This window comes from Saimiri boliviensis, chromosome 7, assembly GCF_048565385.1.
Source record: "Saimiri boliviensis isolate mSaiBol1 chromosome 7, mSaiBol1.pri, whole genome shotgun sequence".
Lineage (NCBI taxonomy): Eukaryota > Metazoa > Chordata > Mammalia > Primates > Cebidae > Saimiri > Saimiri boliviensis.
This window is the reverse complement of record NC_133455.1, coordinates 104797419-104857441: the sequence shown is the minus strand read 5'-3', so window position 1 is coordinate 104857441 and position 60023 is coordinate 104797419. Positions and strand designations below refer to the sequence as shown.

Here is a 60023-nt window from a genome sequence, read left to right as displayed (position 1 = left end):
AGTGACGCCGCTCGCCGCCCCGCCCGCTCTCTCGGCTCCTCTTCAATGAGTCCTTGCCCTTCTCCAGGGTGCCGCAACGCCCTGGCTGTCGCGGGTCCCCGTGTTCGGAGTGGGCGAGTTATCAGCAGGCAATGCGTCCGGTACCTGTAGGCTCCGGCATCGGACACCCACCCGTCGGGCTGGGGGCCGCCCGCCCCGGCCAACTTGCTCTCGGTGGAACAGCTGGCTTGTGGCCGCCTGCCTGGTGGGGTGGTGTTAGGGAAGGGCTGCGGCTCACTCGGGTGTCCCGGCACAGTGCTGGCTGGAAACTGGGAACCAACCGTCTATCCCCCAGGCACCAGTGGCTTTTAACAATGCGCTCTTTGAATGATGAGACCCCCCAAAACAGGCTTTGTGTGAGCAACATGGCTTTGTATTCACGTCTGTAGAGGTGGGCTGATGCAGAAAAGGGCGGAGGGATAGCAGTTGGTTTTCTAGGTTTAGGGAAGTCTTTTGAGCCAGAGGCAGGGGTGATGTACAGGTTAAGTTCTGTAGTGGTCCTGAGGCTAGGGGCAACAAATGTACATTACCATAAGTTCAGTTATAATGGTGGGTGGGGTTAACCTGTCAGAGTAGTTAAGACTGCAGGATAGGGTGAGGGGAATTTCCATTATCATAATAACAGTTAAGATGGCAGGGTGGCCTGAGTAGTATTCACATTATTATAATAATAGTTAAGATGGCAGGGTGGGGTGAGGGGACGCTTTTGTTCTGCTGGGAAATGAGCGATTCTGGCGAAGGCAGGACAGTGGCCACCAGGCTCTGCGCCCCTGGCCACAGGCTCCCGGGTGGTGGGGAGAGAAGGCAGGGATCCGGAACCCCACCGCAGCCCAGGCGGGAGCTCCTGGCAGTAACCAGGTCTCTTGGGGAAGCCAGAGGCGTGGTGATTTGGGTAGGTGGGAGGCAGGGTTCTCTCCATCTCTGGCCTCAGTAGACTCCTCGCCTTCCCGGGCGCGCATGCTCCTCGCTGCCACCCACTGCGGGTCTGGGGGCCCTGGGCTGTGCAAGGGGTAAGTAGAGAGGCCTCTGCCGTCAGGCTGGGGCCTAGTGCCTGAGCTCCAAGCAACTGGATGGGTCTGGCGCCCAGGCAAACGTGGGCTCCCTCTTCCCCAGACAGTCTCGGTTTACCGAGATTGGGGCTCCAGCCATTCTCAGGCCCTGAGCTAGTTTTCTGCAAAAACGAGACTTTCTTGTGCTCAGGGATTAGCAGCCTAGCGCTGGCTGTGTGTGGCCAGGAAGTCTGTTTAGTGGTGATAATAAGAACATTCTAAGGTGACCTACAGTAATTTCTGAGACAGAGTTGAGATGACCTTCCCAGAAAGAATGGGTAGATTTCTGCTCTGCGTGTGTTCAGAGAAATGCAACATTTTCGCACATATGAGAGCTCATGAGCTTCTAGGATTTTCAGATTCTGGTTCTTCAACAGCTGCCTTTTGCTCAAAAACAAAAATTATTTTTCAAATTTGGCATCAGAGCTTTGGAAAAATAATTTAAAGCCATTTGATGTGAAATTATTTTAAGGCTAGAACTGGACATGTTTTTCACCGAAGTTCGATTCCAGCTTGTAATCTCAGCACTTTGGGAGGCCAAGGTCAATGAATCACCCGACGTTAGGAGTTTGAGACCAGCCTGGCCAACATGGTCAAAGCCATTCTCTACTAAAAATACAAAAATGAGCCGGGTGTGGTGGCAGATGCCTCTAATTGTAGCTACTGGGGAGACTGAGGCTGAAGCATCCCTTGAATCTGGGAAGCGAAGGTTGCAGTGAGTCAAGATTGCACCACTGCACTCCATCTTGGGTGACAAGAGTGAAACTCCATCTCAAAAGAGAGAGTAACAGACAGAGAGAAAGAGAGAGAGAGAAATAAAAAATTATAATAAAAATTAGAGCAGAAATAGATTTTATAGATAATTTAAAAGACAAAAATCAGAGAAACAATTTACATATAAAAGCTATCCAGGTTAAATGTTTTAAGAAGAAGAGCAATTTTCTTTTTTCTTTAAAGTTAATCGATAAAGTGTCTCATTTTCATTTTGAATTTATGGTTACAATAAGTAAGTCCAAATAATTTATTCTGAACTCGTGGACATTGGATTTTCAGGAGAGTTTGTATTTCGGTATCAGATGTTTGGCTTTGGGATCCTGAAACAGCATTTGTGGAAAAGAAAAAGTCAGAATAAGAGGACTTGCTATGAAAACCTCATAGGGCCAGGCGCGGTGGCTCACTCCAGTAATACCAGCATTTTTGTGTAGGCCGAGGTGGGTGGGTCACCTGAAGTCGAACTTGAGACCGGCCTGGCCATCATGGTGAAACCCCATCTCTACTAAAAATACAAAAATTAGCTGTGAGTGGTGGCACACGCCAGTAATCCCAGCTACTCGGGAGGCAGAGGCAAGAGAATCTCTTGAACTCGGGAGGTAGGGGGTTGCAATGAGGAGAGATCCTGCCACTGAATTCCAGCTCGGTGACAAGAGTGAAACAGTCTCAAAAAAATAAAGAAAAAGAAAAAACTTCTGGGTTTTAAGCAAGTCTCCTGTCTCAGCCTGCCAAGTAGCTGGGATTACAGGCACCCGCCACCATGCCTGGCTCATTTTTGCATTTTTAGTTAAGACAGAGTCTCAGCATGTTGGCCAGGGTGGTCTGAAACTCTTAACCTCTCAAGTGATCCACTTGTTTTGGCCTCCTTAGTGCTGAGATTACAGGCACGAGTCACTGCGTTCTACTTCCATTACTTTCAGTGGCAAAAACTGGAATTACTTTTGCACCAACCTCATAACATGGAAGCAAAAATTGCTCAGTTTTGATTTTAGTGGGCATGTTCTCTGCATTCAGAATTTAGTGGATAGCTCTTTGATTTTAGTGCACCAAAGATGATGCCAATCATTGTAAGTTGTACTAGGTTTTTAAATTTTTGTTGACATGTTGTCTGTCAGGTGAATTATTCCTTTCAGAGATGTATGTGTGTATGAAAGAGAGGGGACCTGGCTGCTTTTAATATTTAGTCTTTGGGTTTAAGAAATGTAATGTTGGCTGGGTGCGGTGGCTCATACCTGTGATCCCAGCACTTTGGGAGGCCGAGGCGGGTGGATCACGAGGTCGAGAGATCGAGACCATCCTGGTCAACATGGTGAAACCCCGTCTGGATAGCTCACCTCACAACTGCCAGTGGCTCTCCTGGGCAGCACTGGCAAGGTCAGCCAGCAAGTCCGGAACTGCTTGTCGGAAAGGAGGCTGGGGCTCTGAAAGGGGTTCCCAGCTAATTACAAACAATGCAGAGAGGACAGGGTGTAAAGCCTGTCGCTTATCCGGGCTATTTTCTTTTTCTTTTTCCTTTTTTTTTAAAAAAGTCTCACTCAGTGGCCAAGGCTGGAGTGCAGTGATGTGATCACAGCTCACTGCAGCCTCCAATGTCTGGGCTTCAGCAACCCGCCTGCCTCAGCCTCCTGAGTAGTTGGGACAATTGGCACGTGCCACCATACCTGGCTCATTTTCTTTCTTTGAGACAGAGTCTCACTCTGTTGCCTAGGCTGGAGTGCAATGGCATAATCTTGGCTCACTGCAACCTCCGCCTCCCGGGTTCAAGCAATTCTCCTGCCCCAGCCTCCCGAGTAGCTGGGATTACAGGCGTCTACCACTACATACAGCTAATTTTTGTATTTTTAGTAGAGACAGGGTTTCACCATGTTGGCCAGGCTAATCTGGAACTCCTGACCTCGAGATTCACCCGCCTTGGCCTCCCAAAGTGCTTGGATTACAGGCATGAGCCACTGCACCCGGCCAATTAGTTTTATTCTTTTGTAGAGACAGGGTCTCACTATGTTGCCCAGGCTGGTCTTCAACCAGTCCTCCAGTTTCAGCCTCCCAAAGCATTGGGATTACAGGTGTGAGCCACCACGCCCAGCCTCTGAACCATTCTCATAAATCCAGGGAACAAAACCCTTAGCCAGATGTGCCTCCAAGGAGGCAGTAGACATGCAGAAGCACAGACACAACACAGCTCTGCAGGAGGGTTTGCAAGGTGAGTGACGGAGCCAATGCAGGGCACTGGAAGCGTGCAGATGACACAGCCCAACCTGTGCCCCTTAGTACCGTGGTCTTCGGCCGCCGCTCCACGTCCACCATGTCAAGCAGGGGGAAGGCCATCTGCAGCTCATCCATGGTAAGAACATTCTGGAATCCCAGTCTGGAGCGAGCTCAGGGAAGTAATGCTGGATAGTTTTGGGGGAAGATGCCTTTCTGAATGCATCACATCAGAAGTGAAGGGAACACAACCCAGTCCTGATCAAGCCAGGCAGGAGGGCAGCAAGCAGAGCCCAGCAAGGATGGCACAAATCCTGCAGGTGCTGGCGAGCAGGCTGCAACTGCACAGGTAAAGAGGGCAGCTCCTGGGCAACCCACCAACAGTCACCAGGCACATGACAGGTACCAGGTCCTATGCCAGACATGGCCCAGAGGGCAAAAGCACATAAAAATTTCTGTCCCCAGCTGAGTGCAGTGGCTCACACCTGAAATCCCAGCACTTTGGGAGAATTGATGGAGCCCAGGAGTTCCAGGTCATTCTGGGCAACATAGTGAGACCCTGTCTCTACAAATAAAACAGTCAGCTACACAAGGTGGCATATGCGTGTACTCAGGAGGCTCCTCAAGAGGCTGGGGCAGGAGGATCAGTTGAGCCCGGGAGGTCAAGGCTACCATGAGCTACGATTGCGCCACTGTACCCCAGCCTGGGCAACAGAGTGAGACCCTTTCTCAAAAAAAAAAAAAAAGAAAAAAACTGTCCCGAGGAGCCCAGCACATTCAGAGCCCATCAAAACCAGTGTTCTGAGAACAGTGCTGCCAGTCAGTGCTGAGTTCAGAAGAGACCCCTCAGTGGGCTGGGGAGTCCAGCAGAGGGAGGAGGGCTGGAGCTAAAATCTTGTAAGATGAACATGAATCAGCAAGGAAGAAGAGACCCTGGGGAGGGCCAAGCCAGCTTCAGCCTATCTCCTCTAAGATCTGCCTCCATCTGCCTGTCCTCAATTCCAACTCGCAGTGTTAACTGGATGTGGTTTTGGATTAATCTCAAAATGAATTTTCCCCAAATCCTGATTCTATCAGATTGCCCCATCAGCAATAAAGCCTTGCCCTGCCCTCCACTGCCCTGAGACTCCTCAAGTTCACTTGCAAGGTTCCAGACACGCTGGCACCGCCCCTCCTGTTCTCATTCCTCTCCCTATCCCATTCCAACCTCCTATTTCCCCTGCCTGGGAAACCTTAGCTATCTGCTGGGCTCCACTGTACCCTCCAAGAAGCCAAGGCAATTCCTGCCCCAGGTATACTCCACTGCCCCCCGCCCCCCCTATACCTGTGGCACACTCCTGTGAGCTTATGAGCCTTTAATCATACGCCTTGGTAAACGCTCCTTTATGGCACATGGTGTTATTCTTGCCTCCTCAGGCACAAGCCCCTGATTCATTCGTAAGCCCTGCGCCTCATCCTGGTCCTCATCCTGTTCAGTGTGTGACACACCTCTGGTACAGAGGACAGGCTCAGCATGACCCAGCTGCTTGAGAACAGGGGCCTGGTATTCTGCAGGCTCCCAAAGACAAGCTCCCTGTAACTGCTTCACTACCACTGGCTAATACGCTGACTGAGCACCCCAAGGAAGAGACTAGAGCAGGGGTTCCCAAACCTAGTTACAGAACCACTAGGAGAGGTATTTTGGTTTTTTAAAAATACAGATTCCTGAGTTTTACCCTAGACCTAGTCAACCAAGGCTCCAGCGCAGAGACCATGGAATCTGCATTCTATGCTCCCCAAAGGATTCTGACGCAGGGGTAAGAAGACTGGCTTTTGGAAACCACCAGACATGAGGACCGACCAAACTCAGGAGCTGTCCTCCCATCCCTCAGCCCGCAGCATCACCCATGCACCCCAGCACCCAGCATCCCTCACTACAGTCCTCACTCAGCTAAGGGAGGGAAGGCTCCAGCCCTGCCCCTTCCCTTCAGACAGAGTAAGACCAAAAGGTTACCCCCGGGCATTCTCCAGCACAGGCCCCTGCCCAGACACCAGCCTCTGCTTCTCATGGTACTTTGAGAAGAGCTTCACGGGGGCTGTGAGACAGAATAACCTGCTCTGCATCCACCTGTGGGACAGCCAGGACAGGGGAGGGCAGAGGAAGACAGAACCATTGAGGGAAATAATGAGACAGGTGACAGGCCCTTTAGCCTAGGGAAGGGAAAACCCACTCAGAAAAAGAACGGACACAAAGCCCTCTCTAGCACCGAGCAGCACTTCTAAAATGCACCTTTCCAGATGTGAGAAGAACCCGTCTCATTTGGTTCTTGCCACACAAAACAAGAGGCCAGAAATGTCACAGATGTGGGTTCCGGCCACTTGCCACCCCATCAGGTGGAGCTATATTTCCCAGGCCCCCACCTGGAAGCCACAGGGCTCATCTGTGCTCCCTGTCACTGTCACAGAAATTGGTGTTTGACTTTCTATTTTCAGACATGATGTGCAGCCCAGAGGTCAGAGCTGGGCTCCAGAGCCAGACCGCTGGGGAGCTCTACCACCTCCCAGTGGGGACTCCCGAGTGAGTCACCTCCCACAGGATCCCCCTATCTCCCACCCTCATGGCCGCTAGGGCTCTTGGGGGCAGTGGCCTGAGTACCGCAGACAGCAAAGGTCAGGCGGGGCTGGGAACCGGTGGCCCTGAAAGCCTGTGCCCTGGGGCCCTGCTGCCCAGGAGCATCTTGGGTTGGATTGGAGAGGAAGGCAGCCCTGCTCTGGGGCTGTGAGGGGCCACAGCCTACCTCTACAACAACCAGGCCCCCCACACCTTCTTAGGAACTGTAGACCCCTTTATGTTTTTGTTTTTGTATTTTTTTTTTTTTTTTGGGATAGAGTCTTGCTCTGTAGCCCAAGCTGGAGTGCAATGGCACAATCTTGGCTCACTGCAGCCTCCACCTTCCAGGTTCAAGCAATTCTGCCTCAGCCTCCCAAGTAGCTGGGGATTACAGGTGACTGCCACCATGCCCAGCTAATGTTTTGTATTTTTACTAGAGACAGGGTTTCACTATGTTTGTCAGGTTGGTCTCGAACTCCTGTCCTCGTGATTCCCCCACCTCGGCCTCACAAAGTGCTGGGATTACAGGTGTAAACCACTACACCTGACCCACTTTCTGAATTTTGAGGATCTCTATGGGTCTTCTTGTCTCCAGTGAACACCCACCCCCCACAACCATGGGAGGACAATTTCAGATGGCCCACAGTTGTCGCCCCCAAAATATATCTGCAGACATCCTGAGATTTCCACGGACTGACGGTGAAACAGCTCTCTCTGCCTCTGCCTAGACTGACAGTGCAGTTTTATTTTCCTTGGGGGAAGGGATGGAGTCATCCAGTTCTGCAGAAATTTCACTGGAGTCAAGGGCCCTTTCCCACAGAAAGTCATGTCCACCCTGCATTATCAGTGCCACAGCCTGGGGTTCAGAATCTCAGTCCAAAGAATGAGAGATAGGGCTGTGTTCATACCCCAACCTGGGTGCTGGGCAGGCAGTGGCTTTTCAGTGGAGGGAGAAGCCTGTGGTGAAGGCTGCGCTGTCTGCCCAGAACCCTGCCCTGGGCCCAGCATCCAGTGCTAACGGAATAGCCCCCACCAGCCTGTGCCCTCCCACTGCACAGAGCCCTGACCAGCCTGTGCCCTCCCACTGCACAGCCCCCAGCGGCCTGTGTCCTGCCACTGCAGAGCCCCCACTGGCCTGTGTCCTCCCAGTGCAGAGCCCCCACTGGCCTGTGTCCTCCCCCTGCAGAGACCCCACCACCTTGTATCCTCCCACTGCACAGAGCCCCTACCACCCTGTGTCCTTCCACTGCAGAGCCCCCACCAACCTGTTTTCTCCCACTGCACAGAGCCTCCACTAGCCTGTGTCCTGCCACTGCAGAGTCCCCACCGGCCTGTGTCCTTCCACTGCAGAGTCCCCACCGGCCTGTGTCCTCCCACTGCAGAGTCCCCACCAGCCTGTGTCCTCCCACTGAACAGAGCCTCCACTGGCCTGTGTCCTCCCACTACAGAGCCCCCACCAGCCTGTGTACTCCCAAAGCACAGTCTCCACCGGCCTGTGTCCTGCCACTGCAGAGCCCCCACTGGCCCGTGTCCTCCCAGTGCAGAGTTCCCACCGGCCCGTGTCCTCCCACTGCAGAGCCCCCACTGGCCCGTGTCCTCCCAGTGCAGAGTTCCCACCGGCCCGTGTCCTCCCACTGCAGAGCCCCCACTGGCCCGTGTCCTCCCAGTGCAGAGTTCCCACCGGCCCGTGTCCTCCCACTGCAGAGCCCCCACCAGTCCGTGTCCTCCCAGTGCACAGAGCCTCCACCGGCCTGTGTCCTGCCACTGCAGAGTCCCCACCGGCCTGTATCCTCCCACTGCACAGAGCCCGCACCGGCCTGTGTCCTCCCACTGCACAGAGCCTCCACTGGCCTGTGTTCTGCCACCGCACAGAGCCCCCAGCGTACTGTGTCCTCCTACTGCACAAACCATCCACTATCCTGTGTCCTCCCCCTGCAGAGTCCCCACCGGCCTGTGTCCTCCCCCTGCTGAGCCACCACAGGCCTGTGTCCTCCCACTGCAAAGAGCCTTCACCAGCCTGTGTCTTCCCATTGCAGGGTCCCCATCGGCCTGTCCCCTCCCACTGCAGAGTCCCCACTGGCCTGTGTCCTTCCCCTGCAGAGACCCCTCCAGGTTGTAACCTCCCACTGCAGAGAGCCCCCACCAGCCTGTCCTCTCACTGCACAGAGCCCCCTCCAGCCTGTGCCCTCTCACTGCAGAGTCCCCTCCAGCTTGTGACCTCCCACGAGCCTGTGTCCTCCCACTACAGAGCCCCCAGCAGCCTGTGTCCTCCCACTACAGAGCCCCCACCAGCCTGTGCCCTCCCACTGCAGAGCCCCCACCAGCCTGTGCCCTCCCACTGCACAGAGCCCCCAGCAGCCTGTGTCCTCCCACTGCACAGAGCCCCCAAAGTGCTGGAACCCAGCTCTGGGCTGCATCAGGGACAAAGTCCCGGATCCTTGACACAGCCCTAGAGGGTCAAGCCCACCTACCCTCAAAAGGGGTGGGGAGAGACAGGGAAGCCCCACCATGAGAACCCTGACCCCCCACAGCCCATCACCTGTCCCCCTCACCCTGCTGTCATGGGTTAGCAGGATTGAGTCACTCTTGATGTCCAGTTGGATGACCTCCTGGTTGTGGAGCACCAACAGGGCCTGGAGCACAGCCAGGCATGGCCGAGATCTGCTCCTCATTCATCCTGCGGGTGGGGGTGAGCAGGTGGGTGGACAGCTCCCCAGGGGCAGAGGGGAATGAAGCCCTGCCTTGGGCTGGGAGGAACCTGAGCCAGCTTGACCCCACTCTGAAGCCGGAGGAATGGAAGACATGACCCCATGCCCAGGGGGTAAAGGGGGACACCGCACAGCTGGTTTGGAGATGTGGCCCCACCCCAAGTGGTCTGCAGGGGACCTGGTCATGTCACAGGAGGAGTCTGAGGCCCCAGCAATACCTGGTGTGGGTGACAATGTTGGTGAGAGAGTCTCCTTCCAGAAACTCCATGACCATCCAGAGCTTGTCCCCCACCAGGCAGCTGTAGTACATCACCACGTTCTCATGCTCATAGTCCCACACGATCACCACCTGTGCAGGGGCCGGGTCAGCGGTGAAGGTGGCCAGAGTGGAGCAGAAAGGGGCAGGAGGGCTGCCCAGGCCTGCCTCACACCCAGCCACTGCCTCCCCTTGGGTCCCCTTGCAGTAGTTCTACATCAAGCTTGTGCCCATGGGGCCACCTGGCCTGCCCTCCCCTAGTACTGCCCCAGCCACATGGCCCTCAGAGGCAGCCTAAAGCCCACACCTCCCTTCTGAGTGCTCCCCTGGGACAATGCCCATCTCAGGTCAGTCCTGGGTTGGTGCTGAAGGGAGGTGGGAAGAGCATTTGAGCTCAGGGCTGAGACCCTGGACAAGCAAGTATTGGGCAAGGATGAGAGAAGAGGCGCGCACGTGAGGGCAAATGAGGAACCCAGGCTGGGGAGCTCCTGGTGCAGCTGGGTGCTGTGATGCACGGCAGGGCGAGAGGGGCCTCATACACCGGGCAAAATGGGTGCAGGCTTCCTCTTGTCAGGATGCTGCAGGGCACTGCCAGGGTCTAAGGTGGAATGGGGGTGGGGTGGGCATGAACGTGAGAAACTTCCTTTTGGTGGTTGTGTGGGCTGTGCTGAGGACTTGGTGGTTGCGTGGAGCCTGGGGCGGGGCCTAGAGTGGGAGACAATGGACTGTGCAGACATCGGGAGAAGTTGCCGGCCCAGGGCTGACAGACTGGGGTGGGACACGGGGAACCCAGGAGGGGCAGGTCTGGAGGACGCTACCCTGGAGTCCAGGTGGGCCTCAATGGGTGTGAGGGGGCTGGACGACACTGGGTGGGTAGTCAGTGGGCCGAGGAACCCTGGGTCAGAGGCTCAGGGACAGAGATGTGGGTGAGGATGCTGTGAGGACAGGCAGGGTCCTACCCGGGGTGGAGATGGCCTGGGGGTGGGAAGCAGTGAGGGGAGCAGGGGGGCCTGGCGCAGCACAGAGTGCAGGGAGAGGAGGGAGGGCAGGGTGGGAGCACAGCAGGGAGAGGAGGTAGAGCAGCGGGGGCAGGGGGAAGCAGGGAGGGAGGATGGCAGGAGAAAAGGAAGGGCAGGGCAGGAGGGTGGCAGGGAGAGGGTACAGCAGGGCAGCAGGGCAGCAGCTCTCGCACCTCTCTGAAGAGCAGCTCACGCATCTGCTGCTTGCACAGGTCCATCTCCTTGATGGCCAGCAGGTTGCCCGAGCTGCGCACGGTGGCAATGCACATAATGCCCGTGGAGCCGTCGCCTATTTTGAAGTTGTCCATGTAGGATCAGGGGTCGCCTGGCTCTACCACCAGCTGCAGGGCAGCCCGGAAATGCTCATGGGATACGTGCTGTGGCTCCCGCTGTGGCAAGCGGGTGCCAGGGGGCCCAGGAAGAGCAGGGGTGATGACAGCGTCAGGGTCTCGGGCTGGAGTGACCAGCTGGGGCTCTGAGGCGTGGGGGTCTAGCGCTCCAGTGCTGGGGGTACCTTGGGCTCAAGCGGGAGGCCAGTGCTGGTCGGCCAGGCCACCTGTTGATGGCCCATTAGGGGCCACGTCTTGAGGCTCTACATGAAACAGAAAACAGAGGTAACTGTCAGTGAAGGGTGCCTGGGCCCAGCTCTGCTCCCTAAGTAGGGGAGAGGCCCAGTGATGAGACAGACACATTGGTGGTCAGGATTAGATGCACAGTGGGTCTGGCGGGGCTGGAAGGTGGCGATGGGAGAGCAACAGTTAGGGGACCTTGGAGGCCCTGGGGTGGGGGATGGGTCACCCTTGCACCCCGGCATGGGTGGTTGGTGTCAGCCCTCTCATAGGTGTTTAAGGGGCAGCCAGCTGCCAATTTCACCCCACTGGCCAGACCAACAGGCTGAGGGGTGCCGAAGGAAGTCCCAGAGAAAGGGGGTCCCCTGAGCCCTCCCTGGAAGACTTGGGCCTTTTCTCTGGCCCCGCTTGTCACCTGTCACCACTGTCGCCATCTGCCTCACTGTGACTGGTGATCCAGCCTAGACTGCCTGCCTTCCCCAGGACCACTCTGGCCGTGGTGGCCAGCTCCTCCATTATTCCATTTTCCTGGCGGGCACAGGCGGGCGGTGGAGGGCTGTCTCTCTGAAGAGAGTTGGAGCGTGTCACCGACATGTTCTCAAACTCGCCCAGAAGCAGCATGAGGGCCCCATTTTTGGTACCTTTGCTGCCCCACATGATGGTCTGGGGTCCCGGGCAATGGTGGGTGGGGGTGCAGCAAGAAGTGGGGGACACAGAATGGGCATCCAACACAGGGACATGATGGCATGACACACACAGAGATAAGAGAGAGACAAAATGAGATACTGTGGAGTAAGGATGGCATGGGCGGTGGCCCGTCCCCCTCTGGGATGCCGCTGCAGGGTCAGAGGAGTGATGGCTATGGCCAGGCTGTCGCCTCCCTGGTCTGGGTGGGATCCCAGAGAGGCACCCCTTGTTTTTCTCCTGTTCCCCAGATAGGCGGCACAGTCGTGCCCTGTGGGGTGGAAGGGAAGGAGGGCAGAAGCTGACTCACCCCATAATCAGGCTGAAGGCTACAAATTACAGGATGCTGTGGCCAGGCCTGGGCTGGCACTTCCTTCTCTGTGGGAGCCAGTGTTCATGAGCCCCAAAACCACACTCTCTGCTCCCACAAAGGACAAGGGGTGGAGGACAGGGAGAGTCACAAAGGCCTGGCCCCAAAGTAGAGGTCAATGGGGTTCCAGGAGCCGGGTGCCAAATACAAACCCATGTGGAAACCAGGCAGGGCGTCCAGTGCATTCCAAGTCTCTACCGTCCCCACTCTCCATGGTCTGAGTTGTGTCATACACGCCCACTCTGCCCTTGCTCTATTCCCACGCACACAGGTGTTCTTGCTGCTCCGCCCCCTCCTGCCCTGTTGGCTGCTCCTTCTGCTTGGAACATCAACTCCCAGGGTCCCTGTGGCTCTCTCCGTCCACTCTTTCAGGTCTTTGCTCAAGCTTCCACTGGCCACCCATCTAAAATGCCAGCCCCTGCCCTGCCTGTGCTCCACCTAGATCACCTGACAGCGGCTGACATGGAGCATGCAGGCATCTGTCTGCTCCTGCCTCTGTCCAGTGCATGCTCCTGGGGGCAGGGATTGTTTTTTCCTGTCTCCTTCGGGTCCCACTATATCTCAGCACCTATAAGCATCTGGCGCACAGCAGGGGCTAAGTGAACTTTCGCTAAACCACGGATTGATGAGGTGGTTGTGCAGGGGCCACAGTGAGCTGAGAACAGTGGTCCTGCTGACGGGGACCTTCCCCAGGCTGCCAGGCATCTGTAGCTGGATGCCTGCCTCTAATATGCAGGAAACACTGATCCCCCAAAACCTGTGGCCTTCTGCTGCCCCGTCTCTCCTGGCCATGGCTGTCTGTCGGAACCCGGATCCTACCCAGCGGCCCCAGAAAAGCAAAGTGGACACAAGGCCAGACTTTGCTGTTAGAACGGGGGTTGAGGCTGGGTACGATGGCTCAACCCTATAATCTCAACACCTCTGGGGGGCTGAGGTGAGAGGACCACCTGAAGTCAGGGTTCAAGACCATCCTGGCCAACATTGTGAAAAAGTCTCCACTAAAAATAGCTGGGCATGGTGGTGGGTGCCTGTAATCCCAGCACTGTGGGAGGCCTAAGGCCGGAGGATCACCTGAGGTTAGCAGTTCCAGACCAGCCTGGCCAACATGATGAAACCCCTGTCTCCACTAAAAATACAAAAATTAGCTGGCCATGGTGGTAGGCACATGTAATCCCTTGGGAGTTACTCCAGATGCTGAGCCAGGAAGGAGGCTGAGATAGCAGAATTGCCTGAACCTGGGAGGTGAAGGTTGCAGTGAGCTGACATCGCAGTGGCACCGCATTCCAGCCTGGGAGATAGAGTGGAACTCTGTCTTAAAATGAAATAAAACAAAAGCCAGGGGGTGGTGAGGGCCCTGGGAGACCTGGGTCCTGGCCAAGGGCAGCAAACACAAGCACCCATGGGGCTCCAGGTCAGCACTGGCCATGAGGCACTGTGTGTGAATTCAGGTGCCCTATTTCCTGGTGGACCGTCACAGCCAGGCCTCTCATCTGGTGAGCCAAGCAGGGGCTGGGATTTTGGAGACACATGCCAGTGGCCACAGAGCCAGGCAGGTCCTGGAGCAGAGGGGGTCGCGTGTGGCCTGTGGCCCACAAGAGCCAGGGCCATACCTGTGGAGGCAGCTGCCACTCAGCTCCAGCTGGTCTGTCACCAGAATCCAACAGCTTTGAAAAGTGAAGTCTGTCACTTTTTAAGTGGTGGCAAAGAAGTCAAGGCATTCAAAAGCGCCCTGCGTGGGCCACACGGGCCCTTCCATGGGCCTCCAAATCGACGCTGTACTTGTGTCTATGGCCAACTTGTGGGTCTTGGCACTCCTCCCTGCCAGGCTGGGCTGGGCACCGGGAGAGGCGAGTCCAGGCACATCCATCTACACCCCCTGGAAACAAACCTGGTGAGCTCTCCCTGCCTGCAACCCTTCCCAGTCCCTACCGACCATGGGAGAGAGTCCAGGCTGTGAGGCTGGTTTCCCGAGGTCCAGCACAGTTTCCTGCCAGGCCAGCCTCATGCCGCCCACAGCCAGACACCGGCTCTGCAACTCTTATAATTTCACATGGAGGCAGGAGAGGGATTAAGAGCATGGGACTTGGAAACAGACATTGGTTCAAATCCCAACCTTGCTATTTTGCTCTAGATGGCAGGAAAAAAAACCCCCAAAACCAGAAAGTCCGCAGTGTTCCGCAGGGGTGGTTTCCTACATGAGAGCTCAGCTTCCCCTCAATCTGCTGCCATTCTGCCTCCTCCTCCTCCTCCTCCTCCTCCTCCTCCTCCTCCTCCTCCTCCTCTTCAGCCATGGTGTCCCCTCCTCCCAGAAGCTTGCCTGGACCCTTGGTCTGGTTCAGTTACCTCCTCCAGGCTCACCCATCCAAGTCCTCAGCACTGGGGACTGTCACCCTGTGGGAATGGGTCTGTCCCCCCACTGCCAGGAGCTCTGGGAAGGCTCAAGGGTGGGATGGGTGTGGTCCAGGGACAGGAGCATACTGCCCAGGGTATGAGGCTCAGGTTGGAGGCTGGTGTGGGGACTGTCAGACGGGTCAGGGAAGCCTCAGGTTGGGTGGCATGGGGTTCTCAGAACTTGGAGGCAGTGGGTGGAGGGTTGGTGAAGGGCCAGCCTGGGACCCAGGATCAGGGTGGAAGCTGGGATTACATCTCCGTTTCCATGTAATTGAGAAGGTGTTGGTTATAGGGTCGAGTGTGGGGTGAGGGCCAGGCCACTCGGGGTGGGGGGGCGAGCTGGGGGAGGTGGTGGTGGGTGCCGCATACCTTGGGGGCCATGGGCTGGATGGAGGTGATGCAGGTAGGGTCGATGAGGTGCTTGGGCTGGCGAGCCGACTCCTCCATCAGCCTCTGCCACTGGCGCGCAGCCCAGTGAGCTTCTGCTCACGGCGATTGAAGCCCATGTGCATGCAGTGTTCAAAGTTGGATGGTGCACAGATTGCCACCTGCTTCTTCCTCTTCCAAAACATGGTTCCGGGGTCTCAGTGCGGACTGCGTGAGAGAATCATGGTGGCTGAGTGGCAGCAGTGAGCCTGCCCACATCTTCCTCCTCTGCCCCAACCTGTGCCTTCCACCCTCATCTTCCACTGGGACCCACAGGAGGCAGCAGCCTCCTTCCCGTCTCCCTGCTCACCCCCTACCCCATCTGCATGGCAGACGGCAGCCAGAGGGCACTTTTGATGGCAGACGAAGCCAGAGGGGCCATGTCCCCTTGCTCAGAACCTTCCTGACTGTGTCTCACGGGCCCACAAGGCTCCGTCGCCTCTCTGTTCACATCCCCTGGAGGACTCAGGGCCTTTGCAGGGACTGGTCCCTCTGCCTGGAGCTCACTTTCTAGTGTCTGCACAGGGCTGCCCCTCCCCTCCTTCAGGTCTCAGAGCAGCAAGGACTCCTTTCCTGACCACCCCAACTTCGAGACCAGCGTGGTCAGCATGGTGAAACCCTAGCTCTACTAAAAATATAAAAATTAGCGGGGTATGATGGGATGCACCTGTAATCCCAGCTACCTGGGAGGCTGAGGCAGGGGAACTGCTTGAACCGAGGAAGTGGAGGTTGCAGTGAGCTGAGATTGAGCCACTGCACACTCCAGCCTGGGCGACATAGTGAGACTCCATCTCAAAACAAAACACAAAGGGGCGAAGGGGAGATATGCTGGTCGAGGTGGCACACAGAGAGCCGGGAGAAAGATGGGACGGGGAACCAGGCAGCCAGAGTTTCACTCTCCACCACATGCTACCGTGACCTTGGGCAAGTAACCACCTCTCTGTGCTGTGGATGAACCACCACAGGGCTGCTGTGAGGGGTAGTGGGTGACTGGGAGCAAAGAGCTCGGGGTGAAGCTGGGCATATGTGGGGGGCCTGTCTGTGGGGGCCGCTGTGATGGCTGGGGCGGTCCTCGCAGTGCCTGTGGAGGAGGGGCCCAGGTCCTGCTCTCCTGGAAGCCCCCATCCCAGCTGTTCCAGGCCTGGGCTCTGGGGTTGCACATACCTGGTCTGATGCTGGTGAGATAGAAGTGCCCTCAGGCAGGTGACCTCTTCTCTGGGGGTGTCAGGTCACTTATCTGTAAAATGAGAAGAATGCATCTATTCATTCATTCGTTCATTCATTCAGTAATCAGTCAGCAATGGGCTTCCTCTGTGGCCACTGTAGTCACCCAGCCAGCCTTTGACCTCATGGGAAGTTCTCGTGGGGCACAGACCTGTCCCCATGCAGCAGTAGCCCAGAGTGGTCAGGGCTGAGTGGTGGGAGCATGGGACCCTGGAGGGATGTCAGGGTGGGCAGCAGGGAGGCTTCCTGGATGAGGGGAAGCGTGGGCGGCAATGGATGAGGGCACACGCAGGTGTAGTTTCTGTGTCGTTCTCAGCTGGCTACCCCGTACTTGGCATGGCACCTAGCCCTATGCCTCTAGTGAGAGGATGGAGGATGTGCAGATCCATGTGGCCCCTCCACACCTGCTCCTTCTCCTGGCTCAGGTTGCTTTCCTGGTAGCAGCTGGGAAGGTGAGGCCCTGAGATAGGACCATCGATGGGAGCCAGCCAGGGGAACTGGTTTGGCAGCGGGAGCCCCAATGGAGGCAGGTGGGGACCCAGCAGCCAACCTGTCTCAATTGGTCCCAAGTGGCCAGTGGGTAGTCAGAGCCAGGCCTGACCAGGGCCCCCGGGGTTGGCCCAGTTTCCCTGCTTCCCCTGGGGCCTGGGATGGAGGGTAGGCAGGGGGGACGGGCTCCTTTGTCTCTGCCCAGCCTCTTCTCTGAGCCCAATGCCAGTGCCCTCAGAGTCTTCTAGGTGTGCCCACCCCCTGGTGGCCCTAACCTATTCTCTTGCTATTTTCCAGGCCCAGCTCCTAGGGTCATCCACACACCCCGAGTGTCCCCATCTCTCCACTCTGCCTGCTGTCACTCCAGATCTGCATCCTATGTCCTCTGGCCTCTCTGTCCTCCCATAGGTCCCTCCACCCCCTTTTTCCCCCATGATCTTCATCATGAACTTGTGGTCATGCCTATCCTGCTCCCTCCTCCACTTTGGGGCAGTAGGCAGTTCCCATAGCCACAGGAACAGGATCAGCCTTGTGACCCTTCGATAAACCCATAGGGTGGAGAGTGGAGCAGATCCAGAGGTTCAGGATGCCTGGGACTGATGGGAGCAGCCTGGAGGGTGGGCGGCCAACCCAGTAAGCAGCACAGGTGCCCGGGGTGTCCTCTGAAGCTTGGGCTCCTGCCCTCCCACCCATATACCCACAAGGGAAGGGGGCCAGGGACACACTTCCGGATGTTTGCCCGGCGCCATCCCTTCCCTCTGGGCACTGCACAGAGGGGAGGATAAATAGAGGAACCGACTGTGTTCATTAATGGCCAGGCAGGGATCCCACCCTGGCCCCTTCCGGGCAGCTCCAAGCCCTGCTAGCTCCCCCAGCAGGCGCTTCCTTCCTACCCTAAGCTCCTGACCTCCCGGGGGCCCACAGAGGCAGTGCTGGGCCTGAGAGGAGCAAGACGAGCTGAGCAGAAAGGCTGTAAAACAAAAACAAGGCTATCTAGCAGAATGGTTGTCAATGTGTGCATTCAACTTCCAGAGTCAAACTGATGTGTGTTTGCAGCAGTTCAGAAACCCTTTCTTTGGAGAATGTAGAAACAGTCATTTCCAGCCCTAGAGTGGCATATAAGAGTTAGCAGTAAGAACGCGTTTAAAACACAGAAGACCCGCTTCTTACTAACTGATCTGCTGTGTGTTGGTTCCTTTTAGGAAGTTCCATCTATGTTTAGATTCAGCGAGTTAGAAACACGTTTCTTCTAAAAACTGTGTTTGGACATTCCAGAGTGGATGGGAGTACAGGCTGTAAAGAGAAATATCTGGCTCTAAAACAAAAACGGAGCCATCTAGCAGAATGATTGTGAATGTGTGCATTCAACTTACAGAGTTAAACTGATGTGTGTTTACAGCAGTTCAGAAACCCTTTCTTTGGAGAATGTAGAAACAGTCATTTCCAGCCCTATAGTGGCATAAAGAGTTAGCAGCAAGAATGCGTTTAAAACACAGAATGCCCATTTCTTACAAACTGATAGGCTGTGTGTTGCTTCCTTTTAGGTAATTGCATCTATGGTTAGAATCAGCGTGTTAGAAACATGTTTCTTCTAAAAGCAGTGCTTGGACATTCCAGAGTGTATTGGCGTACAGGCTGTAATGAGAAATATCTGGCTCTAAAACAAAAACAGAAGTATCTAGCAGAATGGTTGTCAATGTGTTCATTCAACTTACAGAGTTAAACTGATGTGTGTTTGCGGCAGTTCAGAAAACCTTTCTTTGGAGAATGTAGAAAGAGTCATTTCCAGCCCTATAGTGGCAAATGAGAGTTAGAAATAAGAATGCATTTAAAACACAGAAGACTCGCTTTGTAAAAACTGATCTTCTGTGTGTTGGTTCCTTTTAGGAAGTTGCATCTATGTTAAGATTCAGTGAGTTAGAAACACGCTTTTCCTAAAAGTTGGGTTTGGACATTTCAGAGTGGATGGGAGTACAGGCCGTAATGAGAAATAATCTGGCTCTAAAACAAAAATGGAGCTATCCAGCAGAATGGTTGTCAATGTGTGCATTCAACTTACAGAGTTAAACTGCTGTGTGTTTGCAGTAGTTCAGAAACCATTTCTTTGGAGAATGTAGAAACAGTCATTTCCAGCCTTATGGTGGCATATAAGAGTTAGCAGTAAGAATGCGTTTAAAACACAGAAGACCCGCTTCTTACAAACTGATCGGCTGCGTGTTGGTTTCTCTTAGGAAGTTGCAACGATGTTTAGATTCAGCGAGTTAGAAACACATTTCTTCTAAAAGCTGCGTTTGACATTCCAGAGAGAATGGGAGTACAGGCTGTAATGAGAAATATCTGGATCTAAAACAAAAATGGAGCTATCTAGCAGATTGGCTGTCAAAACATACATTCAACTTACAGAGTTAAACTGATGTGTGTGTGAAGCGTTTCAGAAACATTTTCTTTGGAGAGTCTAGAAATAGGTTTTTTCAGCCGTATACTACCATGTGAGAATTAGCAGTAAGACTGTGTTTTAAGCACAGAGGAAACGTTTCTTCTAAAAGCTGTGTTTGCATATTCCAGAGTGAATGGGATTATGGGCTGTAATGAGAAATATCTGGCTCTAAAACAAAAAGGGATGTATCTAACAGAATGGTTGTCAATGTGTACATTTAAATTAAATAGTTACGCTGATGTGTGTATGAAGCGTTTCAGACACCATTTCGTTGGAGTGTCTAGAAATAGGTGTTTGCAGCCGTATACACTCGTGTGAGAATTAGCAGGAAGAATGCATTTAAAAAACCGAAGAAACGTTTCTCTCAAATGGCTCTGCTGTGAGTTCATTGACATTAGGAAGCTGCATCTATGTTTAGATAATGCGAGTTTAGTAATACGTTTCTTCTAAAAGCTGTGTTTGGATATTCCAGAGTGAATGGGACTATAGGCTGTAAAGAGAAACATCTGGCTCTAAAACAAAAAGGGAGCTGTATAACAGAATAGTTGTCAAAGTGTACATTGAACGTAAAGAGTTACATTGACGTGTGTTTGAAGCGTTTCAGAAACCCTTTCATTGGAGAGTCTAGAAATAGTTGTTTGCAGCTGTATATAGCCATATGAGAATTAGCAGTAAGAATGCGGTTAAAACCCAGAAGAAACGTTACTCTCAAATGGTTCTACTGTGAGTTCGTGCACTTTGGAAGCTGCATCTAAGTGTAGATTCAGCGACTTAGTAACACATTTCTTCTGAAAGCTACATTTGGATATTCTAGAGTGAAGGGGACTATAGCCTGTAATGAAAAATATCTGGCTCTAAAACAAAAACCGAGCTATCTAGCAGAATGGTTGTCAAAGTGTACATTGAACTTACAGAGTTAAACTGATGTGTGTTTGAAGCTTTTGAGAAACCCTTTCTTTGGAGAGTCCAGAAATAGATGTCTACAGCCGATAACAGTCATATAAGATTTAGTAGTAACAATGAGTTTAAAACAAAGAAACATTTCTCTCAAATTGCTCTGCTGTCAATTCCTTCACATGAGGAAGCTGCATTTATGTTTAGATTCAGCGAGTTACTAACATGTCTCTTTTAAAAGCTGACTTTAGATATTCCAGACTGAATGCAACTATAGGCTTCAATGAGCAATATTTTATTCTAAAACAGAAACGGAGGTCTCTATGATTGTCAAAGCGTTGTCAAAGTGTACATTCAACGTAGAGTGTTAAACTGATGTGTGGATGAAGCGTTTCAGAAACCCTTTCTTTGGAAAGGGTAGAAATAGATGTTTGCAGCCGTAAAAAGCCATATGACAATTACCAGTGAGACTGTGGTTAAAACACAGAAAAACCTTTTCTCTTAAATTGCTCTGCTGTGAGTTTATTCACCTTAGGAAGCTGCACCTTTGTTTAGATTCTGCGAGTTAGTAACACGTTTCTTCTAAAAGGTGCATTTGGATATTACAGAGTGAATGCGACTACAGGTTGTAATGAGAAATATCTGGCTCTAAAACAAAAACGGAGCTATCTAGCAGAATGGATGTCAAAGTATACATTCAACTTACAGAGATAAACTGATGTCCGTATCAAGTGTTTCAGAAACCCTTTCTTTGTAGAGTCGGGAAATAGATGTTTCCAGCCCTATACGTCCAGAAGAGAATTAGCAGTAAGACTGCGTTGATAACACAGAAAAAACGTTTCTCTCAAATTACTCTGCTGTGAGGTCGATCACCTTAGGAAGTTGCACCTATGTTTAGATTCAGCGAGTTAGTAACACGTTTCTTCTAAAAGCTGTGTTTGGTTCTCCGGAGTGAATGGGACTATAGGCTGTAATGAGACATATCTGGCTCTAAAATAAAAACGGAGCTCTCTAGCAGAATGGTTCTCAACGGGTAGGTACATTCAACTTACAGAGTTAAACTGATGTGTGTATGAAGCGTTTCAGAAACCCTTTCTTTGGAGAATCTAGAAATAGATGATTACAACTGTATACAGCCAGATGAGAGTTAGCAGTAATACTGCTTCTTAAACACAGAAGAAACGATTCTCTCAAATTGCTCTGCTGTGAGTTCCTTCACCTTAGTAGGCTGCATCTATGTTTAGATTCAGGAGTTAGTAACACGTTTCTTCTAAAAGCTGCATTTGGATATTCCCGAATGAATGGGACTATAGGCGGTAATGAAAATTCTCTGGCTCTAAAACAATAACGGAGCTACCTAGCTGAATGGTTGTCAAAGAGTACACTCAACCTACAAAGGTAAACTGATATGTGTATGAAGAGATTTAAAATCCCTCTCTTTGGAAAGTCTACAAATGGATGTTTCCAGCCCTATACAGCAATATGAAAGTTAGCAGAAAGAATCCGTTTAAAACACAGAAGAAATGTTTCACTGAAATAGCACTGTTCTGAGGTCGGTCACCTTAGGAAGCTGCATCTGTGTTTAGATTCAGCGAGTGAGGAACTAGTTTCTCCTAAAAGCTGCGTTTGGATATTCCAGAGTGAATGGTACTACAGGCTGTAGTGAGAAATATCTGGCTCTAAAACAAAAACGGAGTTATCTAGCAGAATGATTATCAAAGCGTACATTGAACTTACAAAGTTAAACTGATTTTATATTAAGCATTTCACAAACCCTTTCTTCGGACAGCCTAGAAATAGACGTTTCCAGCCGCTTAGAGTCATATGACAGTTAGCAGCAAGACTGCATTTAAAACACCGAAGAAAAGTTTCTCTCAAAATGCTCTGCTCTGAGTTCGTTCACTTTAGGAAGCTGCATCTAAGTTTAGATTCAGCGAGTTAGTTACAAGTTTCTTCTAAAAGCTGCGTTCGGATATTCCAGAGTGAATGGGACTATAGGCTATAAAGAGAAACATGTGACTCTAAAACAAAAGGGAGTTATAGAACAGAATGGTTGTCAACGTGTACATGGAACTTACAGAGTTAAACAGATGTCTGTATAAAGCTTTTCAGAAACCCTTTCTTTGGAGAGTCTAGTAATAGAGGTTTCCAGCCATATGCAGTCATAGGAGAATTAGTAGTAAATCTACTTTTAAAACACAGAATAATCATTTCTCTCAAATTGCTCTGCTGTGGGTTCGTTCACATTAGGAAGAAACATATATGTTTAGATTCAGGACTTAGTAACACGTTTCTTCTAAAAGCTGGGTTTGGATATTCCAGAGTGAATGCGACTATAGGATGTAAGGAGAAATATCTGGCTCTAACACAAAAACAGCTATCTGGCAGAATGGTTGTCAAAACATACATTCAACCTAGAGAGTTACACTGATGTGTGTTTGAAGCATTTCAGAAACCCTTTCGTTGGAGAGTCTAGAAATAGGTGTTTGCAGCCGTATACAGCCATATGAGAATTAGCAGTAAGACTGCGTTTAAAACCCAGAAGAAACGTTTCTCTCAAATAGCTCTGCGGTGACTTTTTGACTTTGGAAGCTGCATCTATGTTTAGTTTCAACGAGTTAGTAACACGTTCCTTCTAAAAGCTGCATTTGAGTATTCCAGAATTAATGGGACTATAGGCTGTAATGAGAAATATCTGGCTCTTAAACAAAAACGGAGCTATCTAGCGGAATTGTTTTTAAAGTGTGCATTCAACTTACAGAGTAACACTGATGTGTGTATGAAGCCTTGCAGATACCCTTTCTTTGGAGAGTCTAGAAATAGATGTTTGCAAGCGTATACAGGCATATGGGAATTATCAGTAAGACTTCGATTAAAACACAGAAAAAAAGTTTCTCTTAAATTGCGCTGCTGTGAGTTTGTTCACCTTGGGAAGCTGCATCTATGTTTAGATTCAGCGAGTTAGTGACACGTTTTTCTAAAAGATGCGTTTGGATACTCCAGAGTAAATTGGACTATAGAATGTAATGAGAAATATCTGGCTGTAAAACAGAAATGCAGCTATCTAACAGAATGGTTCTCAAAGTATACATGGAACTTACAGAATTAGACTGATTTGTGTATGAAGCTTTTCTGAAACCTTTTCTTTGGAGAGTTCAGAAATAGATGTTTACAGTCGACAACAGTCATATGAGATTTAGCAGTAACACTGAGTTTAAAACAAAGAAATGTTTCTCTCAAATTGTTCTGCTGTCACATCATTCACATTAGGAAGCTGCCTTTATGTTTAGATTCAGCGAGTTACTAAGATGTCTCTTCTAAAAGCTGACTTTAGATATTCCAGAGTGAACGCAACTGTAGACTTCAATGAGCAATATTTTATTCTAAAACAGAAACGGAGGTCTCTATGATTGTCAAAGCGTTGTCAAAGTGTACATTCAACGTAGAGTGTTAAACTGATGTGTGGATGAAGCGTTTCAGAAACCCTTTCTTTGGAAAGGGTAGAAATAGATGTTTGCAGCCGTAAAAAGCCATATGAGAATTACCAGTAAGACTGTGGTTAAAACACAGAAAAACCTTTTCTCTTAAATTGCTCTGCTGTGAGTTTATTCACCTTAGGAAGCTGCACCTTTGTTTAGATTCTGTGAGTTAGTAACACGTTTCTTCTAAAAGGTGCATTTGGATATTACAGAGTGAATGGGACTATAGGTTGTAATGAGAAATATTTGGCTCTAAAACAAAAACGGAGCTATCTAGCAGAATGGATGTCAAAGTCTACATTCAACTTACAGAGTTAAACTGATGTATGTATGAAGTGTTTCAGAAATCCTTTCTTTGTAGAGTCGAGAAATAGATGTTTCCAGTCGTTTACAGCCAGATGAGAATTAGCAGTAAGACTGCGTTGATAACACAGAAGAAACGTTTCTCTCAAATTACTCTGCTGTGAGGTCAATCACCTTAGGAAGTTGCACCTATGTTTAGATTCAGCGAGTTAGTAACACGTTTCTTCTAAAAGCTGTGCTTGGTTCTCCAGAGTGAATGGGACTATAGGCTGTAATGAGAAATATCTGGCTCTAAAACAAAAACGGAGCTATGTAGCAGAATGGTTGTCAAAGGTGTATATTTAACGTACAGAGTTTAACCGATGTGTGTAGGAAGGGTTTCAGAAACTCTGACTTTGGAGAGTCTAGAAATAGATGTTTCCAGCCATATATAGTCATTTGAAAATTAGCAGTAAGACTGCGTTGAAAACACCAAAGAAGTGTTTATCTCAAATTGTTCTGCTGTGAGTTTGTTCACCTTAAAAAGCTGCATCTATATGTAGATGAAGCGAGTTACCAATACTTTTCTAGTAAAAGCTGCGTTTGGATATTCCAGAGTGAATCGGACTATAGCCTGTAAGTAGAAATATCTGGCTCTAAAAAAAAAATGGAGCTATCTAGCAGAATGGTTGTCAAAGCGTATATTCAACTTACAGAGTTAAACTAATATTTGTATGAAGCGTTTCAGAAACCCTTTCTTTAGCAAGTCTAGAAATAGATGTTTCCAGCCGTATGCAGCCATATGAGAATTAGCAGTGACACTAGGTTTAAAACACAGAAGAAACGTTTCTCTCAAATTCCTCTGTTGTGAGTTCGGTCACCTTAGGAAGCTGTATCTATGTTTAGAGTCAGCAGGTTAGTAACATGTTTCTTCTAAAAGCTTCGTATGGATATTCCAGAGTGAATGGGATTATTGGCTGTAAGGAGAAATATCTGGCTCTAAAGCAAAAAGGGAGCTACATAGCAAAATGGTTGTCAAAGTGTACATTCATCCTACAGAGATAAACTGATGTGTATATGAAGCATTTCAGAAACCCTTTCTTTGGAGAGTCTAGAAATAGATGTTTTCAGCCTTATACAGCCATATGAGTATTAGCAGTAAGACTGCGTTGAAAACACAGAAGAAACGTTTCTCTCAAATTGCTGTGCGGTGAGAATGATCACCTTAGGATGCTCAACCTATGTTTTAATTCAACGAGTTAATAACACATTTCTTCTAAAAGCTACGTTTGGATATTCCAGAGTGAATGGGACTATAGGCTCTAATGAGAAATATCTGGCTCTAAAATAAAAACGAAGCTCTCTAGCAGAATGGTTCTCAAAGAGTAGGTACATTCAACTTACAGAGTTAAACTGATATGTGTATGAAGCGTTTCAGAAACCCTTTCTTTGGAGAATCTAGAAATAGATGATTGCAGCCGTATACAGCCAGATGAGAATTAGCAGTAAGACTGTGTATTAAACACAGAAAAAACGATTCTCTCAAATTGCTCTGCTGTGAGATCGTTCACCTTAGTAAGCTGCATCTATGTTTAGATTCAGCGAGTTAGTAACACGTTTCTTCTAAAAGCTGCGTTTGGATATTCCAGAGTGAATGGGACCATAGGCTGTAATGAAAATTCTCTGGCTCTAAAACAAAAACGGAGCTACCTAGCAGAATGGTTGTCAAAGAGTACATTCAACCTACAAAAGTAAACTGATATGTGTATGAAGTGATTTAAAATCCCTCTCTTTGGAGAGGCTACTAATAGATGTTTCCAGCCCTATACAGCAATATGAAAATTAGCAGAAATAATCCGTTTAAAAGGCAGAAAAAATGTTTCACTAAAATAGCACAGCTCTGAGGTCCCTCACCTTAGAAAGCTGCATCTATGTTTAGATTCAGTGAGTTAGTAATACGTGTCTTCTAAAAGCTGCGTTTGGATATATCAGAGTGAATGGTACTAACGGCTGTAGTGAGAAATATCTGGCTCTAAAACAAAAACGGAGTTATCTAGCAGAATGATTATCAAAGCGTACATTGAACTTACAAATTTAAACTGATGTGTATATTAAGCATTTCATAAACCCTTTCTTTGGACAGTCTAGAAACGGATGTTTCCAGCCACTTAGTGTCATGAGAGTTAGCAGCAAGACTGCATTTAAAACACTGAAGAAAGGTTTCTCTCCAAATGCTCTCCTGTGAGTTCGTTCACTTTAGGAAGCTGCATCTATATGAGATAAAGCGAGTTAATAATAGGTTTCTTCTAAAAGCTGTGTTTGGATATTCCAGAGTCACTGGGACTACAGGCTGTAAAGAGAAACATCTGGCTCTAAAACAAAAGGGATCATATAACAGAATGTTTGTCAAAGTGTACATTGAACTTACAAGTTAAACAGGTATTTGTATAAAGCTTTTCAGGAACCCTTTCTTTGGAGAGTCTAGTAATAGATGTTGCCAGTCGTATGCAGCCATAGGAGAATTAGTAGTAAATCTACTCTTAAAACACAGAAGAAACGTTTCTCTCAAATGGCTCTGCTGTGAGTTCATTCACATTAGGAAGCAGCATGTATATTTAGATTCAGGAGTTAGTAACACGTTTCTTCTAAAAGCTGCGTTTGGATATTCCAGAGTGAATGGGACTATAGGCTGTAAGGAGAAATATCTGGCTCTAAAACAAAAACAGAGCTATCTAGCAGAATGGTTGTCAAAACATACATTCAACCTACAGAGTTACACTGATGTGTGTTTGAAGCATCTCAGAAACCCTTTTCGTTGGCGAGTCTAGAAATAGGTGTTTGCAGCCGTATACAGCCATATGAGAATTAGCAGTAAGACTGCGTTTAAAACCCAGAAGAAACTTTCTCTCAAATTGCAGTGCTGTGAGTTCGTTGACTTTGGAAGCTGCATCTATGTTTAGTTTCAGCGACTTAGTAACACGTTCCTTCTAAAAGCTGCATTTGGATATTCCAGAATGAATGGGACTATAAGCTGTAATGAGAAATATCTGGCTCTTAAACAAAAACGGAGCTATCTAGCGGAATTGTTTTTAAAGTGTACATTCAACTTACAGAGTAAAACTGATGTGTGTATGAAGCATTGCAGATAACCTTTCTTTGGAGAGTCTAGAAATAGTTGTTTCCAGCCGTATACAGCCATAAGGGAATTATCAGTAAGACTTCGATTAAAACACAGAAGAAAAGTTTCTCTTAAAGTGTGCTGCTGTGAGTTCGTTCATCTTGGGAAGCTGCATCTATGTTTAGATTCAGCGAGTTAGTGACACGTTTTTCTAAAAGATGCGTTTGGATATTCCATAGTGAATGGGTCTTTAGGGTGTAATGTGAAATATCTGGCTCGAAAACAAAAACGGAGCTGTGTAGCAGAATAGTTGTCAAGGAGTACATTCAACTTACTGAGTTAAGCTAATGTGTGTATGAAGCGTTTTAGAAATCCTTTTTTTGGAGAGTCTAGGAATAAATGTTTCCAGGCATATACAGTCATATGATAATTAGTAGTAAGATTGCATTTAAATCACAAAAGAAACGTTTATCTCAAATTGCTCTGCAGTCAAGTCGATCACCTTAGGAAGCTGCATCTAAGTTTAGATTCAGCAAGTTAGTAACAAGTTTCTTCTAAAAGCTGCGTTCGGATATTCCAGAGTGAATTGGACTATAAGGTGTAATGGGAAATGTCTGGCTCTAAAACAAAAATGAAGCTATCTAGCAGAGTGCTTGTCAAAGTGTACATTCAACTTACAGAGCAAAACTGATGTGTATGAAGCATTGCTAAAACTCTTCCTTTGGAGAGTCCGGAAATAGATGTTTAAATCCGCATACAGCCATATGAGAATTAGCAGGAAGAATGCATTTAAAACACAGAAGAAACGATTCTCTCATATTGCTCTGCTGTGAGTTTGTTCACATTAGGAAGCTGCATCTATATTTAGATAAAGTGAGTTAGTAATACGTTTCTTCTAAAAGCTGCGTTTGGATATTCTAGAGTGAATGAAATTATGAGCTGTAATGAGAGATATCTGGCTCTAAAACAAAAAGGGAACTATCTAACAGAATTGTTGTCAAAGTGTACATTGAACGTAGAGTGTTAAACTGATATTTGTATGAAGCGCTTCAGAAACCCTTTCTTTGGAGAGGTTAGAAATAGATGTTTGCAGCCCTATACAGTCATATGAGAATTAGCAGTAAGACTGCGGTTAAAACACAGAGAAAACTTTTCTCTTAAATTGCTCTGCTGTGAGTTTGTTCACCTTAGGAAGCTGCACCTTTGTTTAAATTCTCCGAGTTAGTAACACACTTCTTCTAAAAGCAGCATTTGGATATCACAGAGTGAATGGGACTATAGGTTGTAATGAGAAACATCTGGCTCTAAAACAAAAACGGAGCCATCTAGCAGAATGGTTTTCATAGTGTACATTCAACGTACTGACGTGTGTATGAAGGATTTCAGAAACCCTTTCTTTTGAGAGTCTAATAATAAATGTTGCCAGCGGTATACAGTCAGATGGTATACATGTTCTCACTCATAGGCGGATGTTGAACAATGAGAACACATGGACACAGGGAGGGGAGCACTGCACACTAGGGTCCATTGAGGGAAAATGGGGAAGGGACAGGGTGGTGGGGAGGTGGGAAGTGATAGCATGGGGAGGAATGACAGATGCAGGTTAGGGAGAGGAAGGCCGCAAAGCACACCGCCATGTGTGTACCTGTGCAACAGTCTTGCATATTCTTCACATATACCCCAAAGCCTGAAATGCAGTTTAGAAAAAAAAAAGACTGCGTTTAAAACACAGAAGAAACGTTTCTCTCAAATTGCTCTGCTGTGAGTTCATTCACCTTAGGAAGCTGCATCTGTGTTTAGATAAAGTGAGTTAGTCATAGGATTCTTCTAAAAGCTGCGTTTGGATATTTCAGAGCAAATGGGGCCACAGGCTGTAATGAGAAATATCTGGCTCTAAAACAAAAACGAAGCTACCTAACAGAATGGTTGTCAAAGTGTACTTTGAACCTACAGAGTTAAATGGATGTGAGTATGAAGCTCTTCAGAAACCCTTTCTTTGGAGAGTCTAGAAATAGATGTTTCCAGACACATGCAGCCATATGAAAATCAGCAGTAAGACTGTGTTAAAACACAGAAGAAACGTTTCCCTCAAATTGCTCTGCAGTGAGTTCGTTCACATTAGGAAGCAGGATTCATGTTTAGATTCAGCGAGATAGTAACACGTTTCATCTAAAACCTACGTTTGGATATTCCAGAGTGATATTCCAGCACTATAGGCTGTAATGAGAAATATCTGGTTCTAAAATAAAAACGGAGCTATCTAGCAGAATGGTTGTCAATGTGTACATTGAACTTACAGAGTTAAACTGATGTGCGTATGAAGCGTTTCAGACACCCTTTCTTTGGAGAGTCTAGAAATAGATGTTTCAAGCTGTACATTGCCGTATGAGAATTAGCAGGAAGAATGCATTTAAAACACAGAAGAAATGTTTCTCTCAAATGGCTCTGCTGTGAGTTTGTTCACTTTAGGAAGCTGCATCTATGTTTAGATTCAGCGAGTTAGTAACATGTTTCTTCTAAAAGCCGAGTTTGGATATTCCAGAGTGAATGGGATTATGGGCTGTAATGAAAAATATCTGGCTCTAAAACAAAAAGGGAACTATCTAACAGAATGGTTGTCAAAGTGTTCATTCAATGTACAGTGTTAAACTGATGTGTGTATGTTGCGTTTCAGAAACCCTTTCCTTGGAGAGTCTAGAAATAGGTGTTTGCAGCCGTATACAGCCATATGAGAATTAGCAGTAAGAATGCATTTAAAACCCAGAAGAAATGTGACTCTAAAATTGGTCTTCAGTGAGTTTCTTCACTTTGGAAAGCTGCCTCGAAGTTTAGATTCAGCGAGTTAGTAACACGTTTCTTCTTAAAGCTGCGTTTGGATATTCTAGAGTGAAGAGGACTATAGGCTGTGATGAGAAATATCTGGCTCTAAGACAAAAACAGAGCTATCTAGCAGAATGGTTACCAAAGTGTCATTGAACTTACAGAGTTAAACTGATTTGTGTATGAAGCGTTTCAGAAACTCTTGATAGTCTAGGAATAGTTGTTTCCGGACGCATTGAGCCATATGAGAATTAGCAGCAAGACTGCATTTAAAACAGAGAAGAAATGATTCTCTCAAATTGCTCTGCTGTGATTTCGTTCACGTTAGGAAGCTGCATCTATGTTTAGATAAAGTGAGTTACTAATATGATTTTTCTAATAGCTGCTTTCGAATATTCCATAGTGAATGGGACTACAGGCGGTAATGAGAAATATCTGGCTCTAAAAAAAAACGGAGCTATCTAACAGAATAGTTGTCAAAGTGTACATTGAACTTACAGTGTTAAACAAACTTGTGTATGAAGCTTTTCAAAATCCCTTTCTTTGGAGAGTCTAGAAATAGATGTTTCCAGCCATATACAGCCTTATGAGAATTAGTGGTAAGACTGCATTTAAAACACAGAAGAAACGTTTCTCTCAAACTGCTCTGCTGTGAATTCATTCACTTTAGGAAGCTGCATCTCTATTTTGATAAAGAAAGTTAGTAATACGATTCATCTAAAAGCTGCGTTTGAATATTCCAGAGTGAATTGGAGTATAGAGTGTAGTGAGAAATATCTGGCTCTAATACAACAACGCAGCTATCTATCAGAATGTTTGTCAAAGTATACATTGAACTTACAGAGTTAAACTGATTTGTGTATGAAGCTTTTCAGAAACCCTTTCTTTGGAGAGTCTAGAAATAGATGTTTATAGCCGAGAAAAGCCATATGAGATTTATCAGTAACACTGCGTTTAAAACACAGAAGTAACTTTTCTCTCAAATTGCTCTGCTGTCACTTCATTCACATTAGGAAGCTGCATTTATGTTTTGATTCAGCGAGTTACTAACATGTCTCTTCTAAAAGCTGAGTTTGGATATTCCAAAGTCAACGGGACTATAGGCTGAAATGAGAAATATTTTGCTCTAAAACAAAAATGGAGTTCTCTAGCAGAATGGTTGTCAAAGTGTACATTCAACGTAGAGTTTTTCTTATTTATTTATTTATTTATTTATTTTTTGAGACGGAGTTTCGCTCTTGTTACCCAGGCTGGAGTGCAATGGCATGATCTCGGCTCACCGCAACCTCCGCCTCCTGAGTTCAGGCAATTCTCCTGCCTCAGCCTCCCGAGTAGCTGGGATTACAGGCACGCACCACCATCCCCAGCTAATTTTTTATATTTTTAGTAGAGAAGGGGTTTCACCATGTTGACCAGGATGGTCTCGATCTCTTGACCTCGTGATCCACCCACTTCGGCCTCCCAAAGTGCTGGGATTACAGGCTTGAGCCACCACGCCCGGCCCTCAACATAGAGTTTTAAAGTGATATTTGTATGAAGTATTTCAGAAACCCTTACTTTGGAGATGGTAGAAATAGATGTTTGTAGCCGTATACAGCCGTATTACAGTTAGCAGTAAGACTGCAGTTAAAACACAGAAAAAACTTTTCTCTTAAATTGCTCTGCTGTGAGTTTGTTCACCTTAGGAAGCTGCACCTTTGTTTAGATTCTGCGAGTTAGTAATACGTTTTTTTCTAAAAGCTGCATTTGGATATTCCAGATAGAATGTGAGTATTTGTTGTAATGAGAAATATCTGGCTGTAAAACAAAAACGGAGCTATCTAGCAGAATGGTTTTCAAAGTGTCCATTCATTCACCTTCCAGAGTTAAACTGATATGTGTATGAAGCATTCCAGAATCTCTTCCTTTGGAGATTGTAGAAATAGATGTTTCCAGCCGTCTACGGCCATATGAGAATTAGCAGTAAGCCTGCGTTTAAAACACAGAAGAAATGTTCCTCTCAAATTGCTCTCCTGTTAGTTCGCTCATCTTAGGAAGCTGCATCTACTTTTAGATTCACCAAGTTAGTAACACCTTTCTTGTAAAAGCTGCATTTGGATATTCCAGAGTGAAGGGTGGTATAGGCTGTAATGAGAAATATTTCGCTCTAAAACAAAAATGGAGCTATCTAGCAGAATGCTTGTCAAAGTGCACATTCAACTTCCAGAGTTAAACTGATGTGTGTTTGCAGCAGTTCAGAAACCCTTTCTTTGGAGATTATAGAAATAGATATTTCCAGCCATATACAGCAATATTGGAATTAGCAGTAAGAGTGCGTTTAAAACACAGAATAAACGTTACTCTCAAATTGCTCTGCAGTGAGTTCGTTCAACTTAGGAAGCTGCATCTTTGTTTAGATTCAGCGAGTTAGTAACATGTTTCATATAAAAGCTGCGTTTGGATATTCCAGAGTGAATGGGAGTATAGGCTGCCATGAGAAATATCTGGCTCTTAAACAAAAACGGAGCTATCTAGCTGAATGGTTGTCAAAGTGTGCATTCAAGTTACAGAGTTAAACTGATGTGTGTATGAAGCATTTTAGAAACCCTTTCTTTGCAGAGTCTGGAAAAAGAAGTTTCCAGTTGTATACACCCATATGAGAATTAGCAGTAAGACTGTGTTTAAAACACAGAAAGTGTGGCGATTCCTCAATGACCTAAAAATAGAAATCCCATTTGACCCAGCAATCCTATTTCTGGGTATATATCCAAAGGATTATAAATCATTGTACTGTAAGTACACACGCACACGAGTGTTCATTGTAGCACTGTTCACAATAGCAAAGACCTGGAACCAATCCAAATGCCCATCGATGATTGAATGGATAGGGAAAATGTGGTACACATACACCATGGAATATTACACAGCCATCAGAAATGGTGAGTTCGTGTCCTTTGTAGGGACATGGATGAACCTGGAAACCATCATTCTCAGCAAACTGACACAAGAGCAGAAAATCGAACACCGCATGTTCTCACTCATAGGCAGGTGTTTAATAAGGAGAACAGATGGACAGGGTGGGGAGCACTACACAGTGGGTCCATTGGGGGAAAATGTGGGAGGGAAGGGAGGTAGGGAGGTGGGAGGAGATGGCATTGGGAGAAATGACAGATACAGGTGAGGGGAAGCAAGGCAGCAAACCACACTGCCATGTGTGTACCTATGTAACAATATTGCATGTTCGTCACATGTACCCCAAAACATAAAATGCAATAAAAAATAAATAAATAAAAGGAAAGGACTAAATTTTATAATCCCTCAATTCTATGAATTCGAAAACCATAAAATGTCTGAATTCAAGAATACGAGGATGTCCATATTCTAGAATTCTAGAATTATAAGCTATATTAATTCTGAAATCCTAAAATGTGTTAGTTCTAGAATTGTAGAAAGTCCTAGTTTTAGAATCCAATGCTATCTGAATTCTAGAACTTTAGAATGACTGAATTCTAGGATCAAGGATTTCTGAATTGTACATTCCTAGAATGTATGCATTCTGGAATCCTATAATGCATACATTCTAGAAACCTAAAAATGTCTGAGTTCTAGAATGCTAGAATATATTAATTCTAAAATCTAAAAATGTCTAAATAACAGAATCCTAGAATGTATAAATTTCAGAATCCTAAAAAGGTCTGAATTATAGAATCCTAGAATGAATGAAATCTAGAATCATAAAATGTCTCAATTCTAGAATCCTAAAATGTATGAATTCTAGAATCATATAATGTTTAAATTCTAGAATCTAAGCATGTCCAAATTCTAGAATTGTAGAATCAAAAAAGTCTCAATTCTAGAATCTTAGAATGTACGAATTCTAGATTACTAAAAAGTTTGAATTCTAGAAACCTAGAATGAATGAATTAATGAAGGTCTGAATTCTAGAATTCCAGAATGTATGAATTCTAGAATCCTAGAATGTATGAATTCAAAATCCTAAAACGTATGAATACTAGATGCCTAGAATGTATGAATTCTAAAATCCTAAAAAGGTCTGAAATCTAGAATCTTTGAATGTATGAATTCTAGAAGCATAAATTGTTAGAATTCTAGAATCTCTGGATGTCTAAATTCTAGAACTGTAGAATCCTAAAGCATCTGAATTCTATAATCTAAAAATGTGTGTGTTCTGGAATTGTAGAAACTTAAAATTCTAGAATCCAATGATGTCTGAATTCTAGAATTTTCGTATATGTGAATTCCAGAATCTTGGAATGTAAGAATCTTAAGGAGGTCTGTATTCTACAATGTTAAAATGTCAAAATCCTAGAACCATAAAATGTCTGAGTTATAGATTCCTAGAACATAAGAATTCTAGAATCTTAAAATAGTGTGAATTCTAGAACCATATGATGTCTGAATGTGAGAATCATATAATATCTGAATGCCAGACTCCTAAAATGTGTGTTGTAGAATGTCTCAATTGTAGAATCCAACAACGTCTGAATTCTTTAATTTTAGAATGTCTGAATTCTAGAAACAAATATCTGAATCCAAAAATCATAGAACGTGTATATTCTAGTATCCTATAATGTATAAATTCTAGAATCCTAACAAGATTTGAATTCTAGAATTTTAGAATGTATGAATTCCAGAATATTAAATATGTCTAAATCCCAGAATCCTAGAATGTATGAATTCTAGAATTTTAAAAATGTCTGCATTTTTGAATCCTGGAAAGAATGGATTCTATAATGTTAAAAAGATTTGTATTCTAGAATTCTAGAATGTATGAATTCCAGAATGCAAAAATGTATGAATTCTATAATCCTAAATAGGTCTGAATTCTAGAATCTTAGAATGTATAAATTCTAGAATCATAAAATATTTGAATTCTAGAATCATAAAATGTCTGAATTCTAGAATCATAAAATGTTTTAATTATAGATTCATAAACTATTTTAATTCGAGAATATAAAGACGTCAATATCTAGAATTGTAGAATCATAAAATTCCTGAATTCTAGAATCCTAGAATGTGTGAGTTCTAGAATTGTAGAAAGTTAAATTTCTAGAATCCAATGATGTCTGAATTCTAGAATTTTAGAATGTCTGAATTCTAGAATGATAGAATGTATAAGTTCTCAAATCTTAAACAGGCCTGAATTCTACGATTTTAGAGTGTATGAACTCTAAGAATCATAGAATGTGTGAATTCTCAAATGTCAGAATATATGAATTCTAGAATCCTAAAACTGTTTGAATTCTAGAATCCTAGAATATATGAATTCAGGAATCGTAGGGTGTATGAATTCTAGAATCTTAAAAAGGTCTCAATTCTAGAATCTTTGAATGTATGAATTCTAGAGTACTAAAAAAGTCTGAATTCTAGAATCCTGGAATGAATGAATTCCAGGATCCTATAAAGGTCTGAATTCTAGAATTCCAGAATGTCTGAATTCTAGAATCCTAGAATGTATGATTTCCAGAATCCTAAAATGTATGAATTGTAGATTCCTAGAACGTATGAATTCTACAATCCTAAAAAGGTCTGAATTCTAGAATCTTAGAATGTATGAATTCTAGAATCCTAAATAGATCTGAATTCTAGAATCTTTGAATGCATGAATTCTAGAATGATAAAAAGTCTCAATTCTAGAATCCTAAATAGGTCTGAATTCTAGAATCCTAGAATGTATGAATTCTAGAGTCATAAAAATGTCTCAATTTTAGAATCATAAAATGTCTGAATTCTAGAATTTTAAAATGTATAAATTTTAGAATCTAAAAACGGTCTCAATTCTAGAATAGTAGAATGTAACAATTGTGGAATCAAAAAATATCTGAATTCTAAAACATAAAAATATCCAAATCCTAGAATTGTAGAATCATAATGTGTTTAAATTCTAGAATACTAAAATGTGTGAGTTCTAGAATTTTAGAATGTTTGAAGTCCAGAGTCCAAGGATGTCTGAATTCTACAATTGTAGAATGTCAGAATTCCAGCACCATAAAATGTCTGTACTTTAGAATGATAGAATGTCTGAATTCTAGAATCCTAAATGTATGAGTTCTAGAATTTTCAAAAGGTTTACATTCTAGAATCCTAAAATATATGAATTCTAAAATCATAAAGTGTCTGAATGCTAGAATCATAGGATGTCTGAATTTGAGAATCTTAAAATGTATTAATTCTAGAATTTTAAAAAGGTCTGAATTCTAGAATGCTAGAATGTATGAATTTCTAGGATTCTAAAATGTCTGATATCTAGTATCTAAAAATGTCCACATTCTAGAATTGTAGAATCATAAAATGTCTGAATTTTAGAATTTTAAAATGTGTGAATTCTAGAATTGTAGAAAATCTGAATTCCAGAATGCAAGCATGTTGGAATTCTAGAATTGTAGTAGGTCTGATTTCTAGAACCATAAAATGTCTGAATTCTAGAATCCTAGAGGTATGAATTTCAGAATTCTAGAGTGTATGAATTTTAGACGCTTGAAAAGGTCTAAATTCTAGAATCCAAGAATGTATGAATTCAAGAATCCCAAAAAAGTCTGAATTTTAGAATCCTAGAATGAATGAATCAGTTATAGAATCATTAAATGTCTCAATTCTGGAAACCTAAAATGCATGAATTCTAGAATCGTAAAATATTTAAATTCTAGAATCTAAAAATGTCCAAATTCTAGAATTGTAGAATCATAAAAGGTCTGAATTCTAGAACCCTAGAATGTATGAATTCTAGAATCATAAAGGATGTTTAAATTCCAGAAGTCCAGAATCATAAAATGTCTGCATTTTAGAATTTTTAAAATGTGTGAGTTCTAGAATTGGAGAAAGTCTGAATTCTAGAATCCAAGCATGTCTGAATACTAGAATTGAAGTATGTCTCAATTCTAGAACCATACAATATCTGAATTGTAGAATCCTAGAATGTATGAATTCTAGAATTTTTCAATGTATGAATTCTAGAATATTAAACTGATCTAAATTCCAGAATCTTAGAATGTATGAGTTCCAGAATCCTAAAAATGTCTCAATTCTAGAATGCTAGACTGTATGAATTCTAGAACCCTAAAGACGTCAGAATACTAGAATCCTAGAATGTATGAATTCAAGAATACCAAAAAACTGTGAATTTTAGAATCCTAGAACAGAATAATTCTAGAATCATTAAATGTTTCAAATCTAGAACCCTAAAATGTATGAATTCTAGAATCGTAAAATGTTTAAATTCTAGAATCTAAGGATGTCCAAATTCTAGAATTGTACAATCATAAAAGGTCTGAATTCTAGAAACCTAGAATGTGTGAATTATAGAATCCTAAAATGTCTGAATTCTAGTATCTTAGGATGTTTACGTTCCAGTAGTCCAGAATCATAAAATGTCTCAATTTTGAATTTTAAAATGTGTGAATTCTAGAATTGGAGAAAGTCTGAATTCTAGAATACAAGCATGTTTGCATTATAGAATTGTAGTATGTTTCAATTCTAGAACCATGAAATGTCTGAATTGTAGAATCCTAGAATGTATGAATTCTAGAATTTTTGAGTGTATGAATTCCAGAATATTAAACCGGTATAAATTCCAGAATCTTAAAATGTATGAGTTCTAGAATTTTAAAAATGTCTGAATTCTATAATCCTAGAATGTATGAATTCTAGAACCCTAAATAGGTATGATTTCTAGAATCCCAGAATGTATGAATTCAAGAATCCCCAAAAAAGTGTGAATTTTAGAATCCTGGACTAGATCAATTCTAGAATCATTAAAGGTCCCAATTTTAGGATCCTAAAATGTATGAATTCTAGAATCGTAAAATGTTTAAATTAAAGAGTCTAAGGATGTCCAAGTTCTAGAATTGTACAATCATAAATAGTCTGAATTCTAGAAACCTAGAATGTATGAATTCTAGAATCATAAAATATCTGAATACTAGTATCTGAGGATGTTTAAATTCCAGAAGTCCAGAATCATAAAATGTCTGAATTTTAGAATTTTAAAATGTGTGGATTCTAGAATTGGAGAAAGTCTGAATTCTAGAATCCAAGCATGTCTGAATTCTAGAATTGTAGTATGTCTGAATTCTAGAACCGTAAAATGTCTGAATTGTAGAATCCTAGAATGTATGAATTCTAGAATTTTAGAGTCTATGAATTCTTGAATCTTAAATTGTCTAAATTCCAGAATCTTAGAATGTATGAGTTCTAGAATCCTAAAAATGTCTGAATTCTAGAATCCTAGAAGGTATGAATTCAAAAATTCCAAAAAAGCCTGAATTTTAGAATCCTAGAATATATGAGTTCTAGAATCCTTATAATTGAATTCTTGAATCCTAGAATGTATGCATTCTAGAATCATAAAAAGGTCTGACTTCTTGAATCCTATAATGTAGGAATTCTAGAATCCTACAATAGACGAATTCTGGAATCCTAGAATGTATGCATTCTAGAATCCTTAAAAAGGTCTGAATTCTAGAATCATAGAATATATGAACTTTAGAATCATAAGGCCTATGAATGCAAGAATGATAGAATGTCTGAATTCTAGAATCCTAAAATGTATGGATTCTAGAATCTTAAAAAGGTCTGAAATCTATAATCCTCAATTGTATGAAATCTAAAACCATAAAAAAAGTCTGAATTCTAGAATGTGTGGATGTCCAAATTCTAGAATTCTTGAATTATAAAACGTCTAAATTCTAAAACCCTAAAATGTGTTATTTCTAGAATTGTAGAAAGTCTTAATTTTAGAATCCAACAATGTCTGAATTCTAGAACTTTAGAATGACTGAATTCTAGAATCAAAGAATGCCTGAATTGTAGAATATTAGAATGTGTGAATTCTGGAATCCTATAATGAAAAATTCTAGAATCCTAAAAATGTCTGAATTCCAGAATCTTAGAATGTAAAAATTCTAGAATCTTAAAAAGGTCTAAACTCTAGAATCCTAGAATGTATAAATTTTAGAATCCTACGAAGGTCTGAATTCTAGAATCCTAGAATGTATGAATTCTGGAATCATAACATGTCTCAATTCTAGAATCCTAAAATGTGTGAATTCTAGAATCAGAAAATGTTTAAAACATAGAATCTAAGCATGTCCAAATTCTAGAATTGTAGAATCAAAAAAGATCTCAATTCTAGAATCTTAGAATGTATGAATTCTAGAATACTAAAATAGTCTGAATTCTAGAATCCTAGAATAAATGAATTCCAGGATTCTATAAAGGTCTGAATACTAGAATTCCAGAATGTATGAACTTCAGAATCCTAGAATGTATGATTTCCAGAATCCTAAAATGTATGAATTCTAGATTCCTAGAATGTATGAATTCGACAATCCTAAAAAGGTCTGAATTCTAGAATCTTTGAATGTGTGAATTCTAGAAGCATAAAATGTTAGAATTCCATAATCTCCAGATGTCTAAATTCTAGAGTTGTAGAATCATAAAACGTCTGAATTCTAGAATCTTAAAATATGTGAGTTCTAGAATTGTAGAAAGTTAAAACTCTAGAATCCAACGATGTCTGAATTCCAGAATTTTTGTACATATGAATTCTAGAATCTTGGAATGTATGCCTTCTAGAATCTTAAAGAGGTCTGAATTCTACAATGTTAAAATGTAGAAATCCTAGAACCATAAAATGTTTGAGTTACAGATTCCTAGAAAGTAAGGATTCTAGAATCTTAAAATAGTGTGAATTCTAGAATCCTAAGAATGTATGAATTCTAGAATCATAAGATATCTGAATGAGGGAATCATATAATGTCTGAATGCAAGACTCCTAAAATGTGTGTTGTAGAATGTCTCAATTGTAGAATCCAATGATGTCTGAATTCTAGAAACATAAAATATCCGAATTCTGGAATCATAGAATGTGTGAATTTTGGTAACCTATAGTGTATAAATTCTAGAATCCTAACAAGATCTGAGTTCTAGAATTTTAGAATGTATGAATTCTAGAATATTAAATATGTCTAAACCCCAGAATCCTAGAATGTATAAATTTTGGAATTTTTAAAATGTCTGAATTTTAGAATCCTGGAAAGAATGGATTCTATAATGTTAAAAAGGTTTGTATTCTAGAATTCTAGAATGTATGAATTTTAGAATTTTTGAATGTATGAATTACAGAATGCAAAATGTATGAATTCTAGAATCCTAAATAGGTCTGAATTATAGAATCTTAGAATATATGGATTCTAGAATCCTAAATAGATCTGAATTCTAAAATCTTCGACTGTATGAATTCTAGAATAATAAAATGTCTGAATTCTAGAATCATAAAATGTTTTAATTATAGATTCATAAACTATTTTAATTTGAGAATTTAAAGACGTCAAAATCTAGAATTGTAGAATCATAAAATCTCTGAATTCTAGAATCCTAGGATGTGTGAGTTTCAGAATTATAGAAAGTTAAATTTCCAGAATCCAATGATGTCTGAATTCTAGAATTTTAGAATGTCTGAATTCTAGAATCATAGAATGTATGAGTTCTCAAATCTTAAACAGGTCTTAATTCTACGATTTTAGAGTGTATGAACTCTAGAATAATGGGAGGTCAGAATTATTGACTCTTACTATGTATGAATTCTAGAATCCTTAAAAGGTCTGAATTCTAGAATTTTTAAATGTATGAATTCTAGAATCCTAAAATACATGAAATCTAGAATCCTAGAACATATGAATTCTATAATCATAAAATGAATGGATTCTAAACTATGAGCATGTCCAAATTTTAGAATTTGTAGAATCATAAAATGTCTGAATTTCAAATTCTAAAATGTGTGTATTCTAGAATTTTAGAAAGTCTGAATTCTAGAATCCAAGCATGTGGGTATTCTAGAATTGTAGTGTGTCTGAATCCTTGAACCACAAAATATCTGAATTCTAGAATCCTAGAATGTATAAATTCTAGAATTCTAGAATCTTAGAAAGTCTAAATTCCAGAATCTTAGAATGTATGAATTCTAGTATCCCAAAAAGATCTGAATTATAGAATTTTAGAAAGAATGAATTCTTGAATCCTAAAACAGTCTTAATTCTAGATTCTAGATTGTATGAATTTTAGAATCCTAGAATGTATGAATTCTAGAATCCTAAAAAGGTGTGAATTCTAGAATCCTAGAATGAATGTATTCTACAATTCTAAAATGCATGAATTCTAGAATTTTAAATAGGTCTGAATTCTAGAATCTTTGAATGTATGAAATCTGGAATCATAAATTATCTGCATTCTAGAATTTATTATGTATGAATTCTAAAATCATAAAATGTTTGAATTCTATAATGTTAAAATGTGTGACTTCTAGAATTGTAGGGATTTAAAATTCTAGAATCCCACAATGTTTGAATTCTAGAATATTAGAATGTCAGAATTCTAGGATCATGGAATGTATGAATTCTGGAATCTTCAACAAGTCTGAAGTCTACGATTTTAAAATGTCTTAATTCTAGAATCATAAAATGTCTGAATTCTAGATTTTTAGAATGTATGAATTCTACAGCTGCTTTTGGGTATTCCGCAGTGAATGGGTGTATATGTTGTAATTAGAAATATCTGGCTCTAACACTAAAACGGAGCTATCTAGAAGAATGGTTGTCAATGTGGGCATTTACCTTACAAAGTTACACTGATATGTTCATTTAGTAGTTCATCAAACCTTTCCTTGAAGTATCTAAAAACTGTTCTTTCCATCCAAATTGCAACCTATGAAAGTTAGCGGTCAGTCTGCGCCTAAAACACAGAAGAAAGTTATCTTTCAAACTGCTCTGCTGTGTGTTCCTTCAGCTTAGGGAGTTGTATGCATCTTTAGATTCAGTGAGTAGGAAACACGTTTCTTCTAGGAGCTTCGTTTGGGCATTCCAAAGTGAAATGGAGTATATGCTGTAATGAGAAATATCTGCCTCTTAAACAAAAACGGAGCTATCTGGCAGAATGGTTGTCAATGTGTGCATGCAACTTACAGAGTTAAACTGATGAAACTAGAGAAACAAAAGTGGCAGGACAATCAGTGTGACTCCAGATGTCACTGTGTCTTGTGAGAAAAGGTTATTTAGTTTTAGAGGATAACTAAGACTTACTACTAGCCCAGATTCTGGAATGTATCTACATTTAGTTGTTAATATCACTAGCAATGAAAATGATAAAAAGAGATCTGTGTTTTATTTGTGTAATACAATACCAATGCAGTATTTAATGCTCCAAAGAAAACGAGTTATACCTGAAATACAGTTGACCATATCAGAATCAAATAAGCTTTCTGACAATGCACGGTGGCTCACGCCTGTAATCCCAACATTTTGAGAGGCCAAGCAGGCAGATCACCTGAGTTTGGGAGCTCAAGAGCTGCCTGTCAAACATGGAGAAACCCCATCTCTACTAAAAATACAAAAATTACCCAGGATTGGTGGTGCATGCCTTTAATCCCAGCTACTGGGGAGGATGCAGCAAGACAATAGCTTAAACCACGGAGGAGGTGGGTGTGGTGGCCAAAATCACACCATCCCACTGCCCTACTGTCTATGTAAAAATGCAAATTCACTGAACCAGACTAAATTATATTCAGTGGAATGCTGATCAAAAAATTCAAAAGAATGCAACTTTTGTTTTATCTACTTCTGACCTAGAACCACCCCCCACCCCGCCTTCCTATTTCTAGTTGTTCCACCTCACTGAACCAAATGACTATACATCTTACACATATTGATTGGCGTCTCATGTATTTCTAAAATATATAAAAGCAAGCTCTACCCTGACTACCTTGGGCCCATGGTGTCAGGACCTCCTGAGGCCGTGTCATGAACATGTCCTTAACCTTGGTGAAATAAGCTTTCTACTTGACTGAGACCTGACTCAGATATTTTGGGATCACAATCCACAGTCACCATGGTGTTACATTTGACTACAGCATTCAGTACAGAGATGAGCTATACAGGTATGTAGCCTGAAAGCAAGAAGCTATACCATATCACTTACATGTGAAGTGGGCTACACCATCCAGGTTTTATAAAGACATTCAATGGTGTTTTCACAAAGATGAAATCACTTAGGAAACATTTCTCAGAAAGTATTCACATAGTTAGGAGATGCTTGAGTGTACTTTAATTGGTTAAAGCCTAGGAGAAAATAAAAGCAACTGAACTTCTGTTATGGTTTAATAACAAAGCTTAATAGAGTTAACATATCTCATGTACTCTAAGATGCTAATAATTAACAAACATTATTTTATGCAACATCACAAATAGGTTGCCAATTAAACTGACTTTCTGAATGACAACAAAAATGTAAACTTACTTCTATTAATGCCAGGAAAGTAAAATGAAAATGAATTATGGTTTTGACATGTTAAAGCAAAAAAGGAGGAAGCCGTTAGCCTGAGGTCTTGCCTAAGTAAATGGAAATCGAACTTTGAGGCATGTAAACTGATTTAAAAACTTAACAAACCAACCAGTCAATGACAAAAAGCCCAGCTGCCAGTTGGCTGTATGACTATTGACGCTGAGGGAACCATCCCCACAACCGGCAGTTGCCCAGCTGGAGCCAATGAGAAACCTCACTTAGCTGCCACCACTTAGAGCTTGAAGCCCCAAGCCCTATTTTTCATTCTGGTGCTTCAGGCATGATGCACGCTGGTGCTGGGATGCTGTGCCACGCACCCCTAACCCCTAACCCCTAATCCCTAATCCCTAACCCTAACCCTGGGCCTAATCACGTTAAGTACAGTTTACAATGAGCACAGATTGTGCTAATGCTCTCCAACTTTGGCAACAGAGCTACACTCTGTCACAAAAAGAAAAAATACAAAAAATTAGCTGGGCATGGTAGTGGAAGCCTGTAATCTCTACTACTTTAGGGGGCTGAGGCAGGGGACTTGTTTGAACACAGGAAAAAAGGTTACAGTGAACTGATATCGTCCCACTACACTCCAACCTGGGCAACAGTGCAAGACTTTGTCTCAAAAAGAAAATTGAGACACAGTTGAACACATGCTTCACTAATAAGACATGCAAACAGACATCAAGCACATAACAAGATGATCAGTATCATTACCATTGTGACCATCTACACCAAAACCACAATGGCATATACCTTTGACACACACTACAAAGACCATAATCCAAAGAAATGTTAGCAAGGTCTCAGAGAAATCAACATCCTTAAATACAGTATGGGGAATATAAAATAGTGCAACCATTTTAAAAAAATATGTATGTTACTGTGTTTTAGGTTTTGGTGTACATTTGAAGAATATACAAGATTGTCGCATAGGTATATACTTGGCAATGTGGTTTGCTGCCTTTCTCCCCATCACCTATATCTGGCATTTCTCTCCATGATATCCCTCCCCAATTCTCACTATATGCCCTCCAGAGACCCTAGTGTGTGATGCTCCCCTCCCTGTGTCCATGTGTTCTCACTGTTCAACACCCACCTATGAGTGAGAACATGTGGTGGTTGATTTTCTGTTCTTCTGTCAGTTTGCTGAGATTGATGGTTTCCAGCTTCATCAGTGTCCCTACAAAGGACAGGAATTCATTGTTTTCTATGGCTGCATAGTATTCCATTGTGTAAATGTGCCACACTTTCCCTGTCCAGTCTATCGTCGATGGGCATTTGGGTTCCAAGTGTTTGCTATTGTAAATAGTCCTGCAATGAACATTCGTGTGCATGTGTCCTTATAGTAGAATGATTTATAATCCTTTGGATATATATCCAGTAATAGGATTGCTGGGTCAAATGGAATTTCTATTTTTAGATCCTTGAGGAATTGGCACACTGTTTTCCACAATGGTTGAACTAATTTGCACTCTCACCAACAGTGTAAAAGTATTCCATTTCTCCACATCCTCTCCAGCATCTGTTGTCTCTAGATTTTTTAACGATTGCCATTCTAACTGGTGTGAGATGATATCTCAATGTAGGTTTGATTTGGATTTCTCTAGTGCAGCCTATTGCTAACATAGTTTGTTGTTTCCTAAAAAAGTTAAAAATACACCAGGCACGATAGCTAATGCCTATAATCACAGCACACTGGGAGACCGAGACAGGCAGTTAAAAACTAGCCAGGATGACACAGCAAAACCCAATCTCTACTAGAAATACAAAAATTAGCCCGGCATGATGGCACACACCTGTAGTCCCAGCTACATGGGAGGCTGAGACAGGAAAATTGCTTGAGCGTAGTATGTGGAGGCTGCAGTAAGCTGATAGCACCAGTGCACTTCAACCTGAGACAGCACAAGACCTCATCTCAAAAAGGAAAAGCCAGACATGGTGACTCACACCACCACTTTGAGAAGTGGAGGTGGAAGGATTGCTTGAGGCCAGCAGTTAAAGACCACCTTGGCCAATGTGGCAAAACACGGTCTCTACTAAAAATATGAAAATTAACCGGGTGAGGTGGCATGTCCCTGTAATCCCAGCTACTTGGCAGGCTGAGGGGAGGATTGCTTGATCCCAAGAGACTGAGGTTTCAGTGAGCTGATATCAGGCCATTGCACTCCAGCCTGGCCAACAGAGGCAATTTCCCACCTCAAAGAAGAAAGAAAGAAAGGGAAGAAAGGGAAGGAAGGAAGGAAGAAAGGAAGGAAGGAAGGCAGGAAGGAAGGCAGGAAGGCAGGCAGGCCTGGGACTGAAGGAGTGTAGTGGCTCACACCTATAATCTGGCACTTTGGGAGACTGAGTCGAGCACGTACCCCAGGTTGGGTGTTTGAGACCAGCCTTACCAACATGGAGAAACCTCGTCTCTACTGAAAATACAAAAATTAGCTGGGCGTGGAAGCGCCTACCTGAGGCACAGGAATCCTTTGAACTCGAGAAGTGGAAGTTACAGCAAGCCAAGATCGCGCTACTACACTCCAGGCCTGTGTGTCAGAGCGAGACTCTGTCTCCAGAAGAAAAAAAAAAAAATACAAAACTTAGCTGGGCATGTTAACAGGAGCCTGTAATCTCAGATACTCGAAAGGTGAGACACAAGAGTCATGTGAATCCAAGAGTGGGAGGTTGCAATCAGCCGAGATTGCACTACTGCACTCCAGCCTGAGCAAAAGAGCAAGAATCCATCTCAAATAAAAAGAAAGTGAAAAGACAACACAGTGCGTTATATATCTAACAACAGTCTGTTAACTACAGTGTACAATTTGTCTGACTCAACAATAAAAACAACCTAATTACAAAATCTAAAAACAGTTGAACACACATTTCGACAATATGACATGCAAATGGGAAACAAGCACATAACAGGATGATCAATGTAATTCTCATTATGGCAATCTACATGGAAACCACAATGATAAACTACTTTAACACACACTCAAAAGGCTATAATCCAAAGAAATATAAAATAACAAGTGTTAGCAAAATCAGAGAGAAATCACCATCCTTAAATACCATATGTAATGGTGCAGCCTATTTTTAACATAGTTTCGTATTTACTCACAAGTGAAAAATAGTTTGGGCACAGTAGCTAATGCCTGCAATCACAGCACATTGGGAGGCTGAGACAGGTGTATCACGTGAGTCTAGGAGTTCAAGACCAGCCAGGACAACATAGCAAAACCCCGTCTCAACTAAAAATACAAAAATTAGCCAGGCATGGTGGCACACACCTGTAGTCACAGCTACTTGGGAGGCTGAGACAGAAGGATTGCTTGATCCCAGAATGTGGAGGTTGCAGTAAGCCAAGATCACACCCCTGCCCTCCAGCCTGGGAGACGGCACAAGACCCTGTCTCAAAAAAGAAAGGCCAAACATGGTAGTTCATGCCTGTAATCCCAGCATTTTGGGAGGCTGAAGCAGACAGATCTCTTAAGGTCAGGAGTTCGAGACCAGCTTGCCCAACATGGTGAAAGCCCATTTCTACTAAAAACATGAAAATTAGTCAGGTATGGCAACAGGAACCTGTAATCCAGCTACTTGGGAGGCTGAGGCAGGAGAATTGCTTGAACCCAGGATGCAGAGATTCCAGTGAGCAGTTATCAGGCCACTGCACTCCAGCCTGGCTGACAGAGCAAGACCCATCTCAAAATAAAAAAGAAAGAGAACCAAAATACCTAGGAGTGGCAGGTGCAGTGGCTCATGCCTGTAATCCCAGCACTATGGGAAGTTGAGGCAAGCAGATCAACTGAAGTTGAGAGTTTGAGACCAGCCTGACCATTGTGGAGAAACACCATCTCTAAGAAAAATACAAAAATTTGCTGGGCGTGGTGGCACAGGCCTGTAATTCCAGCTAGTCAGGAGGCTCAGGGAGAAGAATCGCTTGAACCTGGTAGGTGGAAGTTGCAGTGAGCCGATATTGCACTACTGCACTCACACCTGGGTGACAGAGCAACACAAAGTCTCAAAAATAAATAAATAAATACAGAAAATAAGCTGGGCATGGTAGTGGAAGACTGTAATCTCAGCTACTCGGGAGACTGAGGCAGGAGAATCATTTGAAACCAGGAGGTAGAGGTTGCCATGAGCTGAGATCACACCACTGCACTACAGCCTGGGAAACAGCACAAGAGTCCTTCCATCTCAAAAAAAAAAAAAAAAAAAAAAAAAAGAAAAGAAAAAAGAAAACACAACCCACAGAAAGGAAGAAAATATTTGTGCATTACATATCTAACAGTGTGTTAACCAAAATGTATAATATGATTTGTATAACTCAACAACAAAAATTACAAAATGGAGACACAGCTGAACATACACTCTGCCAATAAGGCATTCAAGTGAAAAACAGGAACATAAAACATGAATACTATCCTTATCATTATGGCCATCTAAACTGAATAACATACTCAATGTCATACACAATGACATACACACACTTTGCCAATAATACATGCAAATGGAAAACAAGAACTTAAAAACATGACCAGTATGATTATCATTATGGCCATGTAAACTGAAACCACAACATACTCCCTCACACACACTAGAAAGGCTATAATCCAAGAAATGTAAGTTAACAAGTGTTGGCAAGGTCAGGGAGAAATCACAACCCTTAAATACTGTACGGGGAACGGAAATGGTGTGGCCTGTTTTTAACATAGTTTGGTAATTCCTCAAAAGGCACGTCAGTTGATGCCTGTAATTCCAGGACATGGGGAAGCCGAGGCAGATGCATCATGTGACTCCAGGATTTCAAGACCAGCATGGACTACATAGCAAAAACCCCTCTCCACTAGAAATACAAAAATTAGCCAGTTCATGGTAGCACACACCTGTAGTCCCAGCTACTTGGGAGGCCGAAATGGGAGGACCACTTGAGCCCACAATGTGGAGGTCACAGTAAGCCAAGAACACAACCCTGCCCTCCAACTTGGGTGCCAGCACAGGACCCTGTCTCGAAAAAGGAAAGGATGGACATGGTGGTTCACACCAGTAATCCCAGCACTTTGAAAGGCTGAGACGGAGAAATCATTTAACGTTAGGAGTTCAAGACCAGCTTTGCCAATATGGCAGAACCCCGTCTCTACTAAAAATATGAAGATTAGCAGGGCTTGCTAGCATACACTTGGAATCCCAGCTACGTAGGAGGCTGAGGCAGGAGAACTGCTTAAACCCAGGAGGTGGAGGCTGCAGTAAGCCAATATTGAGCCACTGCACTCCAGCCTGGCTGACATATCAAGATCACATCTGAAAAAGAAAAAAAGAAAGAAAACCAAAATGTCTGGGAGTGGCAGGGTGCCGTGGCTCACACCTGTAATCCCAGCAATTTGGGAGGCTGAGGCGAGCAGAGCGCCTGACGTTAGCAGTTCGAGACCAGCCTGACCAACACAAAGAACACGTGTCTCTACTGAAAATACAAAAATTGGCCAGTCAGAGTGGCATGTGCCTGTAATTTCAGCTCCTCAGCTGGCTGGGGTAGAAGATCACTTCAATCCGGGAGGTGAAGTTTACAGTGAGCCGAGATGGTACTACTGCACTCCAGCCTGGGTGACAGAGGAAGACTCCATCTCAAAAAAAATTCAAATAATTTCACACTAGAATAGTTATACTAAAAAACTTAAAAAAGGGTTGACAAAGATGTGCAGTAACTTGAACCCTTAAACACCGCTTCTGACTGTATTAAACGGTCCAGCCTATGTGTAAAATCATTTGGTGTTTCTTCAGACAGTTACAAATAGATTTTCCATATAACTCAGTGATTCCATTCTTTGGCATATACCCCAAAGAACTGAAGACAGGTGTTTAAACAAAAACTTATATGTTCTTTAAGTCTGTCAAGGTGACAAATATGCAGGAAAGTCTGGGGAACAGGGCCAGGAAAAGAAAACTGGATCAGAACAATGAAAAAATACATCATACTCCCAGGTGGTGCAGAAGGTAAAAGTGAAATGAGTTTGTAGACTGAATTATCATGTAGGAACCATGCTGATTTCCTGATCTAGAGGTTACGTGGTGGTTACCTGGGAGAGTGTACTTTGGGTTAAATATACTAAAGTATTTTCTGGGACATTGTAAATCTGGTACAGCAACAACTGCTGCAAAATCTAAGAGAAGAAACAGGTTATACTTTGTACTGCTATTGGAAGATTCCTAGAAGTATGACATTATTGGAAAGTAAACTACTTTTTAAAACAACCATATCAATATTATGCCAGGAAAGCAAAGACCTCATCAAAATCCATTATAGAAGCTATAGTTCAACCAGATCTGTGAAATCCTTATACAAGTCTCAATGTCAACAGAGTCCACTTAGTAGACATTGTATTTAGTAGTATTAAAAGCTACTGTGTGGCTATATTAGTGTTACGGCATGATGTGGATATCAGTGTTAGGGCATGTTGTGGATATTATATTGGTGTTAGGGTATGGTGTGATTACTATATTAGAGACCACTGTGAGAATACTTATTAGCAGCTGTGTCTTGGACACTGATAAGATCAGAGTGTAGTCAAAACAGTGGATATGAGGGTTTTGTTTTTCTAGCTGAATTCCTTCCTCTGCCGAGTACTCTCTAAAGACTCTCTCCTCTGCACTCAGGGCTTTGGACACGAAGCTTGTTACTCACCAATGAAGAACACCAAGTTGACACAACCTTCATGCTGCCCTGAGGTAGATAAAGCTTCTTGATGATTCTGGCACCTCAGAGGGAAGTTGGTCAGGGGTGGGTTCGTGCACCCTCTGATGATGCCAGAGCTCAGCACAGACACTCTTGCTCAGTTTCTAGGTGGACGTGCAATCCCGCCTGGCTGTCCTGAAATACGTATAAAATTCAATATTGAGTTTACTCAATGTAATAATTTTAGAAATTCAAACCAAAATGAAGCTCACTGTAGGCATTCCTTCCCAAAGATGGTGATGTAAGACTTTGGAAGCCATGTAGAATAAAATGAATATATACACGAATTAAGAAAAACAAAAATCTACTCAAAATAGTCCAGAGACCGTAATTTAAAATGCAGAACTACAAAAAATCTAAAAGAAAATCTATATGACGTTGAGTTTGGTGTTGAGTTGTAACACAAAATATCAAATGCCAATTCATGAAAATATTGATAACACCGACGTTATAAAACTAAGTATTCTACTGTGCAAAACTGTATTCAGAAAAAAAAAAAAAAAAGAGAACAGAGATGTGAGAAGATATTTACAAAATACATACATGACTTTAAAACTGGGTAAATATCTGAACAGATACCTAACCAAAGCAAATATACTGATAGTAGGCTGGGCATGGTGGCTCATGCCTGTCATCCCAGAACTTTTGAAGGCTTAGACGGGTAAATAATCTGAGGTCAGGGGTGGGGAACATCCCGTGTGAGACCCCGAAAAGGCGTGGGTCTCACTATACGGTGAGTTTGATCCCAAACACAGTTTCCTGTTGGAGGCAGTCGAGCTATCGGGAAAAAGGAACTGAAAGATGAATGATCAGTTTCTAATATCAACCATGATATCATTTGGGCCTAAAACTATGTGGTGCTGCTAGATCGAGTGACTCCATACCAGCAACAAGTTTCTGCTCTTAACTTTTTATGACTCTTTAAGAATAAGCTTTAACCTTTTCTTTACTTGCCTGACTGCCTTGTACCCTAGATAATGGTTTAACTGTGGGGATATTTGCAAAGGAAATGCCACCATACGGGATGGATGGCTTTGATCCCTGACTCAGAGACTCCTGAATGGGGGAGTTGAGATAAGTTGAGTCAGGAGCAGACAAAGGAGAATCTGGTTAAAAGATATTCTGATGAGGAAAACCAGAAAACCTTTTCACATCTCATTTCTAAAACAAGATCAAAACAGAGATACCTGCAGCCAGGAGGAATAATGTCTGGATGTAAACAAGCTTTGTGATCACAGGAAATTCTGTTACTTTTTACAACCACTGATTGTGTATCTGACTTCTTTATTGTATAGGCCATATAAGGTATAGATTTGCATTTGCTCTTGCAATGATGTAAACCAGAGCAAAGAAAGTGTTTTTATTCCTGGCCTTTTAAAAATAAAATTTGCGGCCGGGCGTGGTGGCTCAAGCCTGTAATCCCAGCACTTTGGGAGGCCGAGGCGGTTGGATCACGAGGTCAAGAGATCGAGACCATCCTGGTCAACATGGTGAAACCCCGTCTCTACTAAAAATACAAAAAATTAGCTGGGCATGGTGGTGCGTGCCTGTAATCCCAGCTACTCAGGAGGCTGAGGCAGGAGAATTGCCTGAACTCAAGAGGCGGAGGTTGCGGTGAGCCGAGATCGTGCCATGGCACTCCAGCCTGGGCAACAAGAGTGAAACTCCATTTCAAAAAATAAAATAAAATAAAATAAAATTTGCTCTTTAGGCACAGCCTATCCAGCCCTCCAGACCCCCACTCTCTGTCTCTCTTATTTCTTCAAGCGCACGCTCTCTACCAGGTATTGGGACCCTCTTGCAGGTCGAGAGACTCCCGGCAGACATGCCATCCCGGACTGGTCCCCTACAGTCCGGAGTTCCAGACCCACCTGGCCAACATGGCAAAACCCTATCTCTACTAAAAACACAAAAAATTAGCCAAGTGTGCTGGTTGGCGCCTGCAATCCCAGCTACCTGGGAGGCTGAAGTGGAGAATTGCTTAAACATGGGAGGTAGAGGGTGAAATGAGCCAGTATCGTGCCATTGTATTCCAACCTGGGTTACAGAGCAAGACTCCATCTAAAAAAAAAAAAAAAAAAAGTTAATAACATATCTGATACAAGTTGATATCTTTATATGAGGGGAAACTAGTTTGGGTTTACACAGGAAATCTGCATTTTCCTCCCAATTTCAGTGTGAATCTAAAACTAGTTTAAAACAAAACCTTTATTTAAAAATTGTAAATATTTTCAAATATCTGCTTATTTATTTGTACTAATAATAAGTAGTAATTGACACTAACAACTCCAACTTTTCAAAATAAGGGCATTCCTGATGCTACAAAGTAACTGATGCAAACATATAATTTCAATGAAATGCCTATTTTACAAGATTTATGTTAAAATAACACATCCATGTAAACATATTTATCATATCTTTTTTCTTGTGGTATGGTTCACTCTCTAGGAAATCTGGTCACCTTAGAACCAAGTAAAGAATTCAGAGTTTGGAGATTACTGCCATTTAAAGCAGGGTGATTTCAAAAGTATAACTTTTTAAAAAAAGATAAAATAGCAATTGATTGTGACTGAATCACTTATTATAATGAATGCTTGTCTTTGTTTTGTTTCCCAGCATTCCTTTTAGACAAAAGTGGCAGGACAATCAATCTGACTTTAGATGTTACTGTGTCTTGTGAGAAAAAGTAATTTACCTTTAGAGAATTGCTAAGAATTACTGGAAGCCCTGACTCTGGAATGTATCAAAATTTAGTTATCAATAACACTAGCAATGAATGTGATAAAAAGGAATCTCTGTTTTATTTGTGTAATACAATACCAATGTAATATTTAACACTCCAAGAAAAACAAGTTATACCTGAAATACAGTTGACAATATCAGAATCAAAATAACCCTCCTGACCAGGCATGGTGGCTCATGCCTGTAATCCCAATACTTTGAGAGGCCAAAGCAGGTGGATCACCTGAGGTTAGGAGCTCGAGAGCCACCTGACAAACACGGAGAAACTCCATCTCTACTAAAAATAAACAATTACCCAGGCTTGGTGGTGCATGCCTGTAATCCCAGCTACTGTGGAGGATGTGGCAAGACAATCGCTTAAACTGGGGAGGAGGCGGGAGTGGTTGGCCAAGATCACACCATTCCACTGCTGTACTGTCTATGTAAAAATGCAAATTCACTGAACCAAACTACATAGTATTCAGTGGAAGGCTGATCAAAAAATTCAAAAGAGGCCGGGCACGGTGGCTCAAGCCTGTCATCCCAACACTTTGGGAGGCTGAGGCGGGTGGATCATGAGGTCAAGAGATTGAGACCATCCTGCTCAACATGGTGAAACCCCGTCTCTACTAAAAATACAAAAAATTAGCTGGGCACGATGGCACGTGCCTGTAATCCCAGCTACTCAGGAGACTGAAGCAGGAGAATTGCCTGAACCCAGGAGGTGGAGGTTGCAGTGAGCCGAGATCGTGCCAGTGCACTCCAGCCTCGGTAACAAGAGCGAAACTCCATCTCAAGAAAAAAAAAATTCAAAAGAATTCAACTTTTGTTTTATCTACTTCTGAGTGAGAACCACCCCCCACCCCGCCTTCCTACTCTCTAAAATATATAAAAGCAAGCTCTACCCTGATCACCTTGGGCCCATGGTGTCAGGACCTCCTGAGGCTGTGTTATGGGTATGCCCTTAAACTTGGCGAAATAAGCTTTCTACTTGACTGAGACCTGACTCAGATATTTTGGGATCACAATCCACAATCACCATGGTGTGACATTTGACTACAGCATTCAGTACAGAGATGAGCTATACAGGTATGTAGCCTGAAAGCAAGAAGTTATACCATATCACTTACGTGTGAAGTGGGCTACATCATCCAGGTTTTTTTTATTTTTATTTTTTGAGACAGTGTTTCGCTCTTGTTACCCAGGTTGGAGTGCAAGGACGCGATCTCGGCCTACCGCAACCTCCGCCTCCTGAGTTCAGGCAATTCTCCTGCCTCAGTCTCGTGAGTAACTGGGATTACAGGCACACTCCACAATGCCCAGCTAATTTTTTTTGCATTTTTAGTAGAGACAGGGTTTCTCCATGTTGACCAAGATGGTCTCGATCTCTTGACCTCATGATTCACCTGCCTCAGCCTCCTAAAGTGCTGAGATTACAGGCATGTGGGTGTTGAATAAACTGGCTTTCTGACTTTAAGTGCTGCAGAAGGAGGCTTGTAGGGGGCTCCAGCCATCACACAGGGAGCAAGAGGGCCCTGCAGTGTCTCAGCTGCCTGCAGGGAACATGCTGCCACAACAGTGAGCAAGAGGGTCTTGCAGTGTCCCCTGCTGGCAGCAGTGTAGCTGGTGGGCATGCCACCACTACACTGTGAGCAAGAGGGCCTTACAGTGTCCCAAGCAGCCAGCAGGGGGCTTCATGCCAGTACACTATGAGCAAGATGGCCCTGTAGTGTCCCAGCTGCCATCAGGGCCACTACACTGTGAGCCAGAGGGCCCTACAGTGCCCCGAGAAGCCAACAGAGGACACACAAATACACCACCATGAACAAGAGGACCCTGCAGTGCTCTATTTCCCATCATGGAAATGCTGCCAGGACACGATCGGAAAGAGGGTCTTGCAGTGCCCCCAGCGGTCAGCCAGCACCATCACCCAGCTAATTTTTTTGCATTTTTAGTAGAGACGGGGTTCACCACCGCACCCAGCCACCATCCAGGTTTTATAAGGACACTCTATGGTGTTTGCACAAAGATGAAATCATTAAGGAAACATTTCTCAGAAAGTATGCACATTGTTAGGACATGCTTGAGTGTATTTTAAATGGTTAAAGCCTAGGAGAAGAAAAAAGCAACTGAACTCCTGTTATGGTTTAATAACAAAGCTTAATAGAGTTAACATATTTCATCTACTCTAAGATGCTAATAATTAACAAACATTATTTTAACCACCATCACAAATAGGTTGCCAATTAAACCGACTTTCTGAATGAAAGTTTACAAAAATGTAAACTTACTTTTATGAATGTCAGGAAAGTAAAATGAAAATGAATTATGGTTTTGACATGTTAAAGCAAAAAAGGAGGAAGCCGTTAGCCTGAGATCTTGCCTAATCAAATGGAAACCGAACTTTGAGGCATGTAAACTGACTTAAAAACATTAACCAACCAACCAGTCAATGACAAAAAGCCCAGCTGCCAGTTGGCTGTATGACTATTGACGCTGAGGGAACCATCCTCACAACCAGCGGTCACCCAGCTGGAGCCAATGAGAAACCTCACTCAGCTGCCACCGCTAAGAGCTCAAAGCCCCAAGCCCTGTTTTTCATTCTTGTGCTTCAGGCATGATTCATGTATCATTTATTTGCTCAAACAAACTGTGGCCTAAAATTTTTCAAACCCCTATATCCTAACCTTTAACTGGTAACCCCTAACTCTAACTCTATCCGCTACCCCTAATCCTCACCCTAAACCCTAACCATACGTTATTTTCTATGTTTGCATTGATATGTCATTGTTGATTATTGAAACTGCTGTACTGGCAAGGCTGCATGAGTATTGCAGATTTTATAGTAACATTTTTGGATGGAGGCCTTGCATTAGCATTAGGTGTTTTCTACTTGAGCACTGGGGTTATTGTATTCGTATTTCAGAGGTCATATCTGCCTTAGGAACGCTCCATTTGTCTTCTGAGGCTGCTGAGTGCACCCACACTGCAGCCACCTGGCCTTGAGTGGGGAGAACCCAGGTGCGCAGGATTCAGAGGGGCTTTTCGTGTTCAGTTTCCCACACAGACCTTTTCGTACTAGTCTCTGACCCTAAGCAGTCAAGAATGCAAACAGGAAGGATTTTACTCACTGTGGACATAATCCAGAGTTGTCCCAAACCGAAGCTGTGCCCACTACGTCTCTGCCGTGGAGAACGCAGCTCCACCCTCACGGTGCCCCACAGGTCTGTACTGAGAATGCAACTCCACAGATCGCCGAGAGGCAATGCGCACCATGAAGCAACGCACACTGGCGCTGTGACGCCAATTGAAAACACAGGCTTGGGCCCCCCTGCTAGTGGCTAGGGCCACTGCAGGGCACTCTTACAGTGTGGTGACAGGCATCACCTGCTGGCAGCTGGAGCACTGAAGGGCCTTCTTGCTCACAGTGTAGTGCAAATATGCCCGCTGCTGGCAACCAGGGCAGTGCTACATCCTCTTGCTCACGATGTGGTGCCTGTGAAGCTGAGTACTCTTACTCGTGGTGTGGTGGGGGCACACCTTCTGCTGGCCGCTGGGGGCACTGCAAGACCCTCTTTCCAATCGTGTCCTGGCAGCATTTCCATGATGGGAAATAGAGCACTGCAGGGTCCTCTTGTTCATGGTGGTGTATTCGTGTGCCCTCTGTTGGCTGCTCGGGGCACTGTAGGGCCCTCTGGCTCACAGTGTAGTGGCCCTGATGGCAGCTGGGACACTACAGGGCCATCTGGCTCATAGTGTACTGGCATGAAGCCCCCTGCTGGCTGCTTGGGACACTGTAGGGCCCTCTTGCTCACAGTGTAGTGGTGGCATGCCCACCAGCTACACTGCTGCCAGCAGGGGACACTGCAAGACCCTCTTGCTCACTGTTGTGGCAGCACGTTCCCTGCAGGCAGCTGAGACACCGCAGGGCCCTCTTGCTCCCTGTGTGATGGCTGGAGCCCCCTACAGGCCTCCTTCTGCAGCACTTAAAGTCAGAAAGCCAGTTTATTCAACACCCACAGTTCTGGAAATTCAAACTGAAACGGAGCTATTACTGGAAAGAGCTGATGTTCCAGTTCTTGTCTAACTTGGAAGAAAGATTTTAACCAAAAGGCAGTACAAAGATGGCAGATAACTTTATTGAAAATAAATACAGGCCGGGCGCAGTGGCTCACACCTATAATCCCAGCACTTTGGGAGGCCCAGATGGGTGGATTACGAGCTCAAGAGATCAAGACCATCCTGGTCAACATGGTGAAACCCTGTCTCTACTAAAAATACAGAAATTAGCTGGGCAATGTGGTTTGCACCTGTAGTCCCAGCTACTCAGGAGGCTGAGGCAGGAGAATTGCTTGAACCCAGGAGGCGGAGGTTGCGGTGAGCTGAGATCGTGCCAGTGCACTCCAGTCTGGGTAAAAACAGTGAAACTCTGTCTCAAAAAAGAAAATAAAATAAATGCAGTGTAAAGAGCTTCTTATAGAAAATATAAGTAGACCCCGATGGAGGAACGTGCTGACTGTGCAGGAAAACAGCCCAAGAGTCCTGTGCAGGGAATTTTATTATGTACTTCTTCACATTCCTGCCTCTGTCTCAACTCTCCACCTGCTCTGTCTGGTTTTTCTGCTCCCACCTTTGGTCCCCGACATGCCTCTCTTTGGCTTGTGGGGCTTCCTCACTGTTGGCTAAGGCACATGTGTGGTGATCAATCCAATTCCACTGTTGTGGCTGGCTCCTTCCTGCCTCCCAGGAAGGCCCTGCAGCAGTCCCATCTGTACCTCCTGTGCCTCCCTATCTCTTTCGGATGCCCTTCCCTGCCCTAATCTGAGAAGACAATTGTTCCCCACGTTTCTCTTAAAAATGTCCCCTTTGTCCTTCTTATCAGCAGGTAGCTAGCAATTTTCTGACATTTTAACTGTAGAGTGAATGATGATCGTGGCATCCTAAGAGGAGTTCTAGGGTGTTTCTTTCTGCATAGGTACCTCTTTTTCCTCTAACCCACAACTGACAAGTGCCCATCCACTCCATCATTAGATATGCTACTAATATATAAATTTTTGATGGTCCCTCCAGGTGAGCCTTCCCATCGTGTTCATGTCTAGCTATCTACCAGCTCTAAGAAAGCCCACTATCCTGTCTCTTTCCCAAAATAAGCAAAGGAACAATTCATTGGAAACCATAGGAAATAAAATAAGTGTAGATGAAAACTTTGCAACTTATTCAAATAATCACCCAAAATCATCCTTATGCTAAAAATGCAAAACTATACAATTTCGAGAAGAAAACATAGAATAAAAGCTATCTGCTCTTGGGTTCAGTAATGAATTTTAACAAACAACACAAACTGTCAATACACACCAAAGGAACAATTGGGTGAATTTTTTTTTAATATTAAAAGTGTATACTTTGGAAAATATCTTGTTAAGGGAATAAAAACACAAACCACATATTGAAAGAAACTATTTGCAAAATACAGATCTGAGAAAGAATTTGTATTCAATATACAAAAATATCTTAAAACCAAGTAAAGCAGGCTGTGTGCGGTGGCTCAAGCCTGTAATCCCAGCACTTTGGGAGGCTGAGGCGGGTGGATCATGAGGTCAAGAGATCGAGACCATCCTGGTCAACATGGTGGAACCCCGTCTCTACTAAAAATACAAAAAATTAGCTGGGCATGGTGGCACGTGCCTGTAATCCCAGCGAATCAGAAGGCAGAGGCAGGAGAATTGCCTGAACCCAGGAGGCAGAGGTTGCGGTGAGCCGAGATCGTGCCAGTGCACTCCAGCCTCGGTAACAAGAGTGAAACTCCATCTCAAAACAAAACAAAACAAAACAAAACAAAACAAAATAAAAACAAGTAAAGCAGCCCAATTAAAGATGCACACAAGTCAGAACAGACACCTAACCAAAGGATTTAAGAGAAACCAGCCCCTTCAAAAGACTCCACCACTGATATCAACCACTTGCCTGAAGCTGCCTTTCCTTTCTTGCTTGATAAGAGACCACCCATGACAGAGAGGGTCTGGACAGTATACAGTGGATGCACAGAGCAAGTTTTCACGTCCTTTGCTTCACCTTTTGATGTCAGAAGCCTGAAAACTTCACCCTTTACCTGTCCTCATGGTAACACTGCCATTTTTTGTACATGGGACCCACGAGGAAGTAAGAAACTCAGCTGCGATTGCACTCATTTCTCCTTTCATAAATATTCATGACTCCTCCTAGAGCTTATTCAATATTTGTATTGGGCCATGCCACTCAGCATAAATTTCTGTTTTCTTTATCTCTCCCTTAAAGTGTCTGCTTCTGGCTTCTGGCTGGAGTCTATGCTTCCCAGCCTATTAAAAGGACTACCCTGCAGGCTGCAACCCTTTACAGGAAGTAAATCTCTCACTGGGTGCAGGCACTCATGCCTGTAATCGCAGCATTTTTGAAAGCCAAAGTGGGTGGATCACCTGAGTTCAGGAGTTTCACACCAGCCTGGCCAACATGGTGAAACCTTGCCTCTACTAAAAATACAAAAAATTAGCCAGGCTTGGTGACGGACATCTGCAATCCCAACTAATTGAGAGGCTGAGGAAGGAGAACTGCTTGAATCCGGGAGGCGGAGATTGCAGCGAGCCAAGATCCCACCATTGTACTCAAACCTGGGCAACCAGAGTGAAACATCTTCTCAAAAAAAATAAAATAAATCAAAATGTAAAAAAACAAAATCATCCCTGAACTCTCATCAGATCTTTTGTCATAGTCATTTCATGCTCTTTGTCATTGAGATATTATTTAGGCCTGATGCTTTCCTACAAGCTCCTGCAATCAGCTATGGATCAGAATGTTCATCTCCAACACAGGACTCCCTCTGAGACTCACAGAAAAGACTATAACCTGTACTCTGGTTACAGGCTCCTGATGATATTGCTCAAATAATTTTAAGATCATACACTTGGACCATACCCTTGACTCAGTGAAGCTGTCCAGAAGTCTAGTTGAGAAACTGATGGGTTCATGACACGGCTAACCCAAGATTCAGCAAGACTGGAATTGAGTACACGGCACTGAATAAACTGATGAAAATGGATTATAATTTTATAGCTTCTTTTGATCATTGCTGGTTCTTTAATGTTATAGTTTCTGGATTTAAGAAATCTCTTTCCCTTAAGCTAACAATAACTCACAACAATTAAGATTACATTTAATTAAATAAAAATGAACCATTTATCTTTTTCCTCGACCGATTTCTCCAGAATTTTGAAATTCTTACTGAACACTCTTATTTTCCTGACAATATAGTTGTTAGCAGAAGTCCAAAAAGAAACTGTTCACCTTAGAACAGGACATAATTGGAAACTTTGTTTATATTATCAAGGCTTTTACTGGAATACTGTATTTACCAATAGTGTACCTAAGATCAGTTACAACCAGCAATTTTAAGGAACTAAGGTTGATT

The 60023-nt window shown here is 43.7% G+C and overlaps 1 pseudogene; it reads right to left on the bottom strand.

The window, feature by feature from the left end:
* Positions 1 to 6050: 6050 nt before the first annotated feature.
* LOC141585033 (serine/threonine-protein kinase PAK 4-like) lies at positions 6051 to 15220 on the bottom strand (annotated as a pseudogene).
* Positions 15221 to 60023: the final 44803 nt, after the last annotated feature.